Raw genomic sequence first — 71,318 nt, forward strand, 5'->3', positions numbered from 1 at the left:
TCCGGCTTGATTTGTAAGCTTGATTTATAAGGGTGGGTGTGTATGCATCACAACTCAGACAGCATTGTGTTGAGCAACTATCTTTGGTTTCCAACTCTCCAGCCATGTAGGGTCACATGTTTATGGGCCCATAGCACAAGAAAAAAAAAATTGAGGGGGAGGGATAACTATGGACTCTAACTAGTTTCAAGTTCCAATCCAGAGAAATCTGGAATCCCCTGCGCTAATTAGAAGCCCCCCCAGAATTGCAGCAGGTCCGTCAGGCCAAACCAGCGGGGGGTTTTCAGCACCCACCCGGAGGGAAAACTGCCCCAAATGGACTTCCTCTAAAAACTTTCAAGGAAATGGGCGGATGATGCGGCTTTGCCTGCGAGGACCGAGAACGACCCGAGGGGCTGCTGCCAGAAGCGTTTGCCGGCCAAGAGGAGCGACCTGAACCCGAAAGGATCCGAAGTCCCAAAGGTGCTTCTTCCCACCCACCCCGCCTCTCTCTCAAGAGGCAACTGGACTTTCTGTTTTTTCTCCGAAGACGTTTCGCTTCTCATCCAAGAAGCTTCTTCAGCTCTGACTGGTTGGTGGGGAAGGGAAGGATCACAAGGTTTTTTGGGGGGGAGGCAGAGGCAGGAGGGGCGACTGCTCTCCCACGGGGGGGGAGGGGGCTGGTGCGCTTGAAGAGCCGGGTGGCCCAGGCCGCTTGCTGGGCAGAGGGCGGGGGGGGCACCGCTTGCCCCTTCCGAGGCTGCCTCACTTTCCCTCTGTTGAGTCAATGTCCCCCCACCCCACCCCCACCCCCGTCGCTTGATGTCACATCCGCTCCCGGCTCTGCTCTCGCGGCGCCCGCCTCCCCTCCCTCCTCCCCTCCTCCTCCTCCTCCCTGCCTTCTCCGCCCGATCCCCCCGCGCCCCTCTCCTCCTTCCTCCTCCACCGGCAAACTTTTGGCAGCGGCGGAGCGGAGACCGCCCTTCCGGGCTCGGCTGGGCGCTGCTTCCCGCCAAGCCTCTTCTCGGCCTGGGGAGCCACCGGCAGGGCAGGCGGGGCGACGGAGAGGAAGCCGGGTCGAGGGGGAGCCGCGCCCGGCAAGGATGCCCCCTGCCTCCAGCCGTCCCGCCTCGGGCTGCTGAACCGCCCGCCCGCCGCCCCCGCCGCTGCCCCAGAGACCCGCCAGCGCCTCCTCCTCGTCGGGGCTGCGAAGGGAGTCGGGAGCGCCGAGTCGGCTGAACCGGAGGAGGCGGCCGCCGCCGCCGCCGATGCCCGTGGCTGGAGCCGCCCGCCGAAGCCATGCCGCCCGCCCGCAAGCTGCTCAGCCTCCTGGTCCTGCTGCTGATGGGCACCGAGCTCAGCCAAGTAGGTGCCCGCGACGGCCGACCCTCCCTCCCTCCCTCCTTCTGCCCCCGCCCCACCGACCGCCCCGGGGTTGGGAAAGTTGGGGTCCCGCCGCCGCTCGCGGACGCCCCGGAGCAGCCGGACGCTGTCCGAGGTGCTGAACGGAGGTCCGCCCGCCCGTCCCCCCGTCCCCCCGTTCGAGCTGCTGGGTGGGGCTGGGCGAAAGGGTGCCCGGGCAAGTCGGGGAAGGGGCAGCGAGGGGCGCCCCCTCCCCTCCTCCTCCTCTTCCTCCTCCTCTTCTTCCTCCTCCTCCTCCTCCTCCTCTTCCTCCTCTTCCTCCCCCGCCCCCAGGCCGGTCTGCAGCCTCTCCCGCTCCCCCGAGTCCTTTCGGGGCTGGGAGGGCTCCGTGTGAAGGACTACGCGGAGTCGTCGGGAGGACGGGCTGGCCAGGGGTCTTCCCGGAGAGCAAGGAAGTCTGTTCCGGGCTCCCCCCCACTCCCCACTCCGGACCTCCCTTCCGTACCGTGCTGGAGCGTCCCCCTCCCCAAAGCAACCTTTCCTTGGCGGTTTCCCTGGGCGAGAGTTTCCATTCCTGGAAGGAGGAAGGAAGGAAGGAAGGAAGGAAGGAAGGAAGGAAGGAAGGAAGGAAGGAAGGAAGGAAGGAAGGAAGGAAGGAAGGAAAGAGCAAAGGAAGGAAGGAAGGAAGGAAGGAAGGAAGGAAGGAAGGAAGGAAGGAAGGAAGGAAGGAAGGACGCTCAGAGTCTCCCTTTGCAAGACCTTCTCTGGCTCGCCCCCAGCCCTCCTCCGAGTGGTTCAATGCGGAGGCCGGTCTGTGCGCTTCTTTCCAAGATGCGGGTGCGGGTGCGGGGGGGCTGGGGGGGGGAGAGGTGCTCTGAGTGGAAGCCCAAAGTGGCCTGCAGAGAGTACCAAGCCTTGCAGGAGATTCCCCCGCCCTCCCTGGGTTCCGCCTTCTTTCTTTGTCCTCCTTTCTTTTTTCCTGGTTGCCCTGGAAGGCGAGCACCCCGCAGCCCCCTTGCAACAGGCGCTGCAAAATAGGGAGAAAAGGGGGAGGGGGAGAAAAGGGGGAGGGGGTGCTTGCTTTTGTTTTGCTATTTTTTGTCCCGGTGAAGCCTGGTGGCTGCCTGCAATCGTTGTTGGTAGTGTGTGTCTGTGTGTGTCTGTGTGTGCACCGCACAAGGAGAGAGGGGGAGAGCAGCTATTACTCTCTGTCCAGAACTGCGCATGGGCCAGAAGTGGACAAAGCCCAGGTGAAATGGACATGGCTTTCTCCTGCTTTGCCCTGCAGCTTTGGGGTGCCTTTTAGCATCCCTCCCCACCATCCCAGGCTGGAGAAAGTCTCCTTGCTGAGGGAGATCATTCCAGGGACCCTCACCTTGCCTGGCGGTGTCCCCTCACCCACTTGAAGTGGCCACCTTCCTGCCTGACCATGAAAGCACCTGCATTCCCCTCCCCCCACCTCCCGGTGTATATTTTCCTCAAGGGCAGGAGAGCGGCTTTGTGTGAGCCCTGCTTTTTCGCTGGACCACAAAGCAAGTTGGAAAGATCCTTAGTAAGGGGGATCAAGACAGAGACCCTTCCCCCGGAAGGCGCCCAGTTGGGTGAGGAGATGGGAGAGAAGGCTTGGCTGTGGTGGAGGTGAGGAGCCCCCTGTTCAGGCTTCTCACCCGTGGCAGAGGATGACAGCAACACAACCACTGCGGTTGTTTGACAAACCTCTCGTTCCCTGGATGCAACCAGAGCTGCATCTCCATTGATAGGAGACTGAGCCAGGCTGAGCTCAGCCCAAAGTCCCACCGGTGCTGCTGCGTTGAAAGAGCAGGGGAGGCAGTCCTGTTGGGGGAGGGGGGTGTCCTTGAAAGCCTGGGTTTCACTGTGGAGGGGTTTTCCAAGTCAGGAGCGGGGGAAACGCAGAATAAAAACAGCCACGTGCTTTCAAGAATCTTCATGATAGCCTTGCAAGGTAGACCGTGCATTCGCTTCGCACTGTGGGCAAGAGCTCTCTTCTGAGTGGCTGAGGCACAACTAGAATTGGGGAATATTTTTCTGTGGCTCAGGATTCAGTCTCTGGAGTAAGGATGCTACTGTAACAATCGCAGTGGGGAAATGGGTTTTGCACATGTGCGTCTTTGCTGTGCTCCCTTTCTGGAACAAAACTGGGAGGCAGCTGAGTTCCGTTTTCTTTCTTGTAAAAGCCAGTTTGTGAACAGGTCAAAGTTTCTTGGAAGTTGACCGTCTGCAATAGACAATCTGGGTTGTTTTAACCTGCCTTTGTCTTTTTAGAGAAAGAGGTGATCCACATCCTCCGGGAAATCTTTTATCCCCCGTCAAAATGATTTTATTTTATTTTGCTTCCCGTGTGAAATCCCTCAGATTTTTAGGCTAGTCATCAACATCCCAACCCATCCAACATTTCCCTTGGGACCAGGATGTGGCTTCGGTAGCTACCACATGCCTCCAATAATAAAACCACGATTTTGAAGAGGCTGAAAGAATAAATGGGCTTGATGGGCAGGGAGGCAGTGCCAAGGGTGGTTGTGCTTTTGTGCTCTTTCTCATCTTGGCATTCATTGTCAAGCTCTGTTGTGCAGGCAGCAGTCGGTGAAGGCCCTTGGGAAGATGGGGGGTGGGGCTGGAGGAAGCTGTCAACCTTCTGCTTGGTATGTACGTAACCCTCACTGGCTCCCCTTTGACAGGTGGTGGGAAAGACCCTTCCCATGGGGTCAAAGGTCATCTTCCTACAGCCCAGGTCTTGGACTTGTGCAGCAAAAGGTGCAGAGGTTGGCTTAAGAGGATCCAATCCCCACCCTTCTGAGGATCCATCGTCTTCCCCATGCCCCCCACGGCTGGTCGAATCTGCTTAATTCGGTAACAATCTAGAGGTTGGACCCTTGCAACATCTGCAGTTCCTGCTTCAAGTCTTCAGCCTTCTCTGGCCATCCATCTCTGGGAACAGTTAACAGGGTCACCCCAACTGGCGGTAGTGGAACATAAGAGGTCAGAGGGGCTTCCTGGTGCTCCTGAGTTGTTTTGGATGCTTTGAGCTGCTCAGCTTGGTACCAGCTCTGGTGCCAGGAGTTGACCTTTCTCTTCCTTGAAAAGGCCGTTCCTTAGATTATCTTGACTCGGAGGGACAATCTAAGAGGAGTCATGTTGATCCTTAGATTCTTATTTTATTTCTCCTTCTATCTGCAATCCATTACCGTTTTTCGTGGGCCAGGCCTCCATTTGTTTCACACCGCTTGCTTTCCAGTTGGGACACTTGCAACATCAGCGCACACTCATCTCATGCACATCTTCCTTCCTATCGCCAAACATTCAGTAGCCAATGAGCAAAAGCCCAAATGCACAGGGACTTAATATGGGTGTCATCGTCCGTCCGTCCCCCGGCCTAGCAGATTGAAGTTACAGCCCAACGCCATCCCATTTCCAAATGGAGACCTATTCCCAGATTCATGGCAGAAAGAGGGATGTACAGTAAGCAAACATGGAAGGCAACATGCAAAGGAAGCCAGTAGAATAAAAAAAAAAAAAAAAACCAGACTGGAGCTGGAAGACAAACAGTTGCTAAGAAATCAGTGTTGTCCCACAAGCAAGCAAGATCCTTTGCAACCCCGGGATGGGCTGAGGGAAGAGGAGAGAAAGCCGGGAGATGGCAAAAGGACGAAAATGGGTCTAAGCCAATCGTGGCAATGTCAAGGACTCTTGGAAGGATTCTGAAACTCCAGTTGGCATCTTGACATCGAACTGGCGGGGGTTACTGGGATTGCCGAATGCCCGTCTTGAAAGATTGGCATCAATTCCAATTACTTTGTGAGATCATTTGAAGACGTTTAAAACCCTGCGTCTATCAATATCAGGAGCCATTTCCTCTGCATGCGCTTCTCTGGACCTTCAGATGCTCCTGGACAAGATCTCCTGCTATCCAAACACTCAGCCAGGGCTGAAACTCATACTGACCCCTGCATCACTTGGGTGTGGGTTGTGTGTCTCCCATTAGAACAGAGCTCTTCGAACTTGACAGCTTGAAGACTTGTGGATTTCAACTCCCAGAATTCCTCCTTCAGTCACGTCAGCTCAGGAATTCTGGGAGTCAAAGCCCCCAAGTCTTAAACTTGCCAAGTTTGAAGGCCCTTGCAACTGGAACATCTATAAAATGCACCTGCTTATTCTGGATTTTGAACATCAGCAATTGTACTTTTCCTTGCTTTTTAAACCTTACATTGTTTTCTTTATTTTAAAGTATACCCTACCTTGGAAGCGGTGTGTACCATTGCGTCAGAAAGGTGGGTCATGGACAGGTAGAATTTTAGGGTTAGAAGGAACATTGGAGATTTTCTCCTATGACCTGTGATTACTTGCTTACTCTTCTTGCTCACATTTAAACCTGACATGGTTGGCGCGGCTGTTGAAATAGAATCCTTTGGCAGAAACTTCTGAAAATGAAAACCTTGGTCTGAGATTGGAATGGTGGGAAACTGTGGAAAATTTGCATTCTGGGTTCTTTGTTCTGTGGAATTCCATTCCATGCTCAGATTTTGGGTGGTTTCCATACCACTGCAGGGACAGAAAGTGAGACGGACGCATTGGAGGTTTGTGGGGTGTCACTGAAGAGCCGTGCTGGTCTTTAAGTTGCTGGGTTTGGGGGACCTTCCCTCTGGGTCAGCCTCAAAGCCCATGAGTTGGTCAGAGGTCATTTCCAGTGCCCTCTTGATGTGGGCGAGTTCCCTACGATCCTGCAACTGGGATCAGTTCAAACAATGGGACTCACAGCCAGAACCTTTCTCCAGAATTTCACCTGTGTTGAAAGCCTGGTTTCTTTGTTCTGGCTTTAAACCAGGGTTTCCCAAACTTGGCAACTTTAAGACTTGTGCACTTCAACTCCCAGAATTGGAAGTTGAAGTCCACAAGTCTTAAAGTTGCCAAGTTTGGAGATCTCTGCTTTAAACACTTCCTGGGTTCTCGTTGTCTGAGACATGATTAGGCAAGCCTACCACAGCCTGATCGCTCCAAAAACTTCCAGCCACGGTCAGTAGTAGGATTCCAATAATTTAACAACTGGTTCTCTGCCCTAATGATTTCTTCCAACAACCAGTTCACCAAACTGCTCAGAAAGTTAACAACCGGATCTCATGAACCGGTGAGAACCGGCTGAATCCCACCACTGGCCACGGTACTTCCATTAAACCCAGAGCGCATACTGGTGGGGACTTGCCAATTCTACGAAGCTGTCATTTGACACCTCCGGAGGAATTTGGAGAAAGCAGGATTAGAAGAATTAGTCATGAATGAAACAACTGGGCCTGAGACTGTAATTTAGTTTCATGATTTTCTATGGATTGGTAGCCTGAAAGCTTAAACAGATTATGTGCGGTTTGTGGCAGAAAATGTTCCTATCAATAGCATTCAAATTAGGATATTTTTCCAGTATTCATAGTTTTTACAAGTGTTGGAGCTACATTATTGGGTGTGAATTAAAAAAACCCACACCAATAACTAAAAGTTTTGCTATATCCTCATCACTTTCATTTGAAATATGGGAAATAATCTCTCTATATAAAAGTGAAATACCCCTCATGCATCATCACAAAATCCCCAGAACCATAAAGCCTACAAACTTGAAAGTTGGCACCTATGTTCCTCTTGGCTTCTAGGGGCTCACTAAGAAAGGAGTTTTCGAAATGACCGTCAGACCATTCATATCTGGTATATTATTATTGCTCTGATGCTAAGGAGTTCTACTCCTGCTCCCCACCTGAAAAGAATTCGATTCCAAATGAAAACACAAGCAGAGAACAGGACTTTCAGTTTCAATTTTAATTTCACAGCAGCAACCAGCTTTAGTACAGAACAGTTGAGCTAAGCCACACCCAGGCTCCTTGCTGTCTCCTTCTTGCTCACACAGCAAATACTGTTTCAGTTTCCAACAGCCTTCCATTCTCTCACACACTGACAGGACGCTAGCCAGGTCAATACCGATGGGTGCGTATAGGCAGAGGCAGAATTTTCCCCCATATTTTCCTCCCCAAAAACTAAGCCCCACCGCATAGTTTCGTAGTGAAGCATGGGTATCGAGCTAGTGTTGGATAAGAGTTAAAAAAACAAAAATAGATGCTTCAATGTCTTTTTACCTTAGGACAATCACCTGAAAATCAAAGGTCATCCAATTCTGAAGTCAACAACTTCATGTTTGGTACAAATATGAAAACCTTGACCTTCCGCTGCAACCTGGCTCATCAACAGGGTGCACTACTTTTTAAAGTTTATACACCAACCATCTTCCCAGTTTATTTGCATTTACAAAGAAACTTTGTTTTGCCCTTTCAATTTATTGAGCCAATTCTTCTGACTCTATTAAATTTAATGTATGTTTAATTATCTCCATTTCAGCGCTGTCTTTTGTGGATCTCTTTGAAGTTCTAACTCCAATTTCTTGAATTCTTCCCTTAGCATCGTACCCTGTATTTCTTTTCCTTTCTCTTTATTCTTTTTAGCCATACAGGTTATAGCTAATCCCCTGAAATACGCTTTGGCTGTATCCCATACGTTCTGAAGTGTCTTCCCTTTAAAGAAAAAAATTCCATTTCCTTTACTGCAGTTTCTATAAATTCTTTCTCTTTTAATATAGGTTGGTTTAATGTCCATCTTAAGTTCTTCTTTGTTCCTCTCCAAATCAGTTTGAATACCAGTTTGTCTGCTATTCTTGTCTCTGGGCTGGAGAAGAAGTCCTTAAGGGCACTTCATGGGCTAGACCCAATTTCCCCTCCCCCAGTGCTTTCAGCTTGCTGACCAATTGCTGTTGGATTGCTGACCAAATATTTATTTATTCAAATGTTATGTCATCCATCTCTCCAACCACTTGATTCTGGGCGGCTTACAACATTTCAGTTAGAAGGGAACGGTTCTGACCCAGGCTTCTTCCAACGTAATTAAACACAAACTTTTAAAAGCAAAACCTATTTTATTGCAATGCTGGGAATTACTTTCACCCCCAGCCGGAACTAATTATAAACAGTTCAAGATAAATACACGCCTTTCGGTGCTGTGGAACGTTGCCCAAAACAGAAGTATCCAAGTATAACAGAAACAACCAAAATACCAGAAAAAAACAACCGGAGCTTCAAGGAGGACTTGGAATCTATCAAACGACTTTGCTTCCTGCAAAGCTTTCAGCGTTGAGGTCTGACTTTTATCCCTTATGGGAGGGGCAATCGCCTTACTTCCGAGTTGCCCCTTTTGTCTCAGCTGCTCTCGCCTTCTGGCAGCTCTGCACACACATGTACTGGGAACAGGCTCCTCTGGGTCGTCTGCTTCGCTGCTGCCAGACTCCGGAGGCTCCGAAGGCAGCACCCCACTCCCAGATGGTCCCGGCCCCATCTCTGCATCGGATGCAGGACCCTCGTCCGAGTCGTCTCCAGGCTCCCTGACTGGTCCCCCTTCTTCCCCACTGTCCGATTCCGCTGCCATCTGCACCGGCTGCCGGCAAACCACAGCAAACCTTTTTCCCAATGTGGTTTTCTGAAACTCTGCAGGGGTTCCTTTCCTCCATTGTCTTCCCCATCTGGCACATCTCCTTCTTCGACATAATCGCTTGATCACAATTCCTGTCGGGTTCTTTAAGACGAATTGCAATCCGAGGCTGAATTAGCCTCTCCAGTGCTAACCTTGGATGCTCCCAGCCAACGACAAATGGAAAACGAGAGATTTTTGTCCATGGGAGAAGGTTGCCTTATCTTGTGACAGCTTCAGAAAAACGACTTTGCACATCAATTCTTACCACGCATTGGGGGCAGATAGAAGAGTGGAGCGGTGGCCTCGGGGTGGAACTCTCGCCTCACAATCAGTAGGCTATGAGTTCAATCCTAGATAGGGGCAGATATTTCTCTCTCTGGGCACAATGAGAATTTATCTGCTGGGGGAAAAAACTCCGCATTGGTAACAGGAAGGGCATCTGGCCAGTAAACACTCGGGTCTTTTTGCTGACCCAAGAATGGGTGCAGGGCAACCCTCCCTCCACCCCCCACCCCCCCAGCGCTGTGCTTCCATTCTAAAGCTTCCTCTTCATATAGAGTTTTTCTCCTTTGTTCTTTATCGCTATGAGCAACATGCACCTGTGATCAGACTAAAACCAGGCAGATAAAATAAAGGTGACCCCCAGCCCCCAGGGAGTTTGTTGCATACATTTATTGCACAGGTGGAAACTCTTAAGCAGGAAGTGGGAGAGAGAGAGAGAGAGACCCAAAGAATACAGTGGTCTCTGTGGGAGGCAAAAATGTCAAAGCTTTATCCCTGACCCTTTTCTTCCACTCGGTTGTGTCCGATTCAGATTTACAGAGTTGGAAGGGATCTTGTAGGTCATCAAGCCCAGTGGTTGCCAACCAGTGGGCCGGGCACCACTGATGGTTTACAAGAAAATTTTGGTGGTCCACAGAGAAATATTCCCCCCCAAGCACTTCCCCCAGAGCAATTAATCCAGGCTGCATGGGAACACAAGGCTGTGCCTCCCACATGGCCCGCCCACCTGCTGGCGTCCACCCTTCACCCAAGTGCAAACCTTACCTTGAGTAGAACCACACGAGCTGGAACTGGAAAGTAAGACCAGTGGCAGGGGAAGGAAATCCGCCCTGGGGTGGCTTGCTGACATTGGTGGGAAAGTGGGTCCCATATTCCAGAGCTGCAGGAGTCCAGCCCTTTGGTCAACCCAGAGTAGCTCCTCCAGTTCATGGCAGGCCATTGCACCTGGGTGGAGGAGTAGCTGCGCTGGGATGACCAAAGGGCCAGTCCTGTGACTACTGTAGCTCTGGAATATGGGACCGACTTTCCCACCAACGTCAGCAAGGCACTGTCAGGTCAAAATTCATATCAGTGGTCCGTGGGATTTAAAATTATGAGGTCCAAAAGCTTGGTGATCACTGATCTAGACCAACCCCCCCCTTGCCCATGCAGGAGACCCTACACCAGTGGTGGCTTACCTTTTTGGGGTCCTGTGCCAAAAATTGTGCTTGCGTTTACATGCTCACACTTGCGTGCCAGCACCTAGAAGGCAATGTGCCCCTACAGTGCGGGCATAATCCCCACCCACCCGCCCACCCCCTTACCTGCACTGCTCCTCACAGCTGATTTCCGGCGGGTTTGAGGCCTTTTACAGCCTGCCAAAGGCTTGAGGCTTCTGTAGGCTTCTGTAGGCTTTGCAGGCCGAAAACTAGGCCCGTTTCGTCACTTCCAGTATTTTCGGAAAAACAGGAAGTGATGAAACAGGGCTAGATTTCGGCCTGCAAAGCCTGCAGAAGCCTTCCTCAAACCTTTGGGAGGTTGAAAAAGGCCTCAAACCTGCCGAAAATCAGCTGTGAGGCACGCATATGCCCAGTGAGGTAAGTTTGCCTGCAGCTCGCGTGTCAGCACAAATGGCTCTGAGTGCCACTTGTGGCATGCGTGCCATAGGTTTGCCATCAGGGCCACATACCATTCGGAGAGACTGCCTGCCTAAGCCCCTGCAGTTTTCTTGGCAAGGTTTTTCAAAAGGGGTTTCCACCGGCTCCTTCTTGGGCCTGAGAGTGAGGACTGTCCCAAGGTCGCTCAGCTGGCTTCATGGCAGAACTAGAATTCAGGGTCTCCTGGTCTCTAACCGGATGTCTTCACCACGACACCAAAGCTGTTCTTGTCTCCTCTTTAAATGCCTTATTAGAGCTGGGAGAGAGACAATCATGTCCAAGGTAAAACTAGAACTCAAGTCTCCCAGCTTCTTGATTCTTAGTTAGGTGTCTTTAACCGCCACACCATACTGGCTATCTAGGACCATGTTTTGGATAGGCTTAACAAAACAGGTTTTCCTTGGAATATTTCAGCTGGCTTGCTATGATGCATCTACCATTTAATTTCAGCGGAAGTGGCTTTTATCAGCATTTCCACATCCCACCGATTTCCAAAGGGTTCATATTGAACAAATGTGCTCTTGCAATCTGTTTTCTTAAAGAATGATTTATCCAAAGGACTAGCCACATGATATCTTCAACTGGCTAATTTCTTGCAATTTGTTGGCTACCCACCAATATTCTATTGCTTCTGTTGGGTTTTTCTCTCTCTCTCTCTCACCGTATTCTCTGTATTCTGCTAATGCGTATTTATTTCGGTTTTGTAGAAATACTTTCTTCTCTTTTCCAAGGGTTTCTAGCTTTGAAGCAGGCAGGGAAAACAGGGCTAAGCTGAAAAAGTCTCTGAAAAAGTCGCCTAGAGGTGGAGCTCTCGCCTCACAATCAGGAGGCTGTGAGTTCGATCCTAGGTAGAGGCTAATATTTGGAATAGACTCTCCTGCTCGAGCAGGGGATTGGACTAGATGACCTCCAAGGTCCTTCCAACTCTGTTATTCTATGTCTAAATAGAGACCTTGGGCCAAAGGGATCCCAGCATCTTTCACCAGGGTTTTTCTGGCTAAAACCCTGGGAATCTCAGCAGCATCCAATGGAAATGTGGGTTCGTTAAACTAGTAAAAGACACCTAACTGTTGGCTTTGAAAGGGGATGCTCTTTGTCCCAGGTGGATAGACATTCATCCCACTGTCTTCTGGATGCATAGAAACATTTCACAGAAGAATACAGAATAACCGAGTTGGAGAGGACCTTGGAGGTCATCTAGTCCAACCCCTGGGACCTTTCTGAAGCCTGGAGACCTTATTCCAATCTTTTCTTAGAAACCTCCATTGATGGAACATCCACAACTTCTGGAGGCAAGCCTTCATCTCACCCCATTTTCTCCAGGAATTCTTCCTCTCTACAAAAATCCCTTGGCATCTTCTTTTGTGCGATGGAAAGCACCGTCTTTTGTGTGAATTAAAGCACCGTCTGTTTTAATTCAGGCTTCCTCACAGTCGAAGTTTGCCAGAGAGGCTTCTCATTTGCTTCTACCAAGGTTGTTGTGGATTGGATCTACTCTTTAGGTCAGTCCTTCAAAGCAGAAGTACACAATTTATCACTTCTCACTTGTATTCTGCTGATTTCAGAGACTCTTGATTCTGGAGTTGTAATGGTCTCCAGGTCTAAAGGTCCATGTGTAATTTTGCACTTCTTGGAAAGATCTTAAACTGGTCTTAGGCAGGGGTGGGATTAAAATTTCTTAACAACTGGTTCTGTGCGCATGGCCTAATTTGTGGGCATGGCTTGGTGATCATGTGACTAGCTGGGGGTGGCTTGTATGTAAATATTATAAATATTTATGTAAATATTGAATTTTTTATTTAAAAAGAGCAACTTTTACCCAAAATCAGGCAAAGCAGGCAGGCAGATTGAGTTGCTCACAGAATCACAGATTCACTCAGAGATCTACCATTCTGCAATCTGTTGCCTGAGTCTGCACTGAAAAATAGAAGCTTCAGTCCTAAGGAAGGTTCAGCTCTGCTTTTAGATTAGCTAGAAAGCAATAAATCCAACAATTTCCTGCTTTCTAACTAATCTAAATCTTGACACAGCAGAACAGCTGATGGTGGGGGGTGGGGGGAGGAAAAATAGCAACTTACCGAAGGCAGGCAAGTTTGATGGTGCGCATGCCAGGTAAGGAATGAGCGGGAGGGGCAGGGCCAGCCAGCAGTGCGATTTAGCGGTTCTCCAAACTGCGCAGAATTGTAACAACTGGTTCTATAGAACTGGTCCAACCAGGTAGATTCCCACCTGGTCTTAGGTTTCAACAGGCAAAGTTAAGAAATAGGAGCCCAGGAAAAGATGCGCCGACATCAAGGTGTTCCTGACAGGAGCAAACGTTGCCTCCTTCCAGATTCTGAATCCCATTTGTCCTGCAAAACTTGGTAGTCCAATTAAACTCATTTAAAATGAACGCAGTGCCTTTGGGAGACAGGTATCCATATAATCCAGATGAATTAATCCAGCTCAGCATCCAAGAATAAATACCACACAAATGTATCCATTCATGTCACCCAAATATTTAGGGATCCAGTTCTGGTTGACTTGTTTTTTTAAAAAAAGCTTCCTTTGTTTTCTTAGATAATAATTTGGAGTGTACTGTAATTTTTTTAAAAAAACTAAACAAGCATCATGCATTTGTTTAAAAAGGTCTTACCAGGAACACAAAGTGCTCAAAATGGAAAACTAATCAATTGTGGGAGGCTTTTGGCTGGAATATCATTGCTAGAAACGAAGAGATTTTAAAGCCGGAGTAACCCATTTAATAGAACACTAGGAAGAGAAGGCAAAGAAATCGTTTCATTTTTAAAAATGAATTATTTTCTTATGATTCCACAAAAATTGGGCCCCACAACAAAACAGATTAAGAATAGATGTTTAAAAGCAAAAAGGAAGCAGGATTTCCTTCTGGGAAGTTTACTGGGAATAGGGGTGGGCAGAATCAGGCAGGCCTTAAGGGAGCAACCAGCCCCAGATTCTCCTAGATTTGGTTCAACTTTCCAATCTCATCTACAAAATATTTCCTGTTGGCCTCCCACCAAAGTACAGAGCTTCCAAGTTCAAAGGCACCAAGGTGCGAGGCCCTTTTTTTACTAGCATGGTTTTTAAAAATAATTAAAAGTGTTTAATTAATTTATCCTACCTTTACTTTTTGCATACACAAGACGGTGCACACATCAAATTTATGTCTTTGTATCCCACTTTTTTATTATTATTATTATTTACAAATAACTCAATGGAGGGAACATATCCAACACACCTTCCTATTTTCCCCATAACAACTCCCATGAGTGTTAGGTTGGGCAGAAGGGATGACTGACCCAAAGTCACCCAGCTGGCTTTTATGCCTAAGGCGGGACTAGAATTCATGGCTCCTGCTTTTTAGGCCGGTGCCTTAGATGCTACACCAAACTGGCAATGATGACTTTAAAACTCTTTTTACTTTAATTTCTGAATAAACCAACTCAACTGGCAATATTCTTATGAAGACCGAGCAATAATCTGCAAATAAAAGTGCTGGATGTTCGCGTTCTGACTGTCCCTTAAATGCCCCCAAATAATTGAGATGTCCTGGAATGTGAGTGGAGACCCTCCAGGGTCTCAGCATTTGGGACTCCCTTCAAAGTTGCAAACAAGCTCTCTGGCCCCAATAGTTCCTTCCTTAGAATCCCCCCCACACACACACTTCCCACATAAAAGGCTCAAAGATACACACACACACACACACACACACACACACACACACACACACTGCCCTGGTCAAATGACTCTGAATTAGGCAATGCGAACAGTTCTTCACACTCAAAGGAATCCGGGACAAAGCCTGTTGTGACAAAAATTACAAGGAGGGTGTAGTTTAATGCACAGAAATGCTCAGCCCTTTGCTCAGATAAGCACCCCATCTTTGATCCAAGCTACAGTCTTACTTAATGAAAGCTCTGGCCACAAAAGCACTTAGCAATAGCCTTATATACTGCTCCACAGTGCTTTTTCCATCCCTCTCTAAGTCATTTACAGAGTCAGACTCTTGCCCCCAACCATCCGGTTCCTCATTTTACCCACCTCGGAAGGACGGAAGGCTGAGTCAACTTTGAGCCGGGTGAGATTCGAACTGCCAAATTGCAGGCAGCCGGCAGCCAGCAGAAGCAGCCTGCAGTACTGCACTCTAACCACTGCGCCACCGTGGCTCATGGGGAAAGGGCCCACATACTCAGGTCCCGATTTCTTCGATTTTGGGCTAGTTTGAATCAGATCTCGCCTAATGTCGGGCCTGCCTCGGTTCCAACCCCAGGAAAGAAAACCCCCAACTCCACTGAGTTCGGGACGAGGTGCTTTGACTAAGTTTGAAGTGATGGCAAAGAGTTGGCTCGATAAGAATGTAAACACCTCCCTTTGGCAGCGCCATGTTCCGTGAGTGCAAACCTCCCAGTTCTCATGGGATCACAGCAGCTCACTCCCCTTCCCAAATATCCAGCGCCCCCAAAAAAAAACTACGGCACCCGATAGCAAGCAGCCAAGCTGGAGATCCGGCTGACGCATGACAGACACAATCCTGGCCTGCTTGAGTCTCCAACCTTGGGTTCCGCGTGGACAAGAGCATTCTAACTACTGCGCCATCAGGACTTAAGTCCTGACGTCCCTCTGAGCCATTTCATCAACCGGCAACCCTGGTTTATAAACTGGCAAGCACCCAGCATCTTGGTCACACCTGGGTGTGCAAGAACTCCAGCCCTGCACTCCTCCTAACACACCACCTGCAGCTCCCAGAGCCACGCCCTGCCTCTTCTGGCGGCAGCTGCTCAGAGGTGTGATTCCAAGAGCACCTGGAAAGTCACACCACCACCAAGGAAAGGCAGCTCAGGTCTTTGGGGCTGAGAGAAAAGGGAAGTGGGACCCCCCTCATTTTCTTCTTGAAGTGGAAGCTACAAAAGCTAAGCAGGGTCAGGAACCGCCCCCCCCCCCCGGCAGTGGCTGGTGCACACCAATTGCTATCATGCCCCTGTTGGAGTCTGATTCCGAGGGGGAGGGGGATCAGCTGACAGGGAGTGGGAGTGTGGCTCTGGTGGCTGTGGAGGAAACGGGGGAAGGGCACAGTCTGGCTGCGCCTTCAGAGGAAGACCCAGGGCCATCCCTTCTTCATCCTAGGGCAGGCAGGGAGGAACGGATAAGGGAGCAATGTGAGTTACGGGGGAGAAAAAGGCCCTGATTCCCTTCATCAGCTGCAGCTGGGGAAACAGGATAAAGATTGTGTTTGCACACAGCTCCTTGCTGGAAGCAAAGGGTGAATTATCTTTGTTTGTCAAGTCCTATCTTGGTTCTGGCATCCTCCCAACTGTGTGTGTTTCATTATCTTTTGAGTTCTGCAATTCCTTATCCTGCCCTGTCTCGTTAATCGCTTGTGTTGGTTTGTGTTGGTTTTTATTGATAATTTATATGTACTTTGGGTTGGATGGAATTTCTTCCTTTTAAAAACTGTTCTTGGGAGAGTTTTTTTCTCCAGCCAATGATAACTGGACATTGGGGGCCAAGCTGGAGGAATTAAAGGGACTTTACCTACTTTGGTGACTTTGATGCTTTTGTGCCACGCCCCTTTGGGTCATCACAATTGCCTTGCACGGGGCTTGCATCTCTCGAGAAGGGGGGCAGTTTCCCTGGCCTCTTGCTGGGGCTCCCAGTTCTCACCTCACACACACACACAGTTCTCTCTGGACTTTCTAGCTGCCTTGGAGACCAGGGAGGTGCTGAGTGGGGAGAAAAGGGGACTGTGGCTACTCCCAGTCCAGAACCAGACCGATCTGCATCATTTGGCAAAGGGGATAACCGTGTAGCATTTCACCAGCATCAGTTTTCAGCATGAAAAAAAAGAAAAGAATGGGTCATTGTTTGAAAGAGTTCTCTGTCCGCCATGGGGCTTAGCATCCTTGTGCAAAGGAATGTGAGGCTAGCTGGCATCTGGCCCAACGAAAAAGGGGAGAGAAGCGCCCGGGTGGCCAAAGGGGGCATTGAAAGCCTCCCCTCCCGTGTTGAGTCAAGGATGGAAAGTTTCCTCGGGGTGCCTTGCCATACCAAAGAGATTCAAACATGGGACCCATGGAGTGGAGCCCTTCCGGCATCTGGCTGTTCCTGGATCCAGCAAGTTGCAATACCTGTTTCCTGACAGAGCCTTGCCCACATGGGGGCTACACGGGGTCCTTATTGGAATGTAGCTGAGACACAAGGAGGGATTCTCTGAGAAGGCAAAGAACCAGCAAGGAAGATTCCCAGAACTAGGAAAGCAAGAATACCAATAACAGAACAACAAGGTCCCTTCCAACTCTGTTATTTGTTATTCAACAGTGTTGGAAGGAACTTTGGATCAGTGGTGGTATAGCAATAGCACTTAGACTTATATACCGCTTTATAGTGCTTCTCAAAGCATATGGGAGTCAGCCTCTTTCCCCCAACAATCTGGGCCCTCATTTTGCCCACCTTGGAAGGATGGAAGGCTGAGTCAGCCCTGAGGCTGGTGGGATTCGATCTGCCAAATTGCAGTGGGAGTAGCTTGCAGTGCTGCACTTTAACCACTGCGCCACTGAGGTACGGACTGGTTGAGCGAACTGACCATCTGAGAGGAGGAAAGCAAGTCTGATCAGCTGAGAGGATAAAAGACCGAAAAGTGCACTTTACCTCCACTTCTGGCTCTTTTCCTCCATTTTACCTCCACTTCTGGCTCTTTTCCTCCATTTTACCTCCACTTCTGGCTCTTTGCCTCCATTTTACCTCCACTTCTGGCTCTTTACCTCCATTTTACCTCCACTTCTGGCTCTTTGCCTCCATTTTACCTCCACTTCTGACTCTTTACCTCCATTTTACCTCCACTTCTGGCTCTTTTCCTCCATTTTACCTCCACTTCTGGCTCTTTTCCTCCATTTTAGCTCCACTTCTGGCTCTTTGCCTCCATTTTACCTCCACTTCTGGCTCTTTCAGAACCTTACCTCCTCTGAGATTTTTCCATATATTTTTCAGGGGAAAAAACCCCCTAAACTGGAAGAAGGGCAAACGTTTTGCCTTCCTCGCTTCTGTCCCTCCAGTGGAGGGAGGCCAACCTGACCCCAGGCTCCTCTGCCCTTCGAAAATCAGGAGGCACCCAGGCCGCCATTTCTACAGAGAAGAAAAAATGACTCCGAGTTACAGGACAAAACCCCGTAGGTAATATGAAGGAGAGGAAATCTCAATCTTTCCACCCGAGGAAGCATGGAAAGAAACAGGGCACTGAGGGGAGATGCTCAGCTGGGTCAGGATTGACCCAGAATGGAGCTTCTCAGCTTCAGCAACCTTTGAGTGGGTGGATTTCAACTCCCAGAATTCCCCAACTGGAGTTGAAACCTGCTTGTCTTTGAGTTCCTGGGGTTGAGAAATGCTGATCTATAACCTTGTCACAGGTGCCCACTGACTCCACCTTGTGTTTTTTTGACCACTGGAATCCCCCCCTCTTGGCAATGCTACAGGTACTAGTGGCCAAACTGCTGGGTGATGGGGGGAGCAGATACTCCCCGCCCCCAAAGAAAGAACAAGTGACACCAGCTTAATTCTCAGAGAAGAATAATGCCCCTTTTTGTTGTGGTTCGCCGGCAGCCGGGGCAGATGGCAGCAGAATCGGACAGTGGGGAAGAACAGGGACCAGTCTGGGAGTCAGGGGAGGACTCGGACGAGGGTCCTGCATCCGATGCAGAGATGGGGCCAGGACCATCTGGGAGTCATCTGTTGACTCCAGAGCCTCCAGAGTCTGGCAGCAGCGAGGCTCCCCTAGAGTGCGCATGTGCGCAGAGTTGCTAGAAGGCGAGAGCAGCTGAAACAAAAGGGGAGACTTGGGAGTAAGGCTTGGAGGTGATAGTCCCTCCCCTAAGGTATAAAGGACAGGCAAAGGTAGAGGAACCTTTGCAGGAAGCAAAGTCGTTTGCTCTGTCCAGATTAATCCTTGAAGCTCTGTGTGGACTTTGTACTTTGGATGGTTTTTTTACAGTTCATTTGGCACCTTAGTTGTTGGCAGCAATTCAAAGGAGAGAAAGGTGGGTGCTTATCTCGAGGGACTGTTTGGGACTCATTACAGGCTGGGAATGAAAATAATTCCCAGCATTGAAATAAAACAAGAGTTGTTTGGACTAAGTGTGTACTTACTTAGGGTCTCAGGAAGTCTTGGTCAGTACACTTTTAGTTAAAATATCCATGTGGGAATAGCTACTTTGAAGAGCCCTAGTAGCACACTAGTCAGAAACGCAGCATTGCAGGCTAATTCTGCCCACTGCCAGCAGATTGATCCTGACCGGCTCAAGGGTTGGTACAGCCTTCCATTCTTCCGAGGTCAGTAAAACGAGAATCCAGGTTGTTGAAGGTGCATTATGTTGACTCTGTAAACCGCTTAGAGAGGGCTGCAAAGCACTGTGAAGTGGTACTCACTGTAAATCTAAGTGCTATTGCTATGGCTATTTTGAGGACAGCTTGTGCTCAGACAAAAAAAAGGAAAGGAAAAAAGACAAAGTTGTGCCGCCTGACCAAACAATGGAGAGGAGGATAATGTTGTGTGTGTGTGTGTGTGTGTGTGTGTGTGCATGTGTGGAAGAGTCAGAGGTGCCCTAAACCTGCCCTTGAAGGCAAAGGTGCCTCCCTTCTCTTCCCCAAAGGAGTTCAAAGCTGCAGGTCCCATTAATCTCCCAGATCAATTCCCTGACTGGAAAAACAGAACAAGGAGCCGGATGCCTTTGCTGGTGAGAAACAGGGACAGGCTGTCTGCTGGCTCCGTGTTTGCAAATTAGACTAAAGCAGGCATATTCTAATGGCATTTCAAACGCCTAACAGAGAGCCACCTGTTCTCATTTAAAATAAATTGTCATTTCCTGAAAAAGAGGGAGCGAGGGAGGGACTTTTTCCACCCGCTCTGCTTTCTTGTGCGGCCATCAGCGTGCAAGCCCACACGGATGCAACTGCCTCCGGCTGAAACCATCCCCGATTCAGGCATGTACAAAGTGCAAAAGCAGCTCTGAGGCGTATTGGGTGGGTGGGGGGGGTGAGGTTTTCCAAGAGGCCGCAGGAGGGCTGGAGGAAGAGCCTGCCAAGCTGCCTCCCATTCTGAGCAGAAGCTAACGGAGCCCCTGTCCCACATCCGCTCAGCCTCCAGCCTCCCCTCTTTCGTGCTGGGTTAGTCCTGGGGTCTTGAAGTGGGGAGCCAGGCTCCAACTGTCCGAGGGACGGTGCTCTTTGACCAAGGCCTGTCGGGCACTCTGGGTTCCTCTGCTTTCCATAGCTGGCCTGTGGTTCTGACCCAGCTCCCCGAACACGACAAGCGCTCTGAGTTGAACTCAAATATTCCTTTAATCGGCAGCTCCGGCAAAGTTTCTTTCTCAACACAGTCCGCCTGGCTGGAAGATGACTAGTTGTCTGCCACACCCGTTTATCTCTGCCCCCTGCCTTTTATCCCAGAGTTAGGATGGGGCGTCACTAGCAGCAGTTCTTCCGTCCCAAGGACCGGCCTATAGAATTCCACTCCTCTCCTCTCCTCTGCTTTCTGCACATCCATGCATGAGGCACTGGACCCAGGTGTTCCTCCTCTTCCTCATCAGCCACCTCTGGACCTGGGGGCTGTTGACTCTCCATCCAAGGGCTGACGGATGGCCCAGGCTCTGCCTCCGTCGCTCTCTCTCTCTCTCCCTTCCTCCGTCCCTCCCTCCCTCCCTCCCTCCCTCTCTCTCTCTCCCAGCTCCATTCCTTCTGCCCCCTCGGAGATCCCAGGCTGCCCTGATGCTGACCCTAACTCCCACACCTCCTCCTCTGATTCAACTGCTGGAGGGGCCACTATACTTCTGTTCACCGGCTGCCGGAGGAGCCCCTCACAAGCTTCCTTCCAGCCCTGCTCCAGCGTGGGGCAGCAGGTGTGTGACGAGAAGAGTGGGTCAGTAGGGAAGGGATTAGGATGAGGGTTCAAGTCCTCCCTCCCTGGGGCTTCAGGCTTGCCATAGTTTCTCTGCGCCTCATAAGATGGTTGCAGGAATCAAAACAGAAGGCAGCCAGGGCAGCGGATCGCACACCTGGAGCTCCTGAAGGAAAATCCAGGTATAGATCAGCAGCTGAGCTGCAAAGGAAAATAATTTGATTGTTTCCTAATTCGATCAACAGAGTAGATTCTAATAGCTGATCTAAGTGATGAGGTGGATGTCACAATTTTGGGGGGAGATTTTAACTCGCGTTTTGTGGTTGGAATGGTATAGCCACTTGTGTCTTATTTGACTTTGAAAATCCCCAGTTTTCTTGGCAGTCACTCTAAGTGTCCTGTGAATCCAACTGCAGGTTTTGAATAGAAATGATTATTCCAACACCTGGGGATATTGTGGGGCTTCCTACCTCTCAGGTCCCCACAATTTCAATCCCCAAACGAATGAGAGAGAACCCACCTCTTGGCCAGATATGCAATGTCACAAAATGAGATAGACAAGTAGAGTGGGTAGTTTGTGTTTCTGTTGTGGGAACTCAGACGGGATTGGAACACTTTTTGTTCCAGAAGCCAGGAGACTCTTGGATATGGTGTGCTATGCGCACATACCAATAATCCCAAAGGTGCTTTTTCAGGAGGCAGTTAGACTTCCTTGTTTTTCCTTTGAAGACGTTTCGCTCCTCATCCAAGAAGCTTCCTCAGTGCTGACTTGATGGTGGGGAAGGGAAGGATTTACACTCCTTGCAGGCAGCTGGTCATTTGCATCCTTTTAGGGGGTAGTTGAGGCCACCTGGAGGTTTATCTGTGTTCCTCTGGTTTGCAATTTTTTCCCCTCTGGGAATCCCTTCCTCCTCCCACCCCATTCCAAGGGGGTCCATCCCAAATTGTATAGCTAAAAGTCTGTAGAGATTCTCGGTCCTCCAGGTCCTGGTTGTCCCAAAGGTGCTTTTTCAAGAGGCAACTGGACTTTTTCCTTTTGGAGACATTTTGCTTCTCATCCAAATTTCCCACTATCCTGTCAGAGCTGAAGAAGCTGAGTTTGCATCATACCTTTAACCTGGTTATTGAACTGGTCCCTTTTCTGGATCCAAGTGCTGAATTATGATCTAACCCAGGAGTCCGGGTTGGCACGATGCTTCAAAAAACGATCACCCGTCCAAGAGCTTTCCCCTTGAGTGAACACAGCTGCCTTCTTCCTGAGCAGATTCAGTGAATGAGAGATTGAAGAGCCTAAGATAGTGGAGACCTCCCCACGCAGAGACGCTCTGGCTGCTTCTGCCACAGCCTCCCTGTTCTTTTCCTGAGATCCATCAGTGTGGGGGTGACTCCCCCACAAAAGGAGCCAACGTGGCGGGTTGGAAGGACGCCCACAAAGGGCTCATAGCTAGAGAAGCTGCGAACCGCTTCTCTGGTGGCTCCCAGGACAGGCAAAAAGGATTCCGTGCCCCAAAGAGTGCCAGGATTTCATTCTCCATCCACTGCAGAAATGGAGGTCGTGTTCTCACACCCACTGCTGCTCAGTGCACAATCCACGACGCCACCTCTGTTCGAAGAGAAAAGGACTCATTGCTTCCTGTGGCAGCCCGTTTCCCTGGCCAAAGACTTCCTGAGGTCCAGCTCAACCTCCCACCTGCCCAGGCTCAAGCTGGGGAGCTTGTCTTTCATCCCCTTGACCGCCAAGGCGAGGGCGACTTTGCTCTCCTCCCAGCTGTGATCCTGCAGTAGCTCTGTTGGGCTGGGAGATGGCACCAAAGCTCACCGATCTCTCCTGAAGCGCCAAGTCAGCCTTGCCTGACAGAAGCTGCTCCGCAAGGATGATCCTTAAGCGGCCTTCCTCAAGCCTGCTCATCTTGGTTAAGGATTGGAAGAGGTCGGTCGGTCTGCAAAGCACCTTGAGCCAAACCCGGAATTATCAAGCCATGGAAAGCATCATCAAGCACCATCAAAGTTAAAAGCAAGCGTGTATGAATTCGGTCACCCTCAGTCACTTTAACTTGAAGCACAAGGGTGGACATCTGCCATGAAGATCATCTGAGCTAACTTCTTAAGGATGGGAGGGAATATTTCTACAACACCTAGTTCTTTCGAGAAATTCGAACGGAATCTCTGGTCCTTGACAACTGCTGTGTTCGCAGTAACTCGGGGATCCTTTAGATGTTCAGGTTATAGAACTTAAGCCAGGAATGTTCCTATTAGGGATAATCAGAGGTGATCACAAGAAAGAAATTGAATATATACATATTGACATCAGCTAGAATAACCTATGCTCAAAACTGAAAATCAGAAAGTAGTCCCACAGATAATATGTTAATAAAAAAAAAGTATGGATTGTGTGGAACTGAATAAACTTACAATGGAATTGCAGGAGAAGGAAGAAAAAGAATACTATGCAGTCTGGGAGAAACGGTATGTTTGGTTAGGTAACAGGGACAAAAGATGATCCAAAATGTAAATGTAATTGATGTACATATGTGTATACATATAAGTAAATGAATATGGAAAAGCCAGTGTAAAAATTGCAAATATGATCTGTTTTGAAAACTGTAACATTTTAATAAAATGAAGTTAAAAAAAGATGTTCGGGTTTTGTGGTCACTGATGTTGATATGAATCCTTCCCCAGCATTGTGGGTGGATTGTGGATTGTTTCTTTGATTCTTGGAATAACAGGGAGGGGATCCGAAGGTGCTTTTTCAAGAGGCAACCGGACTTTCTGGTTACCCAAAAAAAGCACCTTCGGGGCAACCCTGACCTGAAATGACTGAGCATCTCCGTAGACAAACAGGCAGTGAGTCGGGGGAGTTTTCTCCCAGCCTCACCTTCCCATCAGGGCCCCAGTGATGGGAACCTTGTCAAGGGTCCTCGGACTGAATCCTGAGGCAGAAGAAAAGGTGGAGATAATTTTGGGAGGAGGAAGGCCAGTCATGAATAACAAGGGCCGGATTCTCTCCTCAGGCGAACAGCCGTGCGCCTACCCTGCAGGCCTCCAACCGGTGGCCAGCAGCTGGAGGCTTCGCGGGGCAACCCGGCCCGGCGCTGGACCTTTTCCCCGGCAGGAGACCTCCTCCCTCAGGCCCCCCGGCCTCTCCGGAGGCCCGCTCGCTAAGGAGGCGGAGGGGGAAGAGAGGCTGCCCGAGGGGCCACCGGCAGACAGGCGCGGAGGGCAGAGGCCGCCCCTGGCGGCGCCCCTCAAGGCCGAGCCCGGCGTTGGTGCGGCGGTCGGGCGCAGGAGAAGCCGGGCGGCGGATGGCAGAGCGGCGCCGGGAGAGGGGCGGGCCTGAGGCAGCCGACGGGGGTCCCCGGCTGCGGCCGGGCCGGAGGCTGTCGGGCCGGCTCGGGCCCCTGCCCGCCTCGCCCGCCAGAGGGCAGCAAGGCAGCGCGCGAGGCGGCGGGGGCTCCGGCTGGCCTGACATCAGCAGCCGCGCAGCTGGCTGGCCGCCCCGGCTGGGCTCCGCCTCTCAGTCCCGCGCGCGCTGCCGGCGGGTCGGCGGGGATATCGGGGCGGAGCGGGCGGGCGGGGCCGCCGGCTGTCAGATCGCCCATTCCGCTCGGCGCAGCGTTCCCGGCCTCGGGAGCTCCTGGGGGCGGCGGCGGCGGCGGCGGCGGCGAGGAGGCGCTCAGGCGGCGGCCCCGGAGAGGCGAGCGGACGGCCATGGGCCAGCAACGGCGGAGCGGCGCTCCGGGCGACCGGCAGGGCGCAGCGTCCGGCCCCGCGGGGCGCAGGCAGCCCGGCTGGGAATGAAGGCGGCGGCGGCGGCGGCGGCGGCGGGCGGAGCGCCCCAGCGGCGGCGGCGGCGGCGAGGAAGGGGCGGGCGCGCCCTGCCGGGACCATGTCGGTGCCGCTGCTGAAGATCGGCGTGGTGCTGAGCACGATGGCCATGATCACCAACTGGATGTCGCAGACGCTGCCCTCGCTCGTCGGGCTCAACACCACCAAGCTCAGCGCCGCCTCGGGGGCACCTTGGACCGCAGCACCGGCGTGAGTCACGCGCCGCTGGGGGGGAAAGGGGGAGTCGCGGCCGGCCCTCCGCAGCCATCCGTCAAGGGCCGCCGGCCGGAACCGGCGCAGAGCCCCGCGCGGGGCGGGCGGGCGGGCGAGGTCCGCGCCGGGAGCGGCGATGCGGGAAGACGCCGGCCGGGCTGGGTGGGTGGGTGGGGGGAGCCGTTTCGGGCGGGGAGGGAAGTGGGGTCCGCGGCCGCAAAGTTTGAGCGCGCGGGGTCGCGTCCTCCGGTCGCCGGACACCCAGTCGGCCGGTCCCTCCCGACGGAGCGGGGAAAAAGGGGTCGTGGGGAAAAGCTCCGCAGGGGCTGGTGAAGGGGAGTGTGCCCCCCCCTCAAAGGACAAGGGGGAGGAGGAGACGCCCCAGTGGCAGTTTCAGCGCCCCCCCGGCGGGAATCAAGGCCGAGGTGAACCTGGGGGCGTCTACATGCCTGGGGGGCGAGCAGCAGATAAGGCTCCGGCGTGCCAGTTTATGTAGCGGTCCCTCCTGAGGCTTTGGAAGGAGGACAAATCAAAGCTCCAGTGTCGAAGACTTTAGGGGGCACTAAAAAAAAGGGGGGGGGGTCTTGGGGGCCACGGCCCAAAAAACCCCCCCAAAACCTAAGGAAGAGGACAGATAAATCTAGGGTGTGTGTGTGTGTGACCTGGCACCCCTCGGTTCTTCCAGGTTTCTGCTCTAAGGTCCCGTCCTCTCCAGTCTGCGTTTTTCCTCCCTTGCTTTTAAGTGCCTCTCCTTCCTTTAATGCCTTCAAGGGCTCTCGAGGGAGGATTTCCGAGGAGGAGGAGGAGGAGGGCTCAGTCTGGGTGGGGGAGAAGCCTTTTTCAGCTACAACGGATGGGCTTCCCCTCCTCATAAATACCCACCGGTTGATTTAGAAAATGATTTCTTTTCTTTTTTAACATGCAGATCGCATTTTGCCTTTCTCTCTCTCCCCCCCACCCCCCAAGGAAGAGAAAAAAGTGAGTTGGGTGAGATAAGCTGTTGGGTGTCTAGAGGCAAATGGGTGGTGGGGGGGAGAGAGAGAGGTTTTGGGTGGGCATGAAAAATGAGGGTGGGGGGGGTTGCCAAAAAGAGGACCCCCCTCTGAGCCCTGAGGGCAGAAGTTGAGTTTTGGTGGCCTGTTTGGAAGACTTTGGCCTCCTGGGCTGAGCTGGAGCTGAGGGGGGCTGTCCAGCCAGCAGATCAGGGTGGGCGTTGCATGTGGCTGAATCCTCCCCCCCCCCCGTTCCCCCTTCCTCTTGCCTCCCCAAATGACCCCCCATGGGCCACAGAGCCGTGCTCATAAGCAGAAGGCCACGGCTATTTGGATTTGTGACTCTGGTGAGGCCACAGTCCCGCAGAGACGGAGGGACAGGAACGTAAGTAAGCACTGACCGACTGCTTTCTGCGTCCTGAGCAGAGACATGGCTCTAGCTTGGCACTCTTTGATGGCGAAAGCTCCCCCCCCCCCCAAACCTCCAAACTCCCCCATTTGTGTGTGTGAGACTCCTGGCAACTAACAGGACCAATCCCTGAAATTTTCTTGGAAAGGGTTTTTGGGGGGGAAGCAATTTACTGTTGCCTGCTTCCTAGGGCTGAGAGACAGTGACTGGCCCAGGGCCACCAAGCTAGCTTTGTGCCTAAGGGCGGGGGGGACAAGAACGGGGGACCTTCGCCCACGACACCCAACCAACCGGCTCTCGAGGAATCGGTGGGACTTAAATCGGTTGTGCGATTTGCCTCGCCTCCTCTCTTGACTACAGTCGGTGCTCTGAAGTGGATTGGGCGTCTGGGTGTGGTGTAGTGTGGATGGCCCCCTTGGAAAGCCTGCCAGTTCCTTTGTGGAACACCGCTCCGGGGGGGGACAGGACACTCCCCCCGTCCCGGGCAGCAGGGCCACAGGTGGGATTGGCCAGGCGGCTTTCCCTGCCGCAAAGACCCTTGCAAAGCCAATGGCTGTAGGAAGGGAAGGCCTTTATTAGGGAGGTGGCTTGAGCGGTGCAACTACCCCTTTTTGGGGTGGCTCCTTCCAAAATGAAGAAGAGATCTGCATCGTTTGGAAGCTTACCCCGTACCCCTCCCGCAGCGTCGATAGCAGGAAGTAGCAGCTTTACGTAACAACTCGGGGCGGGGGGGCGGAATGAAATTTCCAATGTACTCGGTGATCCCGCTTCACTCCTCAGTTTGCCCAAAGACAACCTGTGAGCCCCAGGATTGTTACTGAGGCAGTGAGATCCGTGGGGGTGGGGGGAGCGAAGCAGTGGGAAGCTGCCTGCCTGCCTGCCTTGTGCATTGGACATTTGGAGGCACAGATGGAGGTCCGCAGCCTGCACCCCCCCCCCCCACGTAAATACCGTGTGGGTGTTTTTCATAATTGGCTGAGTGTTTGAAAGGAAAAAAAAAAAGCATGCGACTCTATCATGTGGCTCTGACAGTGGCGTCTGTCCCTAAAAAAAATTGCCCTGTGTGTCTCTCACGGCTGCATCAATTTGGGAGTTTCATAGAACCGTAGCATGGGAGGACATCATCCGGTCCAGCCTCTGCTGCCACTCAGACATTCCTGGGAGATGGTGCCCCTCCAGCCAAGAGAGGCCCCCACCTCTCTTACCCTAATAGCATTAGCCCTTAGACTTATATACAGCTTTGCAGTGCTTTTACAGCCCTCTCTAAGCGGTTTACAGAGTCAGCCTTTTGCCCCCAACAATCTGGATCCTTATTTTACCCACCTAAGAAGGACAGAAGGCCGAGTCTGAATCTTGAGCTGGTCAGAATCGAACTCCTGGCAGAGGGCAGAATTAGCCTGCAATATTGCATCCTGATCACTGTGCCACTACAGCTCTTAGATAGATGATAGAGATAGATAGATAGGTAGATAGAGATAGATAGATGATAGATAGCAACAGCCGTTAGACTTATATACTGCTGTATAGTGCTCTGCAGCCCTCTCTAAGCGGTTTACAGAGTCAACCTCTTGCCCCCTCAAATCTGGGTCCTCATTTTACCCCGCCTTGGAAGGACGGGAGGCTGAGTCAGCCTTGAGCCAGTCAGGATCGAGCTCCTGTGGGCAGACTTAGTCCGCAATGCTGCATTCTAACCTCTGTGCAGGAAGGAAGGAAGTGAAGGAAGGAAGGGAGGTAGCAATAGCACTTAGATTTATATCCCGCTTCGCAGTGCTTTCCAGCTCTCTCTCTCTCTAAGCGGTTTACAGAATCAGCCTCTTGCCCCCAACAATCTGGGTCCTCATTTTACCCCCCTTGGGAGGATGGGAGGTTGAGTCAACCTCGAGCCTGGTGGGATTTGAACTGCCCAATTGTAGGCAGCTGGCTGCAGAAGTAGATTGCAGTACTGCGCTCTAACCACTGTGCCACAGAGGCTCCTACACAGGCGGCTAATCCTACACCAGCCTTTGGTTTTCCTTGCCAGCTGCCTTTAGCGAAATGCTTCCTCGAGCATTTTTCTGCCCAACTTATCAAGAAATGAATCCTTTCCGGTAGCTTGTATGCCTCCAAGATTTGTGTCACTGCTGAACTTGAATGTCCTGTTTCCTGACCATTTTCCCAAGTCATGTATTGCCTGAATCTATTGCAGGGCCCTCCATTTCCCCTTCGCTCTCCCTGGATGGCTTTGGCCCTTGGTATAACTGTCCCACCCGTCTCATGAGTACAGCTCCCTGGCCCACATTTTACCCTCTTCTTTGAGCCTCCTGGCCACTTTCTCGCAGGCTTTGCTGAAAACGAAGCATCCTGCACCTGTCACATTCTGCTTGGTCAGGTGAGGTCAGCCGTTCAAAAGAGAGAGAGAGAGAGAGAGAGAGAGAGAGAGAGAGAGAGAGAGCAGGTTGCGCTTGGGATATTTTATTCCTAAGAAATCCATGTTGCCTCTTATACCAAGTAGCGCATTCTTTTTCCAAGTGCTCGGGGGTTGGTGGGGGGGAATCCTATTTAATAACCTTTTCCAAAATTTTGCCTGGTGTTGGTTGCATCAGGAATAATGGAATAATGGATGCAAACTGAACAAGGAGAGATTCAACCCGGAAATAAAGAGGAATTTCCTAACAGCGAGAACAATCCACCCATGGAACAGAAGTTGCCTTCAGAAGTTGTGGGAGCTTCATCCCCGGAAGCTTCCAAGAAGAGGCTGGGCTGGCATCTGTCAGGAATGATGTGTAGTCTCCTGCTTGGGCAGGGGGTTGGACTAGATGACCTGCAAGGTCCCTTCCAACTCTGTTAATCTGACTGGTTTGTGGTTGCCCGGGTCCTCTTTTCCTCCATTTTGAAGAGGAGACCCAAACTGGCCATCCTCCGTTCTCTGGCGCTCTTCTAATCCTCCATGATTTCTCAGAGATGACGTCTCTCTGGAAACCCTTTCAAGGTTCATCGGTCTCATCCTGAAGACTTCAACTTGCTCGGGCCGGCCCGTTTCCTCCCCCCAAACCACCCTGTTGCTTCTCTCCACTTGTGCCCCTCCCTTCAAGTCTGGGCAAGGGTCCCCTCTGGAGAAGCGATGGGGAAACTCTGCCCCCACTTTACCAATTCTGCCCATCACAATCCTGCTCCCCTCTGTGCCAGTGGCCCACCTGCCCTGGTCTGTTCAAGTCTGCCCAGCAGAAGGAGACAGACGTCACCTGAGCTGAAGCCAACAAGACTACAGCAACAGTATATTTAGATCCCTTTGGCCAGACGGTGGCATTTGATGGGGCCCAGCATGGTCTTCACCCTGTTCAAAGGTTGCTTTGTGTTCTGAAAACTCAGGGAATTCAGAATAGGCAGACCACATCATGGAGTTAGCCAGCTTTGCCCTCACCAGAGATCTTGTGGGGCAGGTGGCTGAATTGAACCGTGGCAAGCAAACAGGCACCCTGGCCAGGTCAGAAGACTTGCCTTCCAATCCAGTCAGAGCGGCTGAATAAGATCCAAGTCAGGAGGAGGAATTTACTGCCTTCTGGTAGGGAGCCAGAGAGCCAATTACGCAAATTCAACCAATTTGGGTTGATTTATGGTCGTCTTAGCTGTGCCACCGAGCAGGACATTATCAGCAGAAGGGAGGACTGTGATTTTGGGCAGCAGATTCTGAGCAAGGAAGAGAGAACTCTGGGATTGTCAGCAGGGGCTCCCTCTGCCCATTCCTCTTGCAGCGGCGGGTTTCTGACCCAACATTCGGTTGGGATCGACCCATGGATTGGACCCAGTTGGGACTGCGTCCTTCCTTTCATGGACAATCTCCTCTGATGAGTTACTTTCCCGGATTTTTATATCTTCCAATGGAAGAACTCCTCACGATGCCTTCCTTCATCCCAAAGTCAGGATGGAGCGGAAGCAGGCACGAATTCTCTGACATCCCCAACGTGGTTTTTCCTGGAACGGATTCCCCTTGTGGCAAAGTTTTGCCCTGAGGAAGACGCCGGTGCAGATGGCAGGAGCCACTCCCTTTGTCTGTGGACCTCTGGGGGCTTCAGAAGACACGTATGATGACCCAAAGGGGTGTGGCACAAAAGCAACAAAGTCAGAAAAGTAGGTAACGTCCCTTTAATGCCTCCAGCGTGGCCCCCAATGCCCAGTTATCATCGACTGGAGAAAAAAACTCTCCCAAGACAGTTTTTAAAGGGGAGAAATTCCGTCCAACCCAAAGTACATCTAAATTATAAATAAAAACCAACCACCAAACCACCGGCTGCAGCAATTAACGAGACAAGGCAGGATAAGGAATGGCAGACTTCAAAAGATAACGAAACACACACAGTTGGGAGGATGCCAGAACTCAGCTAAGACTTGACACAAAGATAATTCATGCTTTGCTTCCAGCAAGGAGCTGTGTACAAACACCCTCTTTATCCTGTTTTTCCAGCTACAGCCCATGAAGGGAATCAGGGCTCTTTCCTCCCCCGTAAATCATGTTGCTCCCTTATTTGTTCCTCACTGCGTGCCCTAGAATGAAGAGGAGGTGGGCCTGGGTCTTCCTCTGAATGCCCAGCTGGCCTGTGCCCTTCCCCAGTTTCCTCCACAACCTCCAGAGCCACATTCCCACTCCCTGTCAGCTGTTCCACCTCTCCCTCAGAATCAGATTCCAACTGGGGCATGACAACATTGCCTGACCTGGCCCGACGTCCTCCAAGAGCTGGGATTGGAAAGTTCACCTCTGAAACCTCTCAGCATCCCAGCTAAAGGAAATGTTTTCTTCCTTGCTTTCCTCTTCTTCCTCTTCCTGAGGACAGACTTACTATAAAGATGCTTTTAACGTGGTTAATTATTTATGTGGCTAGTAAAAATAGACCCTGCAGCCATTCTTCAGAACACAAAGTGCTCGGAAAAACCCGAGCGGCCTCCAAGCAGTTTTAACAGCCATATTAGAGAGTCCTGCGGCGTTTTGCAGAGAGGAGGGTGGGCATTGCCCGCTTCTCTGAATGGGGGTCTTGAAAGGAAAGAAGTTGGGCAGCCCTGCCTGCTGCCTCCGTGGCTGGGTAGAATCTGGCTATCGATTTCTGCCCATCGGTTAGTCAGGAAACGGCTCAGGTTTGCCCTTGTCGGATTCTGCTCGCCAGCCATGTCCGCCTGTGGGGATGAGCGGCATTAAGCTGTCTTCCTTGTTGCAGTTGTAGGAAATCAACTTGGTCTCAGACAAGCCAGGATGAATTCACACACTGGTCTCAGTGGGCTTTAGGTCCTTGCAAAGAGAGAGTGTATGTCATAGATTTTAGGGGACCAGGTGAGAAATACCCCCTTGCTTCCCCCTCCAGCAGATTTTCCAGACAGGCAAGCGGGGAAAAGCAAAGCGTAAGGCGCGGGTGAAGCCTTCCAAGTGGGGACTTAGGTGCCCCCAGTCTCCGTCAGAGCCCCTTTGCGGCTGTGAAGTCAAATCCATGTCAGGAGAAGCCGAGAGGAGAACCACCCCACTGGCAGTTCTGGGAGGTACACGGAGGGTGGCCCATATAGCGCTTTGCAAAGCTGGAGGGTGTGGGAAAGGAAGCAAGATCGGCCGCCCCGAGGCCAGACAAGGCTCCCCACTAAAGGATGGACTCTTCCGGTCCCCGCTGCTCCTTCCCTTGCCCTGCCCTGATCCAGAGCAAGGCCCGCAGAGGGAGCTCGGCCCAGAACGGCAGTCTGGCGGGAGGGAGCCTATATGGGAAACGGGGGGGGGGCTACTTTCTTGAGCTCTGAACTGGTGGCTCAGTGGAGGGAGAGTCTGAATTGTAAGCTGCATCGGTAGCGCCTCGATCTCCATGAAGGCACACTTGGGTGGCCCATTTACAGCACGCTACCATGGCCTGCCTTGCAGGGTGTGGGTTTTGTTTTTTTTCCTGAGATGAATGCGAAAGAGAGTATTGCTGATTATGGGTTACATGAAGCACTTTGTTAAAATTGCTGGCAGTTTGTTTCAGAGGGGCCCCTTCCGCTCCCTGCCGCCTTCCTTGCTCCTCCTGCATTGGCTAAAAACTTTTGAGTTCTTCGAGACCCCCCTGAGACCTGCCTCATGCGCCTTCTCTCATGTGTCCAACCAGGTGTTGCCTACCAACCCTGAGGAAAGCTGGCAGGTGTACAGTTCTGCTCAGGACAGTGAAGGACGATGCATCTGCACAGTGGTGGCACCTCAGCAGACGATGTGCTCACGGGATGCCAGAACAAAGCAGCTACGACAACTCTTGGAAAAGGTAACGGTATCATGGCTCTGGAATGCATATCTACCTATCTACCTATCTACCTACCTATCTATCTATCTATCTATCATCTATCTATCTATCTATCTACCTACCTACCTACCTACCTACCTATCTATCATCTATCTATCTATCTATCTATCTATCTATCTATCTATCTATCTATCTATCCATCCATCCATCCATCTATCTAATTTATCTATCTATCTATCTATCTATCTACCTATCTATCTATCATCTATCTATCTATCTATCTATCTATCCATCCATCCATCCATCCATCCATCCATCCATCCATTGATCATCTATCTATCTATCTATCTATCTATCTATCTATCTATCTATCTATCTATCTATCTATCTATCTATCTACCTACCTGCCTACCATCCATCCATTTATCCATCCATTTTTATCTATCTATCTACCTATCTATCTATCCATCCATCCATCCATCCATCCATCTTCCTACCTTCCTACCATCTTTCATCCATCAATCCATCCATCTACCTACCTATCTACTGTACCTATCTACCTACCATCCATCCATCCATCTTTCTATTTCTATTTCTATCTACCTTCCTATCTACCTACCTACTACCTACCTACCTACTTATCTATTTCTATCTATCCACTTTCCTACCTACCTACCTTCCTACCTACTATCTACCTACCTTCCTACCTACCTACCTGCCATCCATCCTTCTCTCTCTCTCTCTCTCTCTCTGTCTCTTCAATTTATGGAAATGGAGAAACCGAATTGCAATTGCAATTGCAAAGCTGGGTTGCAAAATGAATATGAATCAAGTGAAGGTGAGGGAGACACAGGGGGCTTTAAACTGCCAAAATAGAATTTGAATTCGAGCTGGGGGCGTGGAACGAAGTGCTAGAAGTTTTAATGTATTTCAGGACTCTCATGATCAATGATGACTTGAGTTGATTTACTGGTAGAATAAATTTAAGATGTCCAACGTTTGAATCAAATGTTTTCATTGCTACTAAATTTAGCGGATTTATTTGCTAGGCTACAGAATTTGAGACAGGACCACTTTTGGGGGGTGGGGAGGCCTAAAGAGAGGGTACCTTGTATGGACATCCTCTTGTTTATAACAGAGTCCACTGTGTTATGTCTCCTTTCACCACTTAAATTTTAGCTACAACATTTTAGGAAAATTACATTTTGATTTTTTCCCCTTCCACCTTTGGAATTGGACTCTTTAAGAGAAGAAAAAACGGTGCCTCTTTTTTTGGCTTGGTACCTGCCAACTACCTATGCTATTATGTGCCACACAGAGACAGCTATTGGTGTTCCCAACTTTGCAGTTGGGAACCCAGCGTTGCAGTGTGCAAACTTTAAAATTTCTGAATAGTCAGGGAATAGTAAAGGTTTACCTTTTTTTTTTTCTTTATACATGAGGGACGACAAAAGGAGTACATTGATTGGTTTCAATTAATCCGTGTCCCTTATTATAATGAGAACCACAGAAAATATATTTGATGTTCAAGAGACTTGAAGCTACACTGGTTAATTAAACCTGAAAAAAAGATCAAAGCCAGCCTATTGTCCTAAATAAACCTTCTAGGAGAGGAAAGCATTAAACCTCCAATTGGTCCAAATCACTTCGCTCTTCATTAATTTAATGCTTGAACTTGTTCAAAGCGCACAGCTTCCCCCAAAAGCCACGTGAGCAGCAACATTGAAATGCAGAGCTATGTTCTTTGTTTTCTCAACTGACTCGAAAAAGGTTGGGTTCGATTCATCAAACCATAACAGAAAAAAGATGATTTGTGGATTCCCGAGTATATATATTTATATATATATATATCCATGTGATCTGTTTTTAATAGCCTCCGGTCCACAGAGATCAGAAGGATAATATTCAAGATCAAGGAATTCAATGTTTAATTGCTTCCATTGCACGGATTTTTTTTTTTATATGAAATATCATCTCTCCACTTCCATTCCCCAAATTAATTAGATTCTGGCAACTGAACGTATCATTATCCTTGGCATTTGGGATATAATCTGCCAGGTTTTGATGAATATGGTGATGGGTTCCTCCTACCCCCAATCATAATGCACGAAGCAATTTAACATCTTAGATGTTTCCCAGTAACGAAGCTTCAAATCTTGCTCACTGGACCTGCTAAAAGCAGGTTTAAATCCTGGCCACTTGAAGATGGGGTGGATTCCAACTCTTTAGGATTCCCCATCAAGCATTCCGCACGTCCTCAAGTGACCAAGGTTGAGAAACCCTGGTTTAAAGGGGGTACCATTACTTGTGCTGGACACGATAGTGTCTTTCTTCTGTTGCCCATATTCCGTAAATGGAGTGCATATCGCCGTTCTGTTTTCTTGACGTAGCTGTGGCTAAACCAGATTTTTCCGAGCTTTTCTAAACCCTCCTAAACAAAGTGCAAAGAGGATTCATCAGAGTTATAAATTGCCTTGTCCTTTGTTCGGAAAGTTACTGCAGTTCCTGGGACTGATCATCAGGGCGGCTCTCCCTCATTGCAGTCTTTGACAAAGTGACTAAATTAATGGACCAGTGAAACGCCGTGAACACAGAATATTTGGACTTCAGCAAGGCATTTGACAAAGTAGACCACAGCATACAGCTTAACAGAGTTGGAAGAGACCTTAGAGGTCATCTAGTCCCACCCCCTGCCCAAGCAGGGGTTCCTACATCATTTCTGACAAATGGCAATCCAGTCTTTTCTTGAAAGTTTCCAGTGACGAAGCTCCCACAACTTCTGAAGACAACTTCTCTTCCATTGGTGGATTGTTCTCAGTCAGGAAATTCCTCCTTGTTTTCAGGTTGAATCTCTCCTTGTTCAGTTCCCATCCCTTATTCCTTGTCTGGCCTTCAGGTGCCTTGGAGAATAGCTTGACCCCCTCCTCCTCCTCCCTGTGGCAGCCCCTCAAGTATTGGAAGGCTGCTCTCCTGTCTCCCCTGCTCCTTCTCTTCCCTAGACTAGCCAGGCCCAGTTCCCACAACCGTTCATTGTCTGTTTTAGCCTCCGGTCCCCTAATCATCCTGGTTGCTCGTCTCCGCACCTTTTTTAGAGTCTCGACATCTTTTTTATTGTGTGGGAATGGCCTCTGATTGCCAGTGCATGATTGGAAGGCATTTCACGGCCTTTATAACACACAAACGCTTTTCAGGGCAAGAGAGGGAAGGAAGGAAGGAAGGAAGGAAGGAAGGAAGGAAGGAAGGAAGGAAGGAAGGAAGGAAGGAAGGAAGGAAGGAAGGAAGGAAGGAGAAGGAGGGAAGGAAAGAAGGGCTTGTAATTTTTAAATGCATCAGCTACCATTTCTTGTGCTGGCCTGGGCAGCACAATTTAACCCATTCCTGTCGTCAGACCCAACTCTGCTGTCTTAAGAAAACACAGAGCTTTGGATCACTTCAAGCAACCAAGAATCGGTGCATGCTTAATTTTCAGACCATGCCGAGATTCTGCATGCAGTCTTGGGACTGTGAAACTTCTGAAGAAAGCAAGCGAGTCCCAGAAACATAGCTGCTTACGCAATTGTGAGCCCCAAATTTCAAAGGCCCACTGATTCTGAGACATCCATTAAAGCAGGGGTCTCCAACCTTGGGAACTTTAAGACTTGTGGACTTCAACTCCCAGCAAAGCTGGCTGAGGAACTCTGGGAGTTGAAGTCCACAAGTCTTAAAGTTCCCAAGGTTGGAGACCCCTGTATTAAAGGATTCTCATCAAAGAAGAGGGTTTTTTTTTTTAAAAAAAAATGAAGATGATTGAAAGAAGTAATAGGTGGCAATTTCCAATACGGGAAGTCCTTGTTTAATGACCATTTGTGTAGCGATGGTTCAACGTTACGACCGTGCTTAAAAGGTGACTTGAGACCAGTCCTCACACTTTACAGTTCTTGCAGTGTCCCTGTTTCCATGTGATCCCAACTGGCCCCTTGGCAACCATTGTGCATTAACAACCATCCATGATCCTTGCCAGTTACATCCTTCCTTGCTTCCAGCCAGCAAGTAAGGAAGCTGGTCAAAACAAACAAGCATTGTGATCGCACAATAGTCAGAATGTGGTATTGCAGGCTAATTATGCCCACTACCAGCAGTTTGATCCTGACTGGTTCAAGGTTAACTCAGCATTCTGTCCTTCCAAGGTTGGTAAAATGAGGACCCAGATAGTTGGGGTCAATAGGCTGACTGTTTAAACTGCTTAGAGAGGGCTGTGAAGCATTGTGAAGCCTATTATAATATAAGTATATTGCTGCCTGCCTCTCTCTCTTTCTCTCCCTCCCTCCCTCCATATATATTTATTTCCTTAAGTTTTCGCGGGTACTTACATGTATGGCATTCAGCTTTGTTCGGGTGTTTTCCCACGTCCTTGTAGTTGTGCTTTTAAAGTTGTAGCAACGTTTCAGCAGAATCTCATCTGCCATCATCAGGCTTCTGGGCGTGATGATGGCAGATGAGATTCTGCCGAAACGTTGCTACAACTTTAAAAGCACAACTACAAGGACGTGGGAAAACACCCGAACAAAGCTGAATGCCATACATACATATATACATACATACATACATACATACATACATACATACATACATACATACACACATACACATACACACACACACACATATATATGGTATATATGGTATATATATATATGGTATATAGTGGTATATATATACCACTGACCGGCTCAAGGTTGACTCAGCCATCCATCCGTCCAAGTTGGGTAAAATGAGGGTCCCAGATTGTTGAAGGCAAGAGGCTGACTCTGTAAACTGGTTAGAGAGGCTGTAAAGCACCGTGAAGTGGTATATAAGTCTAAGGGCTATTGCTATTACCTTCATGGCATATTGCGTGCCAGACAGACTCGGCCTTGGAAGATGCTCTGCAGATCAAGCTCTGCCTTTGGAGGTTGTTTGCTGCTGCGCATTTCGCAAGTGGGAAAGGAGGGCAGAGTTTGGCCAGTGTCTCAGTGCTCTTTCTGAAGTGCCTATTCAGCATATCGGCCTTCGGTTTGTAATCCACCAGAAAGGAAAGGGCAACCGTAGGCACAGCTCTGCAGAGATGTACATGTTCTGATACACGGGCCTGGATACAAATTTATCGATAGTTAGTATAGTTGAAAGAGAAATGTTATCCCTCTTGCCCCGGGAAGAATTTCAGGGAGATAAAACCCTTCTACTGTTGTTCCCAGTTGCTTCTCCCGACTCCGGGATTCGCATCTTCACACCCGTCTTTCTTCAGACTAATTACATTCTTGAATGAACTTGATCTTTTGCGTAATAATGCAGCTCCCGTTTTGAGTCATAGAATGTAAGGCTTGGGAGGACTTTGATGTCCATCTAGTCCAGCCCTTGTCCTGTGCAGGAACCCATTGTCAGGATTCCAGCAATCATCCTAATCAAATCATGATTCTCGAGCCAAACTTCAAAAAACTTGAAAGGATTCATTAGAGGCGACATCCTGGCACCGCCCTGTATGCAGCCAATTCTGGCCTACGTCATTTACAGTCCCCTTTGACCCTGTTTCCCCCCTGGGGGTCTCATCAACCAGATTCTCCAGTTGAGCGCGTTCATGGGCTGGGTGTCATCATTCACGTTCTCCAATTAAATATATTTGCGGGCAAAAACTCTGGTATTTTAGTTACAACCTTTTAAAGAGAAGAGTTGGAATGCACTTTCACTTTCAAACCGCTGCACTGCTCTTCCAGATTCTCCCCCCCTCCATTTTTTTAACAGCAACTACTAAAACAGGCATAGGAAAGTTGACACCCCCCCTCTGGACATCCCTGACAGGTGGCCATCCAACCTCTGCTTAAACCCTCCAGTGAAGGAAGTTCCTGTCAGCTTTGGAACCCATATTTTACTTAGAAGTTGCCACATTTTAGTGCTTGTGAATTTGGGAGAAGAGATTACATAGAGAGGTAGAAGATTAGGCTCAACAGCATTCTTTTCATAAAGTCAAGGACAGGTTACCCTGCACCTAGGAAGGAGTGGTTGGAGGAAGGTCTGCAGTTGGGACGATGGTTGATTGGCCCATGTGATGGACCGGTGGATGTGGGGGAATGGGTTTGTGAATTTCAGTTGGGAAGGGATGAACTTTGTTTCTGAGTGCTGAATGAAATGGGGAGTTTCGCTGGAACGCTGACAGGAGCCTGACCCATTGAGGAACAGCTTTCATCCTCAGGGTGGTCTTCTTGTATCCAACCCAATCCATTCCAAAATGATCCTGCTACATCTTGTATCTACATGATCATCTTCTGGACCAGGGGTCTTCAAATGTGACAGCTTGTGGACTTCAACTCCCAGAATTCTTCCTCCAGTCATGTTAGCTGAGGAATTCTGGGAGTTGAAGTCCACAAGTCTTAAAGCTGTCACATTTGAAGACCCTTGCTCTGGACAGTTGTCTCACTGCAGTCTTCTTCTCTCAAGACTGAAGGTACCCAACCCATCCAAGTGTTCCTCTTACGTATTTTGTACCAGTCCCGACATCCTCATTGCTTTCTCTCCCTTTTTTAAACCGTTTATTTATGCATTTTTCACATTATATAGATATGTGCTTAGCAAACAGTGTATTCTCTGGATCATTTTGCTTACAATTTCTACCTCTATTATCCAACCATTTGTAAAACAAGTCCCATGTTAGAAAATTCTCTATCTTCTTTTTCTTCCACCTTTAATATTAAACTGTCCATTTCTGCACAATCTAATTTTTTTGAAATTACATCTTCTGTAGGCATTTGCTCATTTTTCCAATGCTGTGCAAATACAATTCTTTCTGCTGTCAATACATGCAATATTAAATATATATTCCCTTTGTTATACTTTTCTGGTACTATGCCTCGCAAAAATATTTCTGGCTCATAATCTAAGTGCTGCTTTAACATAACCAGGTATGTACTTTTGTCCAGTATTTCTTTGCCTTTGCACATGTCCACCACAAGTCATCATTGCTTTTCTCTGGACATGCTCCAATTTGCCAGTGTCTTTCCTAAAATGTAAAATGGGACATGATGTTCTAGGTGTGATCTGACCAACGCAGAATATAGATCTTTGTTGGTTTTGACACCGTGCTTCAGCTGAGGATTGCGTTTGCTTTATTTTTTTTTTACAGCGTTGTTATCATTTTTTAATCTATCTATTTAAACGCATTGGCCACCCAAAGCCAGTTGCAACATTGAAAATTAGAGAAAACATAAAAATAGCTAAAAACATTAAACTGGTAGGTTTGAACCAGTGGTAGCTTAGGGCAGCCCCATATAGAGCATATTGCTATAATCCAATCAAGATGAGGGAACCAGGTCACGAATGGCTGCCTAAAAGCCCTTCTGCCTCAGGGAAGGGGAACAAGTGGCACCCAAAATGAACCCTGTGCAAAGGCCCTCCTGGTTGCAGCTGCCCCCTGATTTTCAAACAACACCTGCAAGTAAAAAAAGACCCCCAAATTAACAAAGAAATAGACTAGCAAAGTTGGAAGGGATCTTGTAGGTCATCTAGTCCAACCCCCTGTACCATTTCTGACAGGTGGCAGTCCAGTCTCTTCTTGAAAGCCACCAGGGATGAAGCTCCCACAGCTTCTGTTTCATGGGTTGATTACTCTCCTTTCAGGAAATTCCTCCTTATTTCCAGGTTGAATCTCTCCTTGTTCAGCTTCCATCCAGTGTTCCTTGTCTGGCCTTCGGGTGCCTTGGAGAATAGCTTGGCCCCCTTCCTGCTCTCTATGGTAGCCTGGAAGGCTGCTCTCCTGTCTCCCCTGGTCCTTCTCTTCCCCAGACTAGCCAGGCCCAGTTCCTGCAACGGTTCTTCGTATGTTTGAGCCTCCAGTCCCCTCATCCTCCTGGTTCTGATCTGCATCTTTCTAGAGTCTTGACATCTTTTAACCTGCCAATTGCTGTAAATGAAGCAGTTGATAGAGGGGTGGATGGACTGGCATGTTGGCAGCAAAACATACACATGCCAACGATCGTTAGCAATCTGAGAGACAATTTGGACGTATCCAATTGATCCTAGATTTTCTAAGCTCTAGCCCTGTTGGCATATTTCAGGCCTGTCAATCAAATTGTACCACCTTATATGATCTGAGAGATGTGTGGCTACTCTTTGGAGTAGCAGATTCCTCCCGCCTTATCAAGAAAGTTTTTAAACTCTGGCTTTTCCAGCAGACCTCTGTCCAGGGCTATTTAGAAGCTGAAAGCAGAGCCTTGGTCAATTCTACTTCTATTCCCCTGGACTGGAGTCTTGTTATTTTTCTTGTTCATTACTGATTTATTTCCATTGTAGTTTATGTAATACATTTTTACATTTTTTTAAAATGCTGTCCTAAGATACTTTCGGATTAGACAGCTTATAATTAAAATCAATAATGAATGAATTCCAGCATCCCACCTGTAAATTGCAGCATTATTTGAGCACAGACTGACAGATACACACATACAAATATTATTATAATAATACAAACTGTTACAACAAGAACCTTACCTCCATCTCACTGCCTTGCCTTCTTCGGCTGCACTGAATAACAACTGTACACCTACACCTGTATAAGGTAAACCCCTCAGTTTCATGGAGCTCAATTGGCTTTGTAACAGATGTCACTTTGATTTCAAACAGAGGCAGGCTTTACCGAGCATTGTTACGCAAAAAATCTCATTTTGTCATTTAATCAACGTTTGTCCTTCTGTCCCTTCATCCAAGTGGAGACTTTATTTTTTTCTACTTGGGAGTAAGCAAGTATCATGTGGCTTACAAGCAGGCCAAGAAAGACAGAACTATAGCCTTTGAATGTACTGAGCTACAAACCTGGTTGCCATTTTTCCCCCATCCCCATAAACCATGGTGGTGTAGTGGTCAGAGTGCAGTACTGCAGGCTACTTCTACTGACTGCCGACTGCCTGCGATTTGGCAGTTCGAATGTCACCAGGCTCAAGGCTGGATTCAGCCTTCCATCCTTCTGAGGTGGGTAAAATGAGGACCCAGATTGTTGGGGGCAAGAGGCTGACTCTGTAAACCGCTTAGAGAGGGCTGGAAAGCACTATAAAGCAGTATATAAGTCTAAGTGCTATTGCTATCTGGTCACTGAAAGTTCAAGCCATTTTCCACAAGCCGTATTGCACAGATCCTGTTATCCTAAAACTGTAAATTGTTGAATTACTCTCTTACCATGTTCAGGAAAATCAATTAAGCTATTACCAAGAGGTCCAACTTCTTGAAAACTTCCAGGGTTGGAGAATCTGCCTCCTCTCTAGATAGACAGTTCCACTATTGGACAATTGTTATTTTCAGTACATTCTTCCTTAAATTCAAAAGAAATCTAGGTAGCCGCAACTTGTATCCGTTATTTCTGCTCTCACTTTCCTTGATCGTGGCAAAGAGATTTTTGTCAAGCTCCTCTTCATGTCCCTCTTACTTTAATGACTCCTTTTCTCTTGGTTCCTCCCCCCGCCTCTCCCCTCGCACCCGGTCGCTCCACAGGTACAGAACATGTCCCAGTCCATAGAAGTCTTGGACAGGCGAACTCAACGGGATCTTCAGTATGTGGAGAAAATGGAAAATCAAATGAGAGGCCTGGAATCCAAGTTCAAACAAGTGGAAGAGAGTCATAAGCAACACCTGGCCAGACAGTTTAAGGTAAGTAGACCTCTTGGGCCCAGGAAGGGCAGAGTTGGCAGAATTTGGGGGAAGGTTGAGGGCCTCTTAGGCACCATTTTCCAAACTGCAGGGAGTGTGTGTCTAGGCACGGTTGGGTTTTCCCTCCCCTGGTGGGACTGCTCTTGCTCACAGCCATGGTGGCTGAAGCTCAGCACAGGCAGAATGGAAAGGACTTTGGGCAGCTTTGATTTCCACTGCAATTCACCGAGAGTTTTCCCAGGGAGCCTCCTTTTCCTTGGCTTAAAGGCACCCTTGGAAAATTGGGATGAATTGAACGGCTTTTAAAATCCAAGGGTCAGATCGTTGAGCTGCCATTTTTTTTCTCCTTATCAGCGTTTCTAAATTGACTTTTCCTACTAAAATCCACTCCTTTGGCTGCCATTCAACAGTTGACATGATGGGGAGGGGGAAATGACCCAATAACCCAGCCTGGAAGGTCCTTTTTTTTTTTCTTTTTCAAAAGACAACTGGACTTTCTTGGTTTGAAGACGTTTCACTTCTCATCCAAGAAACTTTGAAATGTGTATGCAGAGAAAAAAACCCAAGAAAGTTTGCTTGCCTTTTGGAAAAAGCATCTTTTAGACAATTATGATGATTGAGAATCTCCATAGACCAGGGGTCCCCAAACAAAAGCTGGCTGAGGAATTCTGGGAGTTGAAGTCCACAAGCCTTAAAGTTGCCAAGTGTGGATACCTCTGCCATAGAAATTTGCCCAATAACCTTATTTTTCTACCTCTCCGCAAAAATGTTGTCCCTCAAAAGTTTTCATATCTCTCCACCTTTCCTCCCTGAACTGGTTCCCATTGAGTAGATCTTTCTTCTCCGTTCCCACAAAAGCACATATCTACCTGTAGAATTTGCTAAGGTCCATAAGATTTTGTGCCAAGTAAAGCTGATGAAATGAACGAAAGAAACCCTTTTCAGTTTCAAAATCGAACTGGGAGTTTAATATTGTACATGGAATCCTGAGGCTGGAAGGGACTCTTGGAGATGTCCAACCAGGGGTGGGATTCTACCTGGTCGGACCAGTTCTATAGAACCGGTTGTTACAATTCTGCTCAGTTTGGAGAACCGGCAAATCACACCACTGGCTGGCCCCGCCCCGCCCACTCACTCCTTACCTGGCATGCGAGCCATCAAACTTGCCTGCCTTTGGTAAGTTGCTATTTTCCTTTTTTTTTTCCCGACCATCAGCTGTTCTGCTGTGCTGGGAGATTGAGATTAGCTAGAAAGCAGGAAATGGTTGGATTTCTTGCTCTCTAGCTAATCTAAAAGCAGAGCTGAACCTTCCTTAGGACCGAAGCTTCCACTGCAGACTCAGGTAGCAGATGGCAGAAAGGTAGATCTCTGAGTGAATCTGTGATTCTGTGAGCAACTCCATCTGCCTACCTGTTTTGCCTGATTTGGGGTAAAAGTTGCTCTTTTTTTATTAAAAAAAATCAATATTTACACATATGGTGCATTGTGAGTTAATTTTGCGAGTTTGCTTGCAAGCAAATTTTATATGAGAGGTAGCAGATTGCAGAAAGATAGGTCTCAAAGTGAATCTGTGATTCTGTGAGCAACACAATCTGCTTGCCTGCTTTGCCTCAATTTGGGTAAAAGTTGCTTTTTTTATTTAAAAATCCAATATTTACATAAATATTTATAATATTTACATACAACCCACGCCCAGCCAGTCACATGACCACCAAGCCATGCCCAGTCAGCAAGCCATGCCCAGCCAGTCACGTGACCAACTGACACCCACAAATTAGGCCACGCCCACAGAACCGATTGATAAGAAATTTGAATCCCACCCCTGCGTCCAACGCACCCCTAGCTCAGTGTAGGGAGCCAAATGGGACCCCCCCCATAGCTTTGAGGCTCCAACTGGGCCCTTCCATTGACCAGGGGCTTTTCTGAGCTATGAATGAAGGTGACCTGTGAATGCAATGCCCCTCGTGTTTCTGCCTGGGGCTGGGACTGTCTGAGCCTCTCATCAGAATGGTCTTCCGGTGGCCCGTGGAGGCCTCTGCGAAATGCAGTGAAAACAGAGCCCCAGATTCTTGAGAGGTGGCTGTCAGCTCTGGTTCTTTTCAGCCCACCCAGTGAAGCGGAGCCCGCCCTTCCTCCTCTGGAGAACCTGTTCCATTATGAAACTGCTCTGCTTCTCGCCTCACAATCAGGAGTTCGATCCTGGGTAGCAGCAGATATTTCTCTCTCTGAGCACAATGAGTAAATATCTGCTGCGAACTCAGCATTGGTGACAGGAAGGGCATCCGGCCATTTGTTCTAACCCAAACCTTGTTCCAAGGAAACAAACGCCAAACGGAGGTAACAGCAAAACCTTTTAATGATTCTTTATGAATTCCGTTCCTTCCCGGTTGAAAGGCTGTTTCAAACTAATTGTCCCTCATAAGAACGAGCCTTGCCAAGGTTCTGCAAGGCTGTCAAGAACACTAGATAAAGTTACTAAGAAATATTCCAAACACAAAGAGTCTCCAAACACAAACTAAGAGAGTATGAACGTCCACAAGGCTTGAGTGCAAGAACTTCTTTGCTTCCTGCAAAGAACTCTTGTTTCTCAGCTGGCTTTTATCTCTTAAGGCCATTTGCTTGCAGCCTTACTCCCGAATCACCCATGTTGCTGCAGCTGCTCTTTCCTCCGAGCAGCCCTGCGCACACATGCACTGGGCCCAGGCTCCTCGGGGTGCTCTTCCTCACTGCTGCCAGCCTCCACCATCTCCGAAGGGAGCACTCCACTCCCTGATGGTCCTGGCCCCATCCCTGCATCCCATGCAGGCCCCTCACCTGAGTCCTCACTCTCCGAGACCGCAGCCTGCTGCCAGCAACCACAACGGGCATTCAGTTGCCCAATGAAAGGGATTACGGGGTCATCAAATGACACCCTCCTCCCCAAATGAAACTGCTGCGCTTGTTGCCTTTTTTATTTTTCAATGTTCAGCCTCATTTGGCCTGTTGCACAAACTTGTGGAGGCCATTAAGATGCTCTCCCCACTGGCTTGGTGTAAGCTGGAGGAGATGCTTTCTGGAACTGTTTTCTGGCTTCCCCAACCTGTCCCTGACCCCAGCGCAGAGACGTGTTGGTGGGAAGGTTTTAGAGGAAGACCTCCTGGCAGGGGTGGGGTTGTCCAAAGAGACCCCTTTTCTCCTGCACATTCTCCGCTGAGCCAGTAGCCTTTTTGGGAAAAGCAGAACATCCTTTTTCAAAATTTGCTGGCGTTCCAAACAACATGAAGGAGAGAAAGAGAGAGAAGAGAGGAAAGAGGAGAGAGAGGAGAGAAAGAGAGAAAAGAGGAGACTTGGGGGCAAAAAGCCTTCCAGAATCCTTCACAAATTGTGTGAAGGAAAAGAGGAGAGAAGAGAGAAAGAAAGAGAGAAAGAAAGAGAAGAGAGAGAGAGAGACTGAAAGGAGAGGAGAGAGGAGAGAAAGAGAGAGAAGAGAGGAAAGAGGAGAGAGAGGAGAGAAAGAGAGAAAAGAGGAGACTTGGGGGCGAAACGCCTTCCAGAATCCTTCACAAATTGTTCCTAGGCAGAGCAATGGGTTGACGATAGCGCCATCATGGATGAGAGGGCCTTTCCGGCTCCTTGCTCTGTGACTTCTCAGGGAAAAGAGTCTCTCCTCGTGGTGATTTCTCCACAAGAGAGAAGCCCTTGGCAACTATCATGGCTTGGCTTTCAAGGGAGCCCCTGGGACAGGGTGCCCTCTTCCTTCCGGAGGCCTTCAGTGGGCTGGAGACGGAAAGAAGGGGAAGGAAACCCAGGAGGCAGCTCCATCACCCACGTGGAGGCTTTCCCCTTGGGAAGAAGGTGGAAAGACTGAATGAGGCAGAGGGGAGAGAGGGAGGAGAAGAGACAGGAGAGAGAGGAAAGAGGAGAGTGAGATAGAGGAGAGAGAAGAGAGGAGAGACAGAAAGAAGAGAGGGAGGGAGAGAGAGTGAAATAAAGAGAGGAGAGAGAGAAAAGAAGAGAGAAGAGAGAAAGAAAGAAAGAGAGAGAAGAGCGGAAAGAGGAGAGAGAGGAGAGAAAGAGAGAAAAGAGGAGAGGAGAAAGGGAAAGAGAGACAAGGGGAGAGGAGAGAGGAGAGACAGAAAGAGAGGAGAGGGAGGGAGAGAGAGTGAAATAGAGAGAGGAGAGGAGAGAGAGAGGAGAGAGAGACAGAAAGAGAGGAGAGGGAGGAAGAGAGAGAGAGTGAAACAGAGAGGAGAGAGAAAAGAGGAGAGAGAAAAGAGGAGAGAGGGAGAGAAAAGCGGGGAGAGAGGAGAAGAGAGAGGGGAGAGAAAAGAGAAGAGACAGGAGAGAGAGGAAAGAGGAGAGTGAGACAGAGGAGAGAGGAGAGACAGAGGAGAGGAAGGGAGAGAGTGAAATAGAGAGGAGAGAGAAAAGAGGAGAGAAGAGAAAGAAAGAGAAAGAGAGAGACGAGAGAGAGAGACTGAAAGGAGAGGAGAGAGGAGAGAAAGAGAGAGAAGAGCGGAAAGAGGAGAGAGAGGAGAGAAAGAGAGAAAAGAGGAGAGGAGAAAGGGAAAGAGAGAGAAGGGGAGAGAGGAAGAGGGGAGAGAAAGAGAGGACTAAAACTGCAAACGAAGCGAAGAATCCAAAGGGTTTCCCCTGAACATTTGCAGGCCAGGCTCACAAGACCAAAAGCCTCTTTCTCTCCCAGCGGACTTGCTCCTTGAAAGGGGGGCTCCTCTTCATTCTTGGCTCCCCTGGGCACAAAATGCTACCCTGCCCCCCCACACACAATCCTTCCTGTCTCACAAGGGGGGGGTCCCCCAATCGTCCCCGTCCTCTGCAGGAAAAGGGAGGCCGAGCCCTGCGGGCAAACTCTCCACTCTGGCTCCCCGCCTGCTGAGGACGTGGGCCCCCCCCGGTGCCTGGCCCCAAGCAGAGATCCCAGCGTGGAAGGCCCCAACTCCCCAGGGGCCCGGAGCCCCGCCCCCTTGCTTGGAGATCTTGGGGAGCGGTGGGGGGGGGCTTCCCCTCCTTTCCACGGCAGGGCCACCATGCGGTCAGCAAGGGCAGAGGGGCTTCCTGCCAACGGGGAGGGATTGGACCGTGCCAAGGGAGGCTGCTGAGAGAACAGGGGGAGCGGGCAATGGCCGGAAGCTTCCACCCACGAGTTGGCCCTCAGTGGTGGCCAGAAGCTGCTATTTCCCCCCAGCAATTTGGCCCTCAGTGGTGCACCGGCCTTGGGGAGGAGGTCTCTGGGGGCTGGGATGCAAACTGTGTTAACGTCTGAGTAAACCTCTGGGACTTGAGTGTTTCGTCTTCTTGCTTGCAGGGCTAACTTAAGAGAAAGTTTTACAATGTCGCACTGGCTGAAGAAGGTGTTCCTTCCCCCCCCCACATGTAACCATGAAAAACACACACAGAGAGAGGGCAGACAGCTTTCCCCAGCACCCTTTGAGTTGGTCTCTTTTTCTTGAGTTCTCCGATCCTGGTTTCATTTGATTTGATTTTTTTTCATTTTGTCTTCCCAATTTCCATCCTTGCCAGAGCCACTCCGCTGAAAGCTTGTCCTTTGCATGGAACTTGTAGAAATAACATTTCATTCACTAGTTTTGAAACTCCTTGTCAATGCGTTGGTTATTATTATTATTATTATTATTATTCTCCTCCTCCTCCTCTTCATCCTGACCATCATCATTCTTTTATGGAAAAGAAAAAAAAAAAAAGAATTTGTGTATGTGACCGAAGCATGTAACCTTAAGATGTTGCATTCTAAAAACAGAAAAAAAAATCAAAATAAAGGCCTTTTTTCCCAAATAAGTCGGTGTTTTTCAGACTGTTTAATATATGCATATATATATATATATATATATTTTTCTCCCATTTGAATTTCCACGCTCCCCACAAGCGTTAATAATGCTAATAACGGCAGTCCTTTGTGGTGCACCCCGAAGGGAGCAACGGCAGCCTAGTGCAGAGAGAGAGAGAGAGAGGAGTGGGGGGCTGGGGTGGGGGGGGGCCACTCTTGCGTGCAGAGCACTGAAACCAAGCTTATTTTAACCTTGCAGGCAATAAAAGCGAAAATGGAGGAGCTTAGGCCCTTGATCCCAGTCTTGGAGGAGTACAAAGCCGACGCCAAATTGGTTTTGCAGTTTAAAGAGGAGGTGCAGAACCTGACGTCGGTTCTAAACGAGCTCCAGGAGGAAATTGGCGCCTTTGACTACGAAGAGCTCCAGAGCAGAGTGTCAAATCTTGAAGAGAGGCTGCGGGCATGCATGCAGAAATTAGGTAGGAGATGCCACCGGCCCCCGAGGGGCAGGGTGTCCTCACCCTCTGGGCTGTTCTGCTCCCACCGGGCACCCAGGCTGGCCAGAGTTGCAGGAGTTGCCCTCCGTCCCCTCCCCTTCCTCACCCCCAATCCCCACCCCACGTCCCGAACTCAGTTGGTGCCCTGGCACCGCGGAGTTCAGCCCCGGGCAGGGGGGTTTCCACTGCAGCCTGCCAACGGGGCCCAGAGGAAGGCTCTCTTGTGGCCCTCGGGTTGAGTCCCTGTAAGAGAGAGGTCAGGGCAGACACATGGAGCCTTGGATGGATGGATGGATGGATGGATGGATGGATGGATGGATGGATGGATGGATGGATGGATGGATGGTTGAGGGCCATTTGGACACCCCAGGCCAACCTAGGGGGCTTTCCAGAAGGACCCACTGGGGCAGGAATCTTCCATTTGGAATGTGCATGGGGAAGGGAGGGGCCATGAGACACCACTGACCAAAAGTGGAGGGTGGGTGTAGGAAAAACATGGAGGGGGGGCTCTTGGCCTCTGCACAAGCTCACATCTATCCCCAGGTGTCACAAGCCACGATTCCAAACCCGGCAAATCCCGGAGTCTAAATAGTGTCACTAGCACTGGTTTTATATCCTGCTGTTCAAAGCACCGTCAGCAGTAAATCTTTGGCTAACACCTAAACAACAGAAAGGAAAACAAGGCTCCAAACAGCTACCAGTGGGAGGAAAATATGCAGAGATAAGATTAATTCGATGGCTGCAAACATAAACACCAAGAATTAAAACCACTGCCCTATTGCCACCTCAAGAAGGTGCATCTGGTGAAGCCACCTGACTTCTCGGGTGATGAAAATCCCCAGGTTTTGGGGGTGACTACGCAGTTACTGATTTGCTGCATTGATTTATATTTCATATTTCCAAACTGCCCGTCTCCCTCAGACTCTCCGCTGTTCCCATGATCCCACCTCCCCAGAGCCAGGACCACCTGGTAACTTGCAAATCCACCGCTCGGAAAGCCCCGGATCCAATAACCAGGGCTCTTTTTCCATTGGGAAAGTCAGGGGAGTCTTTCAGAATCGTGGGGCAGGGTCTTGTGCCAGGACTGGCCATGTCTTGGTCAAGGGAAATGTCCCATTAAACAGATCAAAGAGAGGAACAAATTTGCCAGAAATCAAGCGAGCTAAACGATCTCCAAGGGGACGCGGTGGCTCAGGGACTAAGACGCTGAGCTTGTCGATCAGAAAGGCCGGCCGTTTGGCGGTTCGAATCCCTAGCGCCGTGTCATGGAGTGAGCTCCCGTCCCTCATCCCGGCTTCTGCCAACCTAGCAGTTCAAAAGCACGTAAAAAATGCAAGTAGGAAAATAGTGGGACCCCTTTGGTGGGAAGGGAACAGCGTTCCTCCGTGCGCCTCCTTTGGCGTTTAGTCATGCCGGCCACATGACCACGTAGACGTCTTTGGACAGCGCTGGCTCTTCTTCTTTGGCTTTGTGACGGAGATAAGCACACCGCCCCCTAGAGCCAGAAACGACTAGCGTATGTGTGAGGGGAAACTTTACCTTTCCTAAATGACCTCCAAGTGGCCCTCTTACATGGGATTTCCGGTTTAAGCACTGGGAAGGTTTATGGCCAGGTAAGTAGGGTGGAGATGGCAGGGCGATTGCTTTCCTTTCCGGTCCTCTCTTGGAGGTGGGAGCCTCTATGAAATGCAGTTGGCCTTTGTGGGTCCCATGGTTTCAGAGAGATTTCCTGATCAGATTTCTCTGCGGCAGAGCTCCGAATGCACTTGGAAACTTCTTTTAGAATTCAGAGATTGCCTCTGCCCTGGAAGGAGCCCTGTGGAACTTAATAGCACAAACTGTGGGAGCGGGCGACAGGAAACGTTATATGGCATTTTCTATGACGTCACAAAATGCCTTACGATAAAATCATAATCCTTTCAAATTCAGAGCGGTTTTATAACGTTGGCCAAATTTCTATCCCACGGAGTTCATGGGTCCCAGATTTTGGATACATTCTGTAAGTTAGCCCATTTGAGAGACCTGGGCTCAAAAAGTTGTGCCTTTATTTTTTACCCATTTAAAGGTTACAGATGCAAGAGTACATGGGAGTACACAGATTAAAAATCAGACCAGGATTCCACATATTTGATTGATCTTGCTAAGCCCAGAGAAGGGGATATATCTCTTCCCATAACCCCTGTATTGGCTGCCATTTTACTGCTTTTTCAACGCTGGATAGCCCAGAAATGAACCATAGAATCATAGCACTGACAGAGTTGGAAGAGACTTGCAGGTCTTCAAGTCCTTGCTCAAACAGGAGCCCCTGCCCGATGAATGTGACATCTCGTAGGCTAGAAGAAAGAAGTGTGCAAGACTTCCTCAAGAGACCCAAAATGCAATCTTTCCATTTTGCTTTATTTGATTACATTACGTGCCGACGTTCGCTTATTTATTCCCACTGAAAACATCCTTTCTTGGACTGTTGTTCTAACAGCAATCCATAATTGGCGGAGCCAATTTTTCTCAAGTAGGGCCGTAAACAGAAACCCAAACCCATGGTAGATCTTTTGTCAACTCATCTGAGATCCAAGGAACTTGCAATTATTGCTTATTGAAGGAGTTGTTCCCGAAATACATAAAGATAGGAGGGTGGAGAACTTTTAATCCGAAAAGCAGAGATCATATCACTATTTGTCATTTCTTGATGTCGCTTTTAGCAAATTGTAATTAGAGCCTGAGGAACAACTATATCATTGTGTATTGGGCATTATATATTTCTGAGTCTTCAGAAATACGATGCAGTTCTTCCTAAATAGCCCTAATTGTTACAAAGCTGAATTCAGTATCAAATCCTAATGTCTAAGACCAAACACACTCACACATTCAGCTATCGGCTTCTTCTTAGGGATGGGGTGATAGTCCTGGGCCTCCCAAAACAGGTGTATGAAAGCCCCACTCTTTGTGACGACTGCTGAGATGGAACACTGTTTACCCTTATTAAGGTGCCATGCAGACGTTATTTTCTTGAGAGCTGGTAGCTTCCATTGAGGAAAATATTTTGAAAAGGATATGACTTCTCCCTCTGTTTGAAACGAAGAACTTGCTCTCAAGAAGCGGTGAGCTCACTTGCACGACGGGTCTTCAGACAGATTCTGGGTGGTCTTCCCCATCTCTAGCTTTCGGCGATGCTGATCTTTTGTGAGGGACACACTTCTGGCCAGGATCTCTTTCGTGGAGTGTGGAGGTCTTGCACCTGTTTTGGAGGAGGCACCAAAGACAGGTCTTGCCCGTCGTTACACCCTACTTCTTCTCCCTAGTCACCTGGCTGTCCTAGTGACTGGTCAGTTCCAGGGAAGGCAACCAGAAGGACTTCTCCCCTCGGGGCCTTTTCCTGACCAGAGTGCAGAGGCAGCCAAAAAAATCACAGAGGGGCAGAGAACGGTAGTAAGTCTAGGATTCCCTGTAGGTTCCCGTGTTTCTTCCAATATTTGAGGGGCTGCCACAAAGAGGGGGGGGGGGGGTCAAACTATTTTCCAAAGCCCCAGAAGACAAGAGAACAAACAATGGGTGGAAATTCATGAAGGGAGGTGCTTTTGTTTTTCCTCCAAGAAGCAACTGGACTTTATTTGTTTTTCTTTGAAGACGTTTCGCTTCTCATCCCAGAAGCTTCTTCAGCTCTGATAGGACGGTGGGGAAGGGAAGGATTGATACTCCTTGCAGGCAGCTGGTCATTTGCAGCCTTTAAGACCAGCTGGAGTTTTATCTGTGATCAAAGTCAGGTTGCCTCTTGGGGGGGAAAAAAGCACCTTTGGGACAACCCTGGCCTGGATGACCGAGAACCTCCATTTAACGAGGGAGAGAAGCAACCTGGAATTGAGGAGAAACTTCCTCACGGGGAGGCCAATGAACCAGTGGATCAGCTGGCCTCCGGAAATCGGGGGGTGCTTCATCACTGGAGGTTTTTTGGAAGAGACCAGGCACTCACTTGCCTGAAAGGGTATAAGGTCTCCAGCTCAAGCAGTTGGTTGGACTAGAAGACCTCCAAGGTCCCTTTCAACTCTGTCATTCTGTGTAGATTCGGCTCTATTCCAGGGTGAGCAGCAGCTGTTCTGGCGTTGCTTCCTCCCTATATGAGGAGACAGCTCTTTCCTTTTCCAATGGGCCCTCTGTGCACATCAAGAGCTCCTCGCCAGGACACCCTGTAACTGTGCAATATCCCCCCAAAAAACCCCATTCACTTCTTCTGGCCTCTCAGCCACTTCCCCTGGCTAGCGAAGAATGCTCTGAACGACCATTCAGAGAAATGTGAAAGCGCCGTAAATAGGATTTAGGAAACACCCGGAAGCTTCTTTTCCCAGGACAAGAAGATCTGCACATTTTGACTCAGAGTTATGCCGGCCATAACATGGAGGGTGGGGAGGGAATTGCAGGCCTTTCTTACTATTGTTGTGTTCCACTATCTTGCAGCCTGTGGGAAATTGACTGCAATAAGCGACCCCATCACCGTAAAGACCTCCGGCTCAAGGTTTGGCTCCTGGATGACGGACCCCTTGGCTCCCGAGGGCGAAAGCAAGGTAGGCTCCTTTCCTTGTGCCTGACTTTGAGGCTGTGAACTGGGCGGTAAGGCTAGGACCAGAACATGGCTTCCAAGGAGCGGAGCTGCATTGTCCAAACCCACTGGGAATCCTGCTGCTCTCGGTCCTTCACACTGACCGCCCCCCCCGGGCTTGTTGGACAGGCCAGTAGCAAGCCTTCCAATAGGGGCAGAGGACAGAGGCCTGCCTTGTCTTGTCCCTCCTCACTGGGGGCACAGTTCAGGGGATGGGCTTGGCAGCCGCAATGCTTGTCTGCCTGTTTCCAGTTACCATATTTTTTGCATTTTTTTCCACCACCACCCAAAAAAGTGGGTCTAAATGTGCATCTTATTCAGCGAATGTTGCCAAAGCCCCACCCACCCACTGCCCCCTACCCTTCGGCCTCTGCTTCCCAGCTATTTGTCTCCTTGCGGCAAAGACCTGCACAGCCTGATTAGCACAAGCAGCTGACCGTCAGTTGGATCAGCTTTCCAACGATCAGCTGTTTCAGGCTGCAGGGATCACCATTGCCTATTTCCACCTCAACATGCCCCATTTTACCACCGTTCTGATCCCCGCTGCCCAGAATGGGCAGAAAATGGGGCACAAAGAGGCCGAAAACAGGCTGAAAATGGAATGCAAAATGGGGCACGCGGAGGCAGCAATCACTGCAGCCTGGGACAGCTGATCAACGGGAGGCCGATCCAACTGACAGTCAGCTGCTTGTGCTAATCAGGCTGTGCTGAAGCTGAAACAGGCTGTTGGCTCTTTGCTGCAAGGAGGCAAATTGTTGGGAGGCAGAGGCAGATTTTTCCCCCCTTGTTTTCCTCCCCAAAAGCTCGGTGCATCTTAGAGTTCGGAGCATCTTATACTGCGAAAAATACAGTAATTCTGGTTTATCTTTTCCTGGCACATCTGAAGGGGTGGGAGACCAAGGGAGCAGACAAAAGACAGAGGACCAAGTGAAACCAGCACGGCCTGGCAAGTCTCTGTTGAGTGCCATGTAACCCAACGTGGTGGTTAACCAAGGATCTCTGTAACAGGATCCATACCCAACATGGTGTCTGCCAGGACTCCTTGTTTAAGTGGGGTCTTGTCTCTACCCCTCAGGCGGGGGTGCTCCATGACAAAATATCCATCCCGTTGTGTCCAAATGTCCATCAAGAACTTACACTGGCCCAATGTCTGATTTTTTTCAACATAGACCACCCTGTTCTTGAATGGCTGGGTGGATTGGACATTAACATTTGAACCACTATAAGTCCAAGTATTTGCCATACGCCAAATAGAATAGATTAGAATAGAACAGAACAGAATTCTTTATTGGCCAAGTGTGATTGGACACAAGGAATTGATTTTGGTGCAAATGTTCTCAGTGTACATAAACAGAAAGAGACATTCGTCAAGAGTCAAGAATCATCAGGTACAACACTTAATAACAGTCATGGGGACAATAAGCAATAAAATCATATTAGGAAACAGCCAATATAAATCATAAGGAGACAAGCGACAAAGTTACAGTCATACAGTCACAAGTGGGAGGGGATGGATGATAAGGAGTGATGAGAAGATTAATAGTAATAGTAGTGCAGACTTTGTAAATAGTTGGACAGTGTTGAGGGAATGATTTGTTTAGCAGAGTGATGGCGTTCGGAAAAAAACTGTCCTTGTGTCTAATTGTTCTGGTGGGCTGTGCTCTATAGCATCATTTTGAGGGAAGAAGTTGAAACAGTTTATAAATAATTAGTCAATAAATAAATAACTCCTTCCCTGTGTTCTGCTGCTCTTCCCTAGGTGTGGTACATGGACAGTTATCATAACAACCGATTCGTCCGCGAATACAAATCCATGTCAGACTTCATGAACACGGATAACTTCACCTCTCACCGCCTTCCACACCCATGGTCCGGCACCGGCCAAGTGGTCTACAATGGCTCGATTTATTTCAACAAATACCAAAGCCACATCATCATCAGGTTTGACTTGAAAACGGAGACCATCCTTAAAACCCGTAGCCTGGATTACGCCGGCTACAATAACGTCTACCATTACGCCTGGGGAGGCCACTCAGACATCGACCTCATGGTGGACGAGAACGGGCTGTGGGCCGTGTACGCCACCAACCAAAACGCAGGGAACATTGTCATCAGCAAGTTGGACCCCAACACCTTGCAGAGCCTCCAGACCTGGAACACGAGTTACCCCAAGCGCAGTGCCGGCGAAGGGTTCATCATCTGCGGCACGTTATACGTCACCAATGGCTACTCGGGAGGGACCAAGGTGACGTACGCTTACCAGACCAACAGCTCCACATACGAATACATAGACATCCCATTCCTAAACAAGTACTCGCACATTTCCATGCTGGACTACAACCCCAAGGACCGAGCCCTCTACGCTTGGAACAATGGCCACCAGATACTGTACAATGTCACCCTTTTCCACGTCATCAGGTCTGACGAGTTATAGTCCTTTGGGGGGCTTGCGGAGACGGGACGGAAGGCTTCGCGCACAGCAAACCGCCGAGAGCCGAAGGCTGTCAGGGAACGTATATAAAAACAATCAAAAGGGAAGTGTCAAAACGGAGCAACTGCCAAACCAGAAATGGAGAGGATTATAACTGGAGTTAAAACTGCAAGATGAGAACTTTTACCTCTCAAATGTCAAACTACTATTACCGAACAACAGGAATAAAAATAACAATAATAAATACGCTACTCATTTGCAGCTGGAACTGCACTTGAAAAATACTTTCCAGCCACTTTTTCAGGGTGGGGCCGGGGTGGTTGTCCCCCCCCCCCTCCATTTATGTTCCAATAGCAGAGCTGTAGTTACAGAGTACGATGAAAGGCGATGACTGTTGGATATTCATTAGGGGTTTCCTGGGTTTCTTGTTTCCCCTCTTTCTTTTTTTCTTTCGCCTTTGTTCTTCTTCTTGGTGTGTTGCATGGACTCTTCCCTACATCACAGAGAGCGGCGGTGAATGTCTGGGGGTTGTTTGACAGCGTACAGTTGATTCACACTAGCAGATTTTTTTTTTAATGCAAAGAGGGTTGTGTGTAAAGATTGTATAACCATTACAGCTAGCAACTCATCTCTCTCTTTCTCTCTCCCTTTTTCTGTGCTTTATGTCCCCCTTTAGACAAACTGTCCTGAGACCCAAAGTAGCTAATGGAACTGTGTCTTTAGTAGCTATAAAATACAAAAAGAAAAAAAAAAGTTATGTACTATTGACAAGATGTTGTACCCAAATATTTGTTTGAACATGTATCCAACCAATAACTTGTACCCTAAATGTCTGTTATTATCCAGAGGTGGAAAACTTTATATGTCCAAGTTTATGCAATGAATGTTGTAAATGCAAATGATGTCATTTGAATTAATAAAATGAAAGTTTCATATCTTAAAAAAAGGTCCTGTGTTTATGTCATAGATAAGCAACCAATGTCTGGAAGGAGATGCAGAAGCAAGAAAAATTTCACAAATAAAGACAAGCTTTTGCTTTCCTCTGAATTCTAGGAATATTTGAACTTTCTCTGTATATAACGTGTGTAAATATAATGGACACAATCTGTACCTTTTGGCGGCGGGGGTTGTACAATGCCTCTCCTTTGATCCCCTTGCCTTGCAGTTGACTAAATATTTCTATACCGCCTCTTTCCAATCGCAGGGCACTTGGAAATGTTGCAAAATAATAAATATGATTTGCTGTGAGATAAGAAGACTCCAATCGAATCATAGCTCGAAAAAAATGCAACGTTTTCCTGAGGGGATCTGCAGGCAGCCGTGAAATACCAGGCCCATGGCTAACATTTCAGGGCGGGGACTGGGGACACGCCAGCCTGTCTGCTGATGCTTCGCCCCTTTGGCGGTACCCAAAGTGCACATGCAGGAGGCCAAAGCTGGTTACAAATGACTAAAAATTATCAACAGGTTTCTTTAAAAAGAGTAACTAAATGGATCCCTTGAGCATTTTTGTGGAGCTTAACAGTTTATATATTTTTAATCCAACTGCCATAGTTAAAAAGGGGGGGTGACAGAATTAAAAGTGGGTAAAAGATGTTGGCTGTATAGCACTGGCATTTAACCTTTAGACTTATATACTGATTTATAGTACTTTCAGAGCCCTCTCTAAGCAGTTTGTGGAGTCAGCCTATTTGCCCCCCAACAATCTGGGTCCTCATTTTACCCACCTCAGAAGGATGGGAGGCTGAGGCTGAATATTGAGTTGATCAGGGTCAAACTACTAGCAGTGAGCAGAAAGTTAGCTTGCAATACTGCATTCTAATCACTGAGTCTCCATTGCTTAGATGATTGATAGATAGATGACAGACAGACAGACAGACAGACAGACAGACGATGATAGATAGATAGATAGATAGATAGATAGATAGATAGATAGATAGATAGATAGATGAGAGATAGATGAGAGATAGAGAGAGAGATAGGTAGGTAGAGATAGATAGATGATAGATAGATAGATAGATAGATAGATAGATAGATAGAGAGAGAGAGAGAGAGAGAGAGAGAGAGAGAGAGATAGATAGATAGATAGATAGATAGATAGATAGATAGATAGATAGATAGATGACAGATAGAGCTTAATCCCTGGAAGCTTTCAAGAAGAGACTGGATCTGTCAGAAATGGTTAGGGTCTCCTGCTTGGGCAAGCGGTTGGATTAGATGACCTACAATTGTCACCTGTCATTTATCGTTTCATAATTTTCTTACACAATGTAGAGGGCTGGATTGATGAACCTTATGACCCCTGTTCACAATTCTGATTTGGGGATCAGTATGACAGAAACATTCAATAAACATATAATTTTTTACTAAAATGGAAAATGGAGGACGAACAAGTAAAAGACACAGTGACACAGTGGATAAAAAAAACTTTGGTTATAATATTGAAATAGAGAAGTGGCAAAACTTATGGGAAAGGAACTATAAATTAACAGTGGCAACTGCTTATTAAGAAAATTTGTATAAAATGTTTTATAGATGGCACTTATCACGTGCTAGGTTAGCTAAAATGTTTTAAAATGTGCCTAGCAAATGTTGGAAATGTAACCAAAAATGGGCACATGTTATCATATGTGGTGGACTTGTGTTAAAGCAAAAATAAATCTGGGCAAAAATACATAAGTGGTTAGAAAAGATGATAGGGAAACGTGTCAATTTTAAACCTGAAATGTTTTCATTGGGTATAACATCAGAAAAATTTGATAAGCAAAGCATATGTTTAATATTGCATGTCTTAACAGCAGTGAGGATTATATTTGCATAATACTGGAAAAATGAAGAAACACTGCAAGACAAAGAAATAATTAGGAAGATATTGTGCAAAAATGGAGAGACTTATGTTGAAGATCAAACAGAAAGAAGACACAGAATATTATCAAACATGGACTTTATTTTACCAGGGGTTGGAAAAAAGAAGTGGAGATTAAGAATGTAATCTGCATTGTTATGCAAATTAAATAACCCAGACAACACGATGTTTATCAAGCACTAACAAAATATAAACAATAAAAAAATAATAAAATCTTTTTTCATTCAATAAATATTTATCAGTAAGCGACATTAAAGGATACTTTAAAGTACTCAGAACTATAGGAGCTTTTAAAAAAATGTTGGAATACCCTGCACAGAAGAATCAGTATGCTATTTGAGTTACCCAAAACTCAAAAGTTGAGTTTTGAGACAAAAGTCCAGCAACTTTGCAATCCAGTCCCACCAGCCTTCTCTGGCCAAATATCTCTTTTCATACCTTGATAAACATGAGGTTTTTTTTAAAAAAAAAGAAATACAACAAAAGCTACATTGGGTTTTTAAGTAGGTGTGCATGACAAAAATACCCTTACCATAATACAGTATATATTTTTTTACTAAAATGCCAAGAATTGTTCTACTAGAAACAATTTAATTAGCAGCTCTCATTATTACTCTACAATAATGAACACATAACGCAGTTTCCTCCAGCTGCTCAGCTGCTGTCCAAGCCTTAAAGCATTACAGGCTTCACACATCTGTCAACCGGTATCAAACCGCTCTTCTTTGATGGTCCGAGGATCCCATTTAGCTGCTGTGAAATCAAGTGCGTCAATGGGATGGTTAATGGTGGCAATGAGACTGTGGAACGTACAGACCCAGGGAGGTTCTGTCTTAGGCCTCACCCAAAAGCACTCAGTTCAATTCTGAGTCCCGGCAAAAACCTCTTTATTTACAACAATGTGAATTAATTCATTCACAGTCATCCAACAGCTTGGCACACATTCTTGCAAAGGTGGACTAACTTAGACCGTTATCAATCCTGGAACACTGCCCGGTAAATAGTTCCACACTCACTGTTGGCAGGGAAGGCTGGGTTTACAGACCAAGATCCACAAGGCTGGAACAAACACCTGGCCAAAAGAGCGAGTTGTTTCCTGCAAAAGCCGCCTCCTCTTTTAATCCTGATGGGAGGGGGCCATTCATCGTCCACCGGTGGCCTTGCTCCCATTCTCCCATCCTATTATCCGTATCTGCTTTATCTTTTATTTTTAATGTCAGTCTATCCATCTTTGCACAGAGATTATATTTTCATCTGGGGAGGGAGGTTTTCCTCATTTTTCCAATATTGTACAAATACAAACATCTTTCAGAGCTCCTGAACCATGGGGGAACTGCCAGAGGACTGGAAAAGAGCTAATGTGATTCCATTCTTCAAGAAGGGGGAAAAAGTGGATCTAGGAAACCACAGACCAATCAGCTTGACAGCAATATCTGAGAGAATCCTGGAAAAGATCACCAAGGAGCAGATTTGTGAGCATCTCGGATGAACAAGGCGATGACTGGAAACCAGCACGGGTTTGTTAAAAACAGATCAGGCTAAACAAGCGTTACTGCTTTTTTTTGATAAAGTGACTAAGTTAGTGGACCAGGGAAATACTGTGGATAGAGTATACTTGGTAAGGCATTTGATAAAGTAGACCACAGTCCACTGGGTAAGATAGGAAAAATGTTAGATAGACAGCATCACTACTATTTTTGAACCTTTATTGTCAGAATACAACATGTGTACAATGAGATTGGCTGAGCCTCCCTTCGTGCACGCCCCCCAACACAATACAACGCACAGTGAAGGACAGAAAATCCCTAACCCAGTAAATCCTACTAACAAACACACAATCCCATGGCACCAGGTGAACTTATCGGATTTGGAACTGGCTGACCAACCACACATACAAGATGCAGTCCTTGGGGACCTTCACTGCAAGCGTCTCTCCGTGTGGATGGAGCTGCATCTACATGGGGAGAAGCTTGCAGTGAGGGTCCCCTGGGTTCTGCCGTAGTACTCTTCAACATCTTCATAACTGACCTACATGTGGGGAGTGGGTGAGAGCTCACCAAATTTGTCAGTGACACATAGCTGCAGGGAATATCGAACACTTTGCAAATAGACTCAAGATTCAGAAGGATCTTGGCAAACTTAAGCATTGGGTCCTATCCCAAGTATGCAGTACAGTGGTGAGACAACTTAGGTTGTACACTTGGTCAATAACACACAAACATACAGATACAAAATAGGAGGTATCTGGCTCAACAGTAGCAACTGTGAGAGGGATCTATAGATCACTGCTTAAGTGTGAGTTGGAGTGTTTTGCAGCTGTCACAAAGGCAATACAGTCCTAGACTGCATCAACAAAGGGACAGCATCAAGTTCATGTTGAAGTGATAGTACCACTCTATATTGCACTAGTGAGGCCACACTTGGAATATCATGTCTAGTTCTGGTCACCACAACACACACACAAGTTGTTGGGACCTTAGAAAGGGTGCAGAGAAGTGCAACAAAACTGATAAGGGCTAAGAGATCTCAAATATAAAAGGATGCATAAAAATACCCCCCCCCCAAAAAAAAGAAAAGAAAAAATCAATATGGAAGGTAGATGGAAAGACAAAAATACCAGAAAGGAAGAGAGAGAAAAAACTACCCCCTTAAAAAGAAAAAGAAGGGAAACATTAATACTAAAACTTTTCCTTTAAAGTAAAAAAGCAAGTGTAGAAATTTAACTTCCAAAGACAAGAAAAAAAAACAAAGACAAATTCCAAAGAGCCAAAAATCCAAATAGCTATTACAAAAAGCAAACTGATGAGGAGGGGTAGCGCAGCTTAGAAAAAATAAAAAGAGCACACTGCACTTTGTTTTATTATCCAAGGCTCTTGTTGTAACTCTCTTCTCCAGAGACTTATCACCTTTTCTTTTCCTATAAGCTTCAACACCAGACTCCAGCTGTTGATAGAAACCCAGAAGAGCAGCTGCAATAATACTCTCCCATGCTCTTCCCTCTATCTTATCAAATAGCAATGTCCTTGAAAAAAAGTCTCAGTTCTTTCTCAGCTTTGTCTGGTCAAAAGAGAAATAGAATATTTCCAAGCCTCTAGTTGGCAGTGTTACAAAGCTTTCACTTTCCCCCTCCTTTTCCAAGTAAAACATAATAAAAATTAATTAAAAAAAAGAAAAAGATTTTTAAAAAAGGAACTAAAAGGGAGACTCTGGCTTAAAATATTATAAAATCAAAAAGGAGAAAAAGGATAGATAAAAAGAAGAGAAAAAAACCAGTCCAGTTTCAAAATATAAGATCATGTATAGAAAATCCAGCAATGAAAAAAAAAAAAATATTACTTTGACATTCCTGTTTAAAATCGCCACTTAATCACTTCTGTCAAAACTTTTACAGATTCTTTCTTTCCCTTTGGGTGTCCTTTCAAATCTTAGAATAAAGAAAAAGTTCTCATCAAACCGGCACACTCTCTCTTTCCGTTCTCTTTCGTTTCGGAGCTGTCCCAACTTCAGCAGCTTTAATGGCTGCCTCTTTGCTGCTGGCAAAAAGAGTTTCTCCTGGATCTACCAGGGACTTTGCGATATCCCTGGGATCGACAGGATGCGCTCTTTACATTCACCGTCTCTTTGGGACGGTTTAGACCCACTTGGACCATCCAGGAGCAAAGATATCGGCAGCGATCTCAGACCTCCAAGAACGCATGCCGTATTGTCGCGACGCCAGCTTCAGGAAGGTGTTGAAGAACCTGAAGAATTTTTCCTTTCTTTTTTTAGCCTTTTATTCTTCACTTTTTTTGCCTTTTTAAGGATTTTACAACTTTTGTGTGTGTGTGTGTGTGTGTGTGTGTTTATGGTCTTTTCCTTCAAAAATTCATTTTTGAATTTTTATTGTTATCTAACCAACTGATAGGATTAAGGAATACAAGAACCTGAAGAATTTTTTTTCTTTTTTTATTATTATTACTATTTGGCTTCTTTTTTCCTGCTATTTTTATTTGGAACTGCAATTGGTTATTTCACAATTGGATTAAGGTCTAGAAGAAGCTGAAGATTTTGAATTGCTCAAAATGAGTAGGAAATTAACAGTTCCTGGTCCCTCAACTTCTACTTCTTCCTCTCCACCATCTGGAGGACAACGTTCAATACAGACAATGTTAAGGCAAGAAAAAGAACAAGAAAAAGTTACCCTACAGATGATTATGCAAGGAATTCAAAATATTCAAACAAGATCAGAGAATATTGAAAAGAGAATAGAGAACATTGAACAAAGAACAGAGAATATTGAACAAAGAACAGGGAAAACCAATATAAAAGTGGAGAACATCCAACAAATGATGAGGAAGTATGATGAGAGACTCCAAAAAATTGAAGAAGATAAACAGAGAGACAAGAAGATTGGAGACATTGATAACAGATTAACTGTGGTTGAACAAGATAAAAGTGGTATGCTGAGATGGGAGATGGACAGATCAGAATTTTATCTTAGATTCCAAAACATAGAGGAAGAAAAAGGACAAAATCTAGTTGAGATAATGATAGAAATATTGGCTGAAGCTTTGGAAATAACTGAAGAGAAGATGATGGATGGAATAGATGAGGTTTATCGAGTCTTCACAAGATATGCGATGAGAAATAGCTGACCAAGAGAAGTTCACATCAGATTTACAAAGAAATGCAAATATTGCAAGTGGCAAGAGAGAAAACATTGAAATACAAAGATAAGGAGATTGTGGTCTTGAAACAAGTACCCAGAAGAGTGAGAGAGATGAGAAGGGAATACCGATTCTTGACCAAATTGTTACTTAAAAAAGAGGTAAATTATAGATGGCTGATTCCAGAAGGTTTAATGTTTACCTGGCAAGAACAGAGATATAGAATTGATTCAATTGAGAAAGCTAAATCATTTTACACAGAATTTTTCAGAGGGGAGGAAGAGACAGAAAAAGAAATTTCACTAATTGAATTCCAAGAGGACTCCCAAATGACGACTGAAAAAGAAGAAGGTGCAGTAGGTGGAAAGGAGGAAGCCAAAGAACAATGTGAACCAAGATCCACGAGAGCTGTCAAAGATAGATAGATAGATAGATAGATAGATAGATAGATAGATAGATAGATAGATAGAGATGGATAGATAGATAGATAGATAGATAGATAGATAGATAGATAGATAGATAGATAAATAGATAGATAGATAGAATGACTGGATGGAAGATTATTGAAGAGAATGCCAACGTACAACTAAGAAGAACTATGGAAAACATTCCTGACAGTAAGAACAATCCATCAATAGAACTGCTCGCTTCCTGGAGCTGTGGGTACTCCACTGCTGGAGGTTTTCAAGAAAAGATTGGACAGCCATTGTAGGAGGATTCCTACCTTAGGCAAGGGGTTAGACTAACTCCAAGGTCCCTTCGAATTCTTGGATTTTATGGTGAAACGTCGTTGTCCCTGAAAAATGGGGATAACAGTACGACTAAAATCTATAGCTGGATGCAGGGTCTCCGACTAGCAAAATCTCTCCAGAGTAAGGAAAGATCACAAGACAGCCCAAAAACACTTCAGACAGCTGCTGTTCATGAGTAACTGCAGAAATAGAAGTATTTGCAGAAAACTCTTGAGTTGAGTAGCTGGCTGTTGAAGAATTACATCTACTGTAAGTTCAAAGTAATATAGCCCTTAATAACTCAAGGTTTGGCTGATCCTCATTTCTTAATCTTCTTTGAGGTGACTTTTATTACATTTTAAAAATATTTTTATTAAAGTTTTACAAAGAGCACAAGAACTATTAAATGTTTACAAAGAGCACAAATTAATAAAAAGCAAAAGCAAAAAGAAAGAAGAAAAAAATCCAAGAGTGCAGAAAGAAAGAATAAAAAGAAGCTTCCAATTTCCTTTGCAGCAAATATCGGTAGAAGTTATAAAGTTATGTCTTACTATTATTACAAAGAAAACCTCACTCGTTTCTATTATCCAATTTTTTTCTAATCATAAAAAACCGCAAACCATAAGTGCATTTTGTTCTGTTTTATGTAAACATAAAGGGTTTTCAGTCAACCACATATATAAATATTGTATTTTTCTCTAATTAATTTAATCACCTCTCTTAGTTTGGTTAAATGAAATCAAATGGCTAAACCTTTTATTATTTTTTAAATATTGAAAATCTCTGAAAGAGATAAGTTTTTAAGGAGCTCCCTGGGTGACTTTCCTTCAATTCAATACAAAAGAGGTTTTAAGTAGGTGTTTAACAATTTATAAAACAATCTTTTTTAATTAACAGAAGAATGATTTGTTGATTTTATAAAATTATAAATGGATTAAGGATCTAGATGGGTTTAATAAAATTTGAAATTGATTATACAAATCCTTCCTATGAGAAAATATTCAATTTTTTGCATTTGGAAGCAAAGCAATATGATAAAATGAGACTTTGAAGAATCGACACTAGAGGACACCTGAAGGAAATAAAACAATGGATCATTGAGAGAGAAAATTCATTTTAAAGGACTCTGTCATTACTGACTATATTAAACTATTGAAGGGGAACATGTTTTGCTAGACAAGACAGAAATACAGACTTAAAAATGACAAGCTACAAGAAGAATATGGAAAAATAAAACAAATGAAATCACAAAAAAGGAAGGGCAAATAATAGACTAGAAGAATGACTTTGTATATTGGATTTGTAAAAAAGATTTGTGAAGATTGTCTGTGATTTTGTGAGCAGAGACAAAAAGAAGATGAAAAAAAGAGTGTTTGGCTATTATTTGAAGGGATTAAAAATTAAAGCTATTGGCAGCAAAGAGATGAAATATAAAGTTGGTTTATTTGACAAAGTTTAACATAGATGGCTTATCATTTGGGGGGATTTTTAATGGATTTTCTTTGCCCAGGACTGGATGATGAACTCTAAACAAAACTCCTTTATGAGAAAGGATTCATTTGCTATGTTTTATCTATTGTTAAAATTCTTATGTTGCTATACACTGATTAGATTTAAATGATGAAGTTTAGGGGATTTTGTTTAATGATAACAAATGAGATATGAATGGAAGGATTTGCTTAATGATAACAAATGAGTTATGAAGGAAGGAACTGAAGTGTGTTCTTAGATCAACTTTATAATAAGTTGCTATTTCTGGCAACTGTAAATGGACTTTTGTTGATTAGGATGGATGATGAGATTTTAAAAATACATTTATAGAGAAACATGTGATATAAGGGATGGAGAGATGGTTTGTGTTGTATTTGAAGAGATAGCCATAACTTTTTAAAACTGGTTATACTTGCTTGGATAAAGAGGGAAGTAACTTTTTAACAGCAATGAACATGATTAGGGGGCTGGAGGCTAAAACACAGGAAGAACGGTTACAGGAATTGGGTCTGGCTAATCTAGAGAAAAGAAGGACTGGGGGGGACATGATAGCAGCATTCCAGTATTTGAGGGGCTGCCCCAAAGAAGAATTGGGGGTCAGTTTATTCTCCAAAGCCCCTGAAGGCAGTACAAGAAACGACAGGTGGAGAGAAGCAACCTGGAATTAAGGAGAAATTTCCTAAGGGAGGACAATTAACCAGCGGAAGGGCTTCCTTCCAGAAATCGTGGCTGCTCCATCGCCGGAGGCTTTTAAGAAAAGACTGGACTACCATCTGTCAGAAATGGTGTAGGCTTGGGCAGGGGGGTGTGTGGACTAGATGACCTTCAAAAGTCCCTTCCAACTATGTTTATTCTCTTTTGTTCTTTCTCCCTCTTTTTATTTTTTCTCTGTGCTTTTTGTCTTTAAACTTGGAGTTTTCTCAACTGCAGAGCCCTGGGGAGATGGCTAGAGAAATCCAGAAAATTCAACCGCCTTATTTCTGCACCCATCCAAAAATGGAGTTTGGCCTCTGTACAGGGGTTCTTTTGTGTTCCTCCAGCCCAGCTAGTATCCAGAAGGGTTTCTGAGCCTGTACAGGTATCCTTCTGGATGATGCGAAGAATCGGTGAGGGTGCTTTAAAAGGGACACCCCGTGTCTTCCTGAGGCCGCTCTAAAGAGAGGCAAACATGGTGCAGCCATGGCACAGACGGGTATCCCATGCTGAACCCCCCTTTTCCTCATACTGGACACCTCTCTGGCTCACCCCCTCTCTGCCTCTCTATTCCCAACCTTATCTGGCTCCCCTCTCCACCGCTTCTCCTCCGGTGCTTAGCGGAAGAGACCGAGCCCAGCCAAAGCAGCTTTTGAAATCTGGGACCATATGTCAGTCCTGAAAATGAAATTGCTCTCTTGGATAATCGGGAGGAAGCAGCCCGACAGACAGGCTGGCACGAAGCTACTTCATCTCCGACCATCTTCAAAGTCTCCACCTCTGAGCAAGTGTGATTTTTCCTTTCTGCAAAGGACTCTTAGCGCAGCCTCAGCTTACCTTTCAGCTGGGAGGTTTTCTGAGCCAGTGGGGCTTCTACTCTGAACTTCCTTTTCTCGCTCTTCAGGACAGGGAGCTGCGTGTTTTCTCTCCCCCCGCCCTCCTCCTCCTCCAATTCCAGTAAACAACCATCTGCTACTAACCACTTCCACTCAAGGCAGCTCTGGCTAAACTGTGCTGGAATTCTGTTGTACAGGAACTGAAGAGGATGCAGAGGGACACAATGAAGAGAGTGAGGGGCTTACATGGCAATGGCAACAGCCCTTAGACTTATATACCGCTTCACAGGGCTTTCACAGCCCCCTCTAAGCGGTTTCCAGAGTCAGCCTCTGGCCCCCAACAATCGGGCTCCTCATTTTATCCACCTCGGAAGGATGGGAGGACGAGTCAACCTTGAGACAGTCAGGATCAAACTGCTGGCAATGGGCAGAATTAGCCTGCAATACAATAGAGATAGATAGATAGATAGATAGATAGATAGATAGATAGATAGATAGATAGATAGATAGATAGATATTTAGATAGACAGACAGACAGACAGACAGACAGACAAAAGTAGATAGATAGATAGATAGATAGATAGATAGATAGATAGAAAGATAGATAGATAGAGATTGATAGATAGATAGATAGATAGATAGATAGATAGATAGATAGATGATAGATGCAGATAGATAGATACAGATAGATAGATACAGTAGATAGATAGATAGATAGATAGATAGATAGATAGATAGATAGATAGATAGATAGATAGATAGATAGATAGACAGACAGACAGAGAGACAGACAGACAGATAGATAGATAGATAGATAGATAGATAGATAGATAGATAGATATAGATAGATAGATAGATAGATAGATAGATAGATAGATAGATAGATAGATAGACAGACAGATAGATAGACAGACAGAGATAGATAGATAGATAGATAGATAGATAGATAGATAGATAGATAGATAGATAAGCAATAGCCCATAGACTTACATACCGCTTCACAGTGCTTTACAGCTCTCCCTAAGTGGTTTACAGAGTCAGCTACTTGCCCCGCCAATCTGGCTGCTCATTTTACCCACCTCAGAAGAACGGAAGGACAAGTCAACCTTGAGACAGTCAGGATCAAACTGGTGGCAATGGGTAGAATTAGCCTGCAATATGAGAGAGAGAGAGAGAGAGAGAGACTGTATATGATAGATAGATAGATAGATAGATAGATAGATAGATAGATAGATAGATAGATAGATAGATAGATAGATAGATAGATAGATAGATAGATAGATAGATAAATAGGAGAGAGAGAGAGAGAGAGAGAGAGAGAGAGATATGCAGGGATGGGATCTGACTGGTATAACTACCGGTTCTGTCTCTCTGGGTCACGCGCGCATGCGTGAGTCACATGAGTTGCACGAGTGCAATTTATGACCTGCTGAGCTACCTGGACAGCTGAGCAGTGCTGCATGCAAGTGCACAGTGCTTGGAAAAGCCTTTTTTCCTGATTTTTCAACCGCAGCTGTGTCGCACAAAGCAGCTGCGGTTGAAAAAGCAGGAAATAAAAATCAGATAAGAGCCCGGGCAGGCAGGTGGGCCAAAACAGCAGCAGACATAGAACCGGTTCTCTGTCTGCTGCTCTTCAGAGCAACCAGTTCTACAGAAGTGTACGGAACTGGTAGAATCCCACCCCTGGATAGATGGATGGATGGATGGATGGATAGATAGATAGATAGATAGATAGATAGATAGATAGATAGATAGATAGATAGATGATAGATACTGTAGATGATAGATAGATGGATAGATGGATAGCAATAGTATTTAGATTTATATCCCGCTTGTTGAGGTAATTCCCCGTTAGGAGAATGAGCGCATACAGGGAGACGTATTTGAGAGTAGCGTTTGAATAATACACACAGAGCACACAGATACACTGTACAGTAAATGTAGGTTTTTTACTTCCAGAAAGGTTTAAGCAAAGTCCAAAATAAGCAGTCCAAAATCATTCACAGGTTAATCAGCTTTTCAATCCAGGGATAATCAAAATATCAAATTCCAGTGTCAAAAAACAGTTCAGTATCAGACTTACATTAAATCCAGTAATATCAATCAATTAGAAAAAATGGAGGAATGGCAATATTTTCCAACAGAAGGAAACAGAGATACACTTGCACACTCTTCTGGGACTCAGACTAAACAACCCAGGTTTCTGGCTCCATCTTATGGCTGTTTGAGAAACCACACCCAATTGCATGCTCTTGCATTCCCTGAAAGATATAGTACTAAAATGTTTATCCTGGTTTATATATTTCTAACCCAAATACCTGTTAGGTGACTTATATTCCTAACACCGCTTCACAATGCTTTTACAGCCCTCTCTAAGCCGTTTACAGAGTCAGCCTCTTGCTCCCAACAATCTGGCTCCTCGTTTTACCCACCTGGGAAGGATGGAAGGCTGAGTCAACCTTGAGCCAGTCAAGATCAAACTGCTGACAATGGGCAAAATTAGCCTGCAATACTCTAGATAGATAGACAGACAGACAGACAGATAGCAATAGCACTTAGACTTATATACCGCTTTCCAGCCTCTAAGTGGTTTACAGACCTATTGCCCCCAACAATCTGGGTTCTCCTTTTACCCATGTAGGAAGGATGGGAGGCTGAGTCAACCTGGTGAGAATTGAACTGCCAAATTGCAGGCAGCCAGCAGGCAGCAGAAGTAGTCTGCAGTACTGCACTCTAACCACTGTGCCACCATGGCTCATGGATGAAGTTAAGGGAAATCATTCAGAAGTGTTGGGTTGTTCTTTGGGGGATAGCTAGCAGAGTGGCTAAAACACGGGGTCTCCCAATCTCAGGTCAATGACTTATCACAAACCACAAAAAAGATAAACTTCCTGACCTATTTTTTTTCCCCTTACTTTCCAGCTGATGGATGCAACCACTTGTAAGTGCTTCGTAACAGCTGAAGGTGGACAGTTTCATTACGCAACCCTCTGTTGTATCTTTAAAGAGACAAATGGATGCAAGACCTTTTTTCTCCCCACTTCTTGCAATTCTTCCTATAGCTCTACCCCAAGGTGGTTAGTTGCCCAGCCTGGCTTGAAAGAAGAGGATGGCACACACACACAAAAAAACCCAAGAAAAAAAAAACAAGCGTGCATTTTTACATCTTGCTAGGAGAAGCCTTCGCAGAGAACAGTAGCTTGATGTGGAAGAGAGAATTAGGGCAACTGCCAGGGCTTTCCTGGGGAAAACGTTGAAGCTTTTATCTAACACCAGATCCTCCTTTTTTCTGGATTTACATCTCTTCTCCCCGGCCCCTGGGTCTGCGTCATTTCCATTCTGCCCCATTTAACTCTCAATTCGGCTGCTCACAGCTATCTTGACTGTTTGACAAGGAAGGGAAATTCTGCAAAGCCCGAGAACCACCCGGGATCTTCGGGGCCCAATTCAAACTCCTGCTTGTCACTAAACTGCTCCGGCTCCCCTCGAGACCCCCTTCTCGAATTCACTCTGCCGCCTTCCAGGATGCAGTCGGAAGAGGCTGCTCCTGCCGCCCTCTCGGGCACCGACTGGAGGGCAGGGAGAGAAAGGCTTTTGCAAGCAGAGAAATATTGCATTGCCTTGCTTGCAGACATCCCTGGTGTCATTTAAAAATAGAGCCCAGTGACCAGTTTCATCATTCCCACAATATAATAAAAGGGTTGCTTTTTCTAGCTGATGGACATCATTTGCTTTCAACAACCACAACACAAGAAAAGGAAGCAGGCTGGTGTAAATGCAGCCGTCGGGCAGAGCTCTGATGACCCTCGTTGTATCCAAAAAGTCCTCTCCAGCCCTTGATGGTGCAGTGGTTAAATTGGCTAGAGTGCAGTACCTCAGGCTACTTCTGCTGACTGCTGGCTGCTTGCAACTTGGCAGTTTGAATCTCACCAGGCTCCAAGTTGACTCAACCTTCCATCCTCCTGAAATGGGGAAAAGGAAGAGCCAGGTAGTTGGGGGCAAGAGGCTGGCTCTGTAAACCACTTAGAGAGGGCTGTGACGTGATACACAAGTGCTATGTCTGTCTGTCTGTCTGTCTGTCTGCTGTGGTGGCACAGTGGTGAGAATGCGGTATTGCAGCCTAATTCTGCCTACTGTCAACAGGTCAATACTTCTCAAGATCTTAGCCTTCCGTCCTTCCGAGGTGGGTAAAATGAGGACCCAGATTGTTGGGGAACAACAGGCTGACTCAGTAACTGTTCTGACCAAGGCTTCCTGAGACATCAACGCATAAAATAGAAAACTCTTTTATTTTAGTTCAATGGCTGTGAATTATCATCATTCACAGCCCGGAATGAGTCTTCACCAGTTACACTTAGTCCCTGGGACGTCTGCCAAAGTTCTTTGATAAGAACACACCCCATCTGACTTGAAGTGCTGCCAACGACTAAAGTCCCAATTAGTTTTTCCAAAACCAAACAGAGAACAAATTCACCATGAAGCTTTCAGAGTCCAAACCGATCAGAGTGAACGACCTTGCTTCCTGCAAAGGTTTTCTTACCTTTGCACTTCCGTTATGCCTTATGGGAGAGGCCAATCACCTCCCAGCCTTACTCCCAAGTCACCTCTTTTGTCTTAACTGCTTTTGCCTTCTGGCAGCTCTGCGCACACGCGCACTGGGAACAGGCTCCCCTGGGTCCTCTGCCTTGTTGCTGCCTCTGGAGGCTTCGGAGTCAGCACCCCACTCCCAGATGGCCCTGGCCCCATCTCTGCATCTCACACAGCACCCTTGTCTGAGTCCTCCCCAGACTC

At 47.2% G+C, this 71,318-nt stretch overlaps 1 protein-coding gene across 2 annotated transcripts; it reads left to right on the forward strand.

Annotated features, from left to right (window-relative positions):
- The first annotated feature begins 901 nt into the window (after window positions 1–901).
- On the forward strand, window positions 902–56,210 carry OLFM1 (olfactomedin 1). Of its 2 annotated transcripts, none has more exons than XM_087914733.1 (6): window positions 902–1,344; window positions 32,190–32,339; window positions 41,808–41,963; window positions 48,005–48,224; window positions 52,692–52,798; window positions 54,593–56,210. In XM_087914733.1, the coding sequence occupies exons 1-6, from the start codon at window positions 1,279–1,281 to the stop codon at window positions 55,265–55,267; spliced, it is 1,374 nt and encodes a 457-aa protein (XP_087770859.1). In that variant the 5' UTR covers window positions 902–1,278; the 3' UTR covers window positions 55,268–56,210. The 2 variants fall into 2 exon arrangements, with proteins under 2 accessions (XP_087770859.1, XP_026574959.2); XM_026719174.2 differs by lacking the exon at window positions 902–1,344 and adding an exon at window positions 24,247–24,693.
- Window positions 56,211–71,318: the final 15,108 nt, after the last annotated feature.

The sequence above is a fragment of the Pseudonaja textilis genome, chromosome 17, assembly GCF_049901715.1.
Source record: "Pseudonaja textilis isolate UNSWEBS1 chromosome 17, rPseTex1.2, whole genome shotgun sequence".
Taxonomy (NCBI): domain Eukaryota; kingdom Metazoa; phylum Chordata; class Lepidosauria; order Squamata; family Elapidae; genus Pseudonaja; species Pseudonaja textilis.

Bases quoted from the DNA above. Each gene is read 5' to 3' on its own strand.
- OLFM1 (XM_087914733.1), top strand. From the start codon at position 1,279: ATGCCGCCCGCCCGCAAGCTGCTCAGCCTCCTGGTCCTGCTGCTGATG. The intron at 1,345-32,189 runs GTAGGTGCCCGC...GTGTCCAACCAG, and splicing joins TGGGCACCGAGCTCAGCCAA to GTGTTGCCTACCAACCCTGA. The intron at 32,340-41,807 runs GTAACGGTATCA...GTCGCTCCACAG, and splicing joins TACGACAACTCTTGGAAAAG to GTACAGAACATGTCCCAGTC.